Source organism: Eumetopias jubatus, unplaced genomic scaffold (genome assembly GCF_037043125.1).
Source record: "Eumetopias jubatus isolate StellerSeaLion01/CBP00866 unplaced genomic scaffold, mEumJub1_p1.0 scaffold_12, whole genome shotgun sequence".
Taxonomy (NCBI): domain Eukaryota; kingdom Metazoa; phylum Chordata; class Mammalia; order Carnivora; family Otariidae; genus Eumetopias; species Eumetopias jubatus.
The window spans coordinates 113,304,063-113,372,358 of record NW_028274818.1 but is presented as its reverse complement, the minus strand read 5'-3'; the positions used below and the strand labels follow the sequence as shown (position 1 = coordinate 113,372,358).

At 48.4% G+C, this 68,296-nt stretch overlaps 2 pseudogenes; both read left to right on the top strand.

Moving 5' to 3' along the window:
• Positions 1 to 1,107, top strand: part of LOC148162931 (acrosin-like) — a 5,585-nt pseudogene extending 4,478 nt beyond the window's left edge.
• Positions 1,108 to 55,117: 54,010 nt separating this feature from the next.
• On the top strand, positions 55,118 to 56,284 carry LOC148162930 (histo-blood group ABO system transferase 2 pseudogene; annotated as a pseudogene).
• Positions 56,285 to 68,296: the final 12,012 nt, after the last annotated feature.

The window sequence follows — 68,296 nt, the reverse complement described above, 5'->3', positions numbered from 1 at the left end:
CAGGCGTATTCATTCAACCAATGTGTGTGCAGGGTACCCTGAAGGCAAGATCGACACCTGCCAGGTAACTTCCCTTCGGGCGCCCTTTCCCTGTCAACACCTATTTTGTGAATCCCTGAACTCCACTCCCTCCAGGGCCCTGCTTCAGTGACCCTTTCCCTGGTCCCATCTTGTAGCAGTGAGGATGGGAGGTGACACCTGGGGCCCCAACAAAGAACCAGTCACCACACAGAGCTTTATCCCACCGTGACACAGAGATCATACCACCAGAACACCACCCTGGAAGAGAATGCTTACCTCTCCTCACCAGAATACAAAACCTTCCAATCCACTTGTACACACATGCCCATGCATGCATAATGCCTCATACATGGACACATGGGTCGCTTAGCTTCCCTCCTCACTGACAATCCATCCCCTTCTCACATCCACCTGAAGCTGTTGATACCAACTCAAAGTTTACCACCACCACTTGTGTTCATGGCAGCAAGAAGCCATGGGACTGAAGAAACTGTCCTTCCAGAGCCTATGGCCCTTCTGGGCAGGGGAAAAGTGGCTCAGAGAGTGACTTCTGTGTCCTTCTGGGCAGGGGGACAGCGGCGGGCCTCTCATGTGCAGAGACAACGTGGCAAACACCTATGTGGTCGTGGGAGTCACAAGCTGGGGGTAGGCTGTGCCGGAGCTAAGCGCCCCGGAGTCTACACGGCCACCTGGCCCTATCTGAACTGGACTGCTTCCAAGATCGGTTCTAATGCCTTGCACATGGCTCAACTGCCCACCCCTCCCCATCCGACTTCTCAAGCAATCCCGGCTAGACAACCCTCTGCCCGCCCTTCTGCTCGCCCTCCTTGGTACATCCAAAGGCCTCCTCGACCTCCTCCCAGCCCCCCTGCATCTCGACCTCAACCTCGACCCCAACCCCCGGCCCCAACCCCACCCCCACCCCCACCTGCTCCCCCACCTTTCACTAAAGCTCCCCAAGTACTTTCTTTTGCCAAGCGACTACAGCAACTTACAGAGATCTTGAAGGGGAAGACCTTTTCTAATGCAAAGGGGTATTATGAAATGGAGGCCACAGATCTCCCAGAACTGACCACCGCCTCCTGATCTGACCCCACTTCCAACAGACCCAGTGAGCCCTTTACTCCCAAGAAAACAAAGATGAAATAAATAAATATAAATATAAATATAGATATAAAATATATTTATATATATCTATGAAGAGATGCTTTCTGGACTTCTTCCTACCTGCCCTCCCCGACTCAATCCAAACCCTCCCCCAGCAAATCTGTCCTCCCTCTCTGTCACCCTCCAACAAGGTGGAATTGCTTGTATGTCAGTGGCTATTGTGGTTTCCTAAATCTTGATTTTTGAAGTTGGAACAAGGTGATCTGGGGTGACAGGCTAGGTATGGTCTGGATCTCACACTCAGAGTCTCTGCTTATTAAATCAGTGCAGGTGGGCCCTGGAGCACTTCTGTGAGGTGAGCTGACTCAGAAGGAGGGGTGTGGGTCTGAGTCCATTGGAGAATGACCCCAGGCTGAAGTTTTGTAGCGTGGCCCTCTGATGCTCAGTCCACATGGCCAACCCCAGGCAGGAGTCTGCCCTCAACCAGAATTGCTTATGTCCATCTGTGAATTCCTGAGAAAGAGATCTCAATGGCCTCAGTTCAACTGCCCACTCTGGTCAGGGCCAAGATCAAGCCTAAATGCTGGATTAGCCACTTGAGGATTAAAGATGGCAGGCTCCAGAAAGAAACCCCCGGGCTCCTGGCTGGGCAGTTGCTGCAACAAGCAACAGTCTCATACCTGTTCACCTGTTCACTGTGTGCACGTTTCAAGTGCAAGATGGTCCTATGGTCTGGTTGCAAAGACAGATGGCAGAGGGTACAGGAGCATGAGGGAGGAGCTTTGGGTGAGGAAGACCAAGGACGCTGTCTTTTCCTGCTGGGGCTGCAACAGGGACTGATGAAGCAGGCATGAGTATTTTCAGGATTCGTCAGTCTGTCTGGGTTCAAACAAACCCCCTACTTTACCCCTCATCAGCTATGTGGCCTTGGGAATATGGCCAGAGGGTTGTGTGACAATGAAAGTAGGACAGATGTGAAGTTTTCAGAGCAGAGCGTGACAGTCCATACATGCTTATAGATGAGTGCTCTAGAGCCACCTGGTGATGAGATGCTGGGTAAACTTATACTTATGCAGGGGCACTCGGGTGTATTTTGTCTGTGCCCTTATGAGCCCTGGAATGCCTAGGCTACCTAAGAGGACATGCAAATTGATCTGGGTGACCCATGGCTCTGTGGTGTATTAACATTTGATAAAATAAAAGAACCAAATTTTATCTGCCTTCCCTGAGAGCCAACATTACTAAGATTAGAGTTGGCATGTCCATGATTCCTTTCGTGGGCTTTGGTCTGTCTCTTCTAAAGTCAGTTTCTTAATGTCCCTACTGGGTATATAAGCTTTGTGCCCTGGTGTCAGACACCAGGTACCCTCTAAACACTGAACAAAACTCAATGTCAGTCACAGAGTGAGACAAACCCCAAGCCATAGGCCACATGGCCCAAAGAGCAGAAAGAGCCATGGCAGCAACTCAGGACCTGCCCTCACCCTTCCTGGGCAGTCCTGAACCCGGAGCTTGCAGGTGGGAATGGTGTGGCAAGATGTGCTCAGGCTAGGGAGTAGGGGTGGGTGCGGAGGATTTGGGACAAATTTGGAGGAGCTATACTACCAGTGGTTTCTTTCCACTTACAGATCATCCCTCCTCCTCAGAGTTTTCCAGGATCCAGAACGGATTCTCCTGGCACTCTCTCCTTTCACATGCTCAAATCCTTGTCCTTAGCTTTTCCCTTCTCTCCTCATTGCGCCTGTCATCTGTCGCTGACACTTGGGTCTCCTTCCTGGGGAGACAGGGCTTATGCTCAGGGAGCACTAATGGGAGGCCATGGATTGGGTAGAGCCTGCAGAATCCGATTGATGGTCTCTTGTGTATCTTCCGAAACTTTCCATGCCCACGAATAGATTTACGTATAACACCCTTCTTATTCACTGTTCATACTACTCTGACTTCCTGTTTCATTTAGCAAATTAGAGTTATTTTCATATTAGCACACAGGGACTCACCTTCTCAAAATTACGTTGTGCGGTGGGGTACTTACGAGATATACTGCCACATTTCCTTCCTGGGAGGGGTTATCTAGCCCACTGCTTTAGCTTTCCCTCAATGTACTCATTTCCCCACATAGAAGCCAATACTGGTTTATATCAAATTCACTGATTTTTGCAAAACTAATAGATGTTCTAATTTTCTTTTTTTTTTTTTTTAATTATGAATGAAGTTGTTGACAAGTTAAGTGAGTCTCTGATCTGCCTTCATATCCCTGTGGATACTCTAACCCTAAAAAGGCTTACAGGTCCCAGAGCAGATACTGCTGCACACAGAGACAAGAAGAACAGGGGAAAACTGGACAGGCTGTACAATGAGCCAGCACCAAGGGGCATCTAGGCAACTGAAGGATATGCTCACTGTTTCTCTGTGGGATGGTTTAGGCAAATGATAAGTATTTTTCTAAAAAGCAGAATTCATAATGACTTTTATTGCTAGGAACTGTAACAAGATGATTTGACGGTGGCTAAACCCGTGCATGTGGTAAAAGCCTGACTCCTGAGCATTCGGGAATAACAGACCTAAGATGTGTGTAGGCAGAAGTACTAATAGCGAATTTGATCCATATGAGAAATCTTTTTTTAAGATTTATTTATTTATTTATTTGAGAGAGAGAGATAGCATGAGAGAGCATGAGCAGAGAGAAGACGCAGAGGCAGAGGGAGAAGCAGGCTCCCCACTGAGCAGGAAGCCCGATGTCGGACTTGATCCCTGGGCCCTAAGTTCATCACCTGAGCCGAAGGTGGACGTTTAACTGACTCATCCACTCAGGCACCCCCAATATAAGAAATCTTATGTTTACAAGGAAAAAACTGATCCCAATGAATATAATTTTACTATATTTTAAATGGAAGTGGAAAACATGGAGGTAGTTCATCTTTAATGTGTAGAAAACTCATCAAGCAACAGAAATTAGCCTAATGGAGTTTTCTGCTGAAACTATATTCTTGGTAAAGAATCGTCAGTGACCTGCTTCTGGCCACTATATTTGGGCCTGTGTACTTCTCTTGGGTAGGTATTCAGAGAGTGGAATGGCTGGGTTATATGGCAGGTGTAAGTTTTGACATATGAATGCACCCAGGAAACCAGCACCACAATCAACATAGAGAATCTGTCCATCACTCCAAAGGCTTCCTTGGGGTACTCTGTAATCCCTCCAGCCCCTTCCCTCCCCGGCCCTAGCAACTTCTGCTCTGTTTCTTTCACTGTGTATCCATTTGCATTTAAAAAACAATTTTAATAAATGCAATCATACAGCGGGTGTTTTTTTTGTTTTTTGTTTTTTGTTTTTTTTTTTTTTTGGTCTAGCTTCTTTCACTCAGCGTAATCATTTTGAGGTTTATCCATGTGGCAGTGTGTCGCAGTCCTTGTGGACTGGACAGTCCTTGTGTCTCGTTCTTGTTGCCACCCAGCGCTCCACTATGTGATTGCCCCACCATTTGGTTCTGTTAACCAGGTGATGGACTTTACAGTTTTAGGTCGTTAGAAATAAAGCAACTATGAGCATTTGTACACAAGTCTTTGTGTGGGCATATGCTTTCATATTTCCTGGCTAAGTACCTACACGCAGGATCATATGGTAGGTGTATGGTGAGCACTTTTAAAACTTGCCAAAACGTGTCTTCAAGGCAGTTTCATCACTCTACCACCCCGTCAGCAGTATCTGAGAGTTCCAGTTCCTCCAGCTCCTTGCCAACACTTGGTGTGCTCCGTCTTTTTGATTTAATTTAATCTTTAAAAACAATTTAAAAGATTTTATTTATTTATTTGAGAGAGAGAGAGCACAAGCGAGCACAAGCAGGGGGAGGGGCAGAGGGACAGGGAGAAGCATACTCCGTGCTGAGCAAGGGAGCCCGACATGGGGCTTGATCCCAGGACCCGGGGATCATGACCTGAGCCGAAGGCAGTCGCTTAACCAACTGAGCCACCAAGGCGCCCCGAATTTTAGCCATTCTTATAGGTGTGTAATAAAATGTCATGTGTGGGGTTTTTATCCACAAGTGTAGTCTATATATATATTTAAAGCATTCGAAATGAATATTGTTAAGATTTATCATGAGGTAATAGGGCAGTAACTTTTGACAGCAACAAAATGTGGGAGTGCACATAGGGAAAGGAGGAGGTAGAAATAAGCATGAAATTAAATTCATTCAAACAGAATTTGGATTTTTCAGGCATCACAAACATCAATGGAAAACATCTGAAAGACATACCAATAGCAACAGTCATAGAACAATTTCTCCATTAAGCCAGGTCTCTACTATATAAAGATATTCCACAGTATGCAAACTCCCAGAGCTGCCCTGTCTGCTGAAGTTACTACACCAAATAGAACACTTTATATTTAAAACAAAATCCTCAGGGTGCGTGACTGGTTCAGTCAGTAGAGTGTGGGACACTTGATCTTGGGGTCCTGAGTTCAAGCCCCATGTTACATTGTAGAGATTACTCTTTAAAAAGATACTAAAGAAACCCAAGTTTAGCACAAGTCAACAACTTGCCCACAGTCAGTTCATCCTCCACTTTTAGGGTGATGATAGGTTTGCTCTTCACAAGAAGCATCATGTGCCACCTTATTGACCTTTATACGGTTTGTTTATTTCCAATGTATGCTTTGATCTTGCCCCACTAATTCTCTCTCCCCAAAGCTCTAGAGAACCCCAGTTTTGATCTGCATGCTCAGTGAGAATTCGTTCATGTCCATGATATTTTCATAAAGAAGAAGAGAGACAATGCAGAGCCCAGGGGTGGGATCTACCCGGCCAGCACTTGCATCTCTCTTGGCTGGGTTGAGCTATCACTGAACTGACTTTGTTAGGCAAATGTGTGCCACTGTGCCAAAGAGATGCTAAATTCCATGCTCAGACAGATTCGGGAGTGTGGCTAGGGTCAAATGATTCCTCAGGCTGTATGTATATGCCAGGAATATAAAATTGGTTAATTTAATTTTGGAATTTTTAATTTCTGAGATAAGAATCCAAACTTCAATAACTTTTCCTTGAGGAACATGACTTAAGTGTTGTATTATATGAAAGCAGTCAAAATGTTCTCTCGTGAATACAGTACGGTCATTGTGACGTGGCTCTAGTGATGATGAGCAGGCTGTCCTATCATTGCAGCCCTACTTAATCCCTCAGCCACTGAAACACTATTACTCTTCCTAAAGGTACATACTGTACACACAGACACAGCATTGTCAAGACTACTTTGTTGAACATAGGCCACTTCTAAAATTACAGTCAACATTCCTAAAAGCAAATAAAACAAATCATTCTACACATTGCTTCTTTAGTGCAAAGCCTTTGAAAACAACCTTATTCAGAAAAGTGGTGCTCTGCATTTGGCTAGCTATTACTCTAGTCATGTGAGATCCATCTATAAGAAAGTAAGGAAGGAACAAATTAATAGTGGAAACATAAAAATTTGAAAATTATATTTGGATCCTATGAGTTTAAGCAAATGTTAGCTGACAGCTGCAACAGACCAAGATTTAATGAGCATTCCAATCATTTCCCACCTTATACTGTTCTTTTTAAAGGAAATAAATTCTCTAATACCACTGCTATCTCCTCTAGGTAAATTGTTTAGTGTGAGTCTATCCAAGGCCTGTGATTACTACCTCCTAACTCTGCCGCACGTGCCCAGGCACTCTGAGAGCTATACAGGACAGGGTGCACTTGAAAAAGATCAAACAGCACTTCTCTGTGAGGTCTTGTTCAGAAGACCACAGAATCCACCAGAAGTGAACTTCCAAAACATTTTTCCACACTGAAAATGATAAACAGAACTCATGTGATCACAAATTCTACAGAGGCCACAAAATGTTAGAATAAACTGGCCTTTAGGGTTAGTGATTCATTAATACCTAAAATCTGTTTTTGTGTCTTAGTAAAATTAGCATTACTTCATCCGACAAAGGAATAAATCTACTTATAAAACTGGACTTTTGAATAGATTCAGAGCTTCTTTCTCAGATTTTCTTCTTAAATCAGCAAACCCATTTCAGGTAAAGAGGAAGCACGTATGTAGTTTGAAAATATTTTCTTTAGCTGTCTGCAAATTAACTGATTGATTCATACTCAATGTTGGAACACTGTGTCAGTTCACACCAGACCCTGAGAAGGCACTGAGAAATCTGACAAGAGCAAAACTAGGAGTGTTCCCACTCTACTTTCTGTGTAGTGAACATCAAAATTGTAGATACATATAATAAATGTATACTACACCACGAGCATCTTTAGCAGAGGTGTTGAAGGAGATATTATAACACTGTTTTAAATCACAAATGCTAGGGGCTCCTGGGTGGCTCAATGGGTTGAGCGTCTGGCTCTTGGTTTTGGCTCGGGTCATGAGTTCAGGGTCGTGGGGTCAAGCCCCCCCATGGAGCCCCACATTGGGTCCCGCACTCAGTGGGGAGTCTGCTTGAGATTTTCTCCCTTCCTCTGCCCTTACCCCCGCTGCCCGCCCCCCATGCTCACATGTGCGCTCTCTCTCAGATAAATAAATCTTAAAAAAATAAACTGCAGATGCTAAATACCCTATTTCAAATACTCTAATTTATTTTTTATTTTTTTTAAGATTTTATTTATTTATTTGAGAGAGAGAGAATGAGAGACAGAGAACATGAGAGGGAAGAGGGTCAGAGAGAGAAGCAGACTCCCTGCTGAGTGGGGAGCCCGACGTGGGACTCGATCCCGGGACTCCAGGATCATGACCTGAGCCGAAGGCAGTCGCTTAACCAACTGAGCCACCCAGGCGCCCTCAAATACTCTAATTTATGAATTAATATCTATGATGTAACAATGGCACTTTACCACAGTGATTGGAGAACAGTCCACTTTTTTGCCAATTTTATGAATACTTTCCTTAACTAACTGTACAATTACATAACACTTACATGCCTTTTTAGAAAATGTACTGTACACAGTTATAAGACTATAGAACTAAGCTTAATCATACTTTAATTAGAAAAATCACGTTTGTATTATGTTTCTGTTAAAGGAAAAACTGTGTTACTCTAATACTTTTAATGTAATGACTTTGGTTCAAGATTATGAAAAATTTGAATAACTTCTCTCAAGACCATTTCATTTCAAATTTATACAACTAGTTTAGTCAGCTGACCAGAAAGAAAGGAAATAAAAGGAAAATATTTGCCCAGATGAGGTAGAGAATGTTCACATGAATTCAATGCATAGTTCTCTTGGTTGTTCTGTTTCATCCTTAACTGGGCCCATACCAATTTTAAATCCGAGCTTAAATGAGCTTCTTCAATTCTTCTTCCAATAAGGCTCTGTCACTCCCATCTTCGGGTCATGGAGTACTCACGTCTCTGCAGAGTACTTTGTCTTTGGTTCCGTGCTGCTCATCCAAGGACCACCAACACAGCCATTTTGAGAAGGGGATGTAATCACTCTGCCGTTTTTACTCACAGGCAACACTGATTTCTGATTAGGCTTGCTGCCGTCATATCCAGTGGTAATGTCCTGTATACGCAAAAGAACAAGTATCCCATACAATTTTGGATATTCTTTTGGGGAATAAAACCTGTGAAGCCTTTCAAATACACTTTTGATGTTAGTTGGATCACAACACAAGAAATAAGAAATCTGTGAAATATGATAACCACATTTTTCATAAATCTTAATCAGTTGCTGTTTCAATGTTACATTCATGGTTTCCAAGTAAGACCATCTCAGAACAACAGTGGCAGTACTCCACTTGTCATTATGCAAAGGGAAGTTCCACACAGAAAACCAACCAACTCTTCAAATGCAAAAGGACTTCTTTCCCATTTTCCAGGAGGCCTTTGTCCCCCCCTAGTTTTTTTTTTTAAAGATTTTATTAGAGAGGGAGGGACAGAACATGATGGGGGGGGCAGAAAGAGAGGGAGAAGTAGACTCCCCCCGGAAGAGGGAGCTGACGATGCGGGACTCGATCCTGGAACCCTGGGATCATGACCTGAGCTGAAGGCAGACGTTTAACTGACTGAGCCAAGCAGGCGCCCCATCCTGTTCCCCTCCAGTTTTATTGAGAAATAACTGACATACATTGCTGTATAAGTTTAAGGTGTGCTGCAGGATGGTTTGATTTACATCGATTGTGAAATGATTACCACAGTAGGTTCAGCCAACCTCCATCTTCTCAATTTGGATACAATAAATATCATAGGTATTTATTGCCTATGGGAGGCATAGATATAGTTATATATAGGTATATATACCCATAGGGTGCCTCGGCCACCTGCACAGCTTATATCAGGATATAAGGTACCTGCACTTAGAGTAAAAAGCCTTCCAACAGGACAGAGGCGGAGCAAGATGGCGGAGGAGTAGGAGACCTGGATTTCGTCTGGTCTCAGGAATTCAGCTGAATAGGGATCCAACCATTCTGAACACCTACGAACTCAACAGGAGATCGAACAGGAGAGTAGCAACAACTCTCTGAACAGAGAAGCGACCACTTACTGGAAGGTAGGGCGTGCGGAGAAGTGAATCCGAGGCGATATTCCGGAGGATAGACGGCGGGGGAGGGGCCTCCGCCGGCCGCTTCTGGCAAGTGCTAGAGCCGCGGAGCACAAAATCGGACCTTTTAGAAGTCGGCTCCGCGGAGGGACGTCGCTCCAGTGGCTAAGCGGGGGGTGGGCCCTCATGGGACAGTGTGGTCTCAGGACCCTCGGGGTCACAGAGAGACCGGGGGTGCCTGAGTGCGCCAGAGCTCCCAGGTATCGGAGCGGGGAAGCCGGCTGCAGAGACGGAGCCGAGGCGCGGGCTCTCAGCTCGGGGTGGCCATAAACTGTGATCCGCGGCCCAGTCGGGGCACGGCTCCCCCAGCAGGGACCCAACAAGCAGCAGATCCGGGGAGACTCCCCTTCCTTCCCGGGGAGGAGCGGTGCGGGAACGCACTGCAGGGATCTGCTGGGTTTGGAGACTCCGCGCGGGGTCGGGTGCCAGAGATAGCAGCGCTCGATCACAGGCCGGGTGAGCACGGAGTGCGGCGGGAGACCGGGGACACGGAAGTGACTGCTTTTCTCTGGGGGCGCACTGAGGAGCGGGGCTCCGAGTTCTCAGCTCCTCCGAGAGGAGATTGGGAGGCCACCATTTCTGCCCTGGTCCTCCAAAGCTGTACCGAGAGCTTGCAGGGAACAAAAGCTCCTGAGAGCAAACCGGAGCAGCTTCCTTAGCCCGGACCGAAAAGGGCAGGGCAATTCCGCCTCCGGCAAAGACATTTGGAAACCACAGCAACAGGCCCCTCCCCCAGAAGATCAGCACAAACAGCCAGCAAGCCAAGACCAAGTTGATCGATCAAGGAGAATAGGAGAACTCCAGCGCTAGGGGAATACTGCACATAGATTCATGGCTTTTTTTTTTTTTCTTTTTTTTTTTTTTAACCAGGATTCATTATTTCATCAAAGTTAATTTTTGTTGACTGTTTTTTTTTATTTTTCTTTTTCCCTTTTTCAACCAACATCTTATAAATCCCTTTTTTAAAAAAAAAAAATTTTTTATTTTTCATTTTTAGAGTCATATTTTATCCCTTCATAGTAGTTACCCTTATTTTTGGCATATATATATATATAAGTTGTTCTCTCTTTAAAATTTTGAGGTACAGTTTCTTCTAACAGATCAAAATATACCCTAAATCACTAGTGTATGGTTTTGTTCTAGTCTCCTGCCTGATCACATTCTCTCCCTTTTTCCTTTTTTTTTTTTCTTCTTAAATCTTCTTTCTTTTTTCAAACAACTTATCTTACCAAGTCCTTTTATAAAATCTTTTATAATTTTCATCTTTACAGTCATCTTCCATCCCTTCATTGTATCAACCCTTATTTTGTACATATATGTCTTTCTTCCTTTAAAATTTTAGGAGGCACTTTTTTCTAACAGACCAAAATACGCCCAAAATCTAGTGTGTGGCACTGATCTATGCACTAGCCTGATCATATTTGATCATATTCTGCCTTTTTTGGATTGTTTTGTTTTTGTTTTTATCTTTTTTCTCTTTTTTTTTTCTTTTTCTCTTTCTTTTTTCTTTCTTTCCCTTTCTTTTCCCCTGGTTTCAGGTCTTTTCTGATTTGTATACAGTATATTTGCTGGGGACGTTGTAAACCTGTTAGCATTTTGTTCTCTCATTCATCTATTCTCCTCTGGACAAAATGACAAGACGAAAGAAATCACCTCAGCAAAAAGAACAAGAGGTAGTACCGTCAGCCAGGGACCTACTCAATACAGACATTAGTACGATGTCGGACCTAGAGTTCAGAATCATGACTTTAAAGATACTAGCTGGGCTTGAAAAAAGCGTGGAAGTTATTAGAGAAACCCTTTCTGGAGAAATAAAAGAACTAAAATCTAACCAAATCGAAATCAAAAAGTCTATTGATGAGGTGCAATCAAAAATGGGGGCACTAAATGCTAGGATAAATGAGGCAGAAGAGAGAATCAGCGATATAGAAGACCAAATGATGGAAAATAAAGAGGCTGAGAAAAAGAGAGAGAAACAACTACAGGATCACGAGGGCAGAATTCGAGAGATAAGTGATATGATAAGACGAAACAACATTAGAATAATTGGGATCCCAGAAGAAGAAGAGAGAGAGAGAGGGGCAGAAGGTATATTGGAGCAAATCATAGCAGAGAACTTCCCTAATGTGAGGAAGGAAACAGGCATTAAAATCCAGGAGGCACAGAGAACCCCTCTCAAAATCAATAATAATAGGTCAACACCCCGACATCTAATAGTAAAACTTACGAGTCTCAGAGACAAAGAGAAAATCCTGAAAGCAGCTCGGGAGAAGAGATATGTAACCTACAATGGTAGAAACATTAGATTGGCAACAGACCTATCCACAGAGACCTGGCAGGCCAGAAAAGACTGGCAAGAGATCTTCAGAGCACTAAACGAGAAAAATATGCAGCCAAGAATACTATATCCAGCTAGGCTATCATTGAAAATAGAAGGAGAGATAAAAAGCTTCCAGAACAAACAAAAACTAAAGGAATTTGCAAACACGAAACCAGCCCTCCAAGAAATATTGAGAGGGGTCCTCTAAGCAAAGAGAGAACCTAAAAGCAGCAAAGAGCAGAAACGAACACAGACAACAGACAGTTAACAGTCACCTTACAGGTAATACAATGGCACTAAATTCATACCTTTCAATAGCTACCCTGAATGTAAATGGGCTAAATGCCCCAATCAAAAGACACAGGCTATCAGATTGGATTAAAAAACAAGACCCATCCATATGCTGTCTGCAAGAGACTCATTTTAGACCCAAAGACACCCCCAGATTGAAATTGAGGGGGTGGAAAACCATTTACCATGCTAATGGACACCAAAAGAAAGCTGGGGTGGCAATCCTTATATCAGACAAACTAGATTTTAAAACAAAGACTGTAATAAGAGATGAGGAAGGACACTATATCCTACTGAAAGGGTCTATCCACCAAGAAGATCTAACAATTGTAAATATCTATGCCCCGAACATGGGAGCAGCCAATTATATAAGGCAATTAATAACAAAAGCAAAGAAACACATTGACAACAATACAATAATAGTGGGGGACTTTAACACCCCTCTGACTGAAATGGACAGATCATCTAAGCAAAAGATCAACAAGGATATAAAGACTTTAAATGACACACTGGACCAAATGGACTTCACAGACATATTCAGAACATTCCATCCCAAAGCAAAGGAATACACATTCTTCTCTAGTGCCCATGGAACATTCTCCAGAATTGATCACATCCTAGGTCACAAATCAGGTCTCAATCGGTACCAAAAGATTGGGATCATTCCCTGCATATTTTCAGACCACAATGCTTTGAAACTAGAACTCAACCACAAGAGGAAAGTCGGAAAGAACTCAAATACATGGAGGCTAAAGAGCATCCTACTAAAGAATGAATGGGTCAACCAAGAAATTAAAGAAGAATTAAAAAAATTCATGGAAACCAATGAAAATGAAAACACAACTGTTCAAAATCTTTGGGATACAGCAAAGGCAGTCCTGAGAGGAAAGTATATAGCAATACAAGCCTTTCTCAAGAAACAAGAAAGGTCTCAAATACACAACCTAAACCTACACCTAAAGGAGCTGGAGAAAGAACAGCAAATAAAGCCTAAACCCAGCAGGAGAAGAGAAATCATAAAGATCAGAGCAGAAATCAATGAACTAGAAACCAAAAGAACAGTAGAACAGATCAACGAAACTAGGAGCTGGTTCTTTGAAAGAATTAACAAGATTGATAAACCCCTGGCCAGACTGATCAAAAAGAAAAGAGAAATGACCCAAATCAACAAAATCATGAATGAAAGAGGAGAGATCACAACCAACACCAAAGAAATACAAACAATTATAAGAACATATTATGAGCAACTCTATGCCAGCAAATTAGATAACCTGGAAGAAATGGGTGCATTCCTAGAGATGTACCAACTACCAAAATTGAACCAGGAAGAAATAGAAAACCTGAACAGACCTATAACCACTAAGGAAATTGAAACAGTCATCAAAAATCTCCCAAGAAACAAAAGCCCAGGGCCAGATGGCTTCCCAGGGGAATTCTATCAGACATTTCAAGAAGAATTAATACCTATTCTCCTGAAACTGTTCCAAAAAATAGAAATGGAAGGGAAACTTCCAAACTCATTTTATGAGGCCAGCATTACCTTGATCCCAAAACCAGACAAAGACCCCATCAAAAAAGAGAATTACAGACCAATATCCTTGATGAACATGGATGCAAAAATTCTCACCAAAATACTAGCCAATAGGATCCAACAGTACATTAAAAGGATTATTCACCACGACCAAGTGGGATTTATCCCTGGGCTGCAAGGCTGGTTCAACATCCGCAAATCAATCAACGTGATACAATACATTAACAAAAGAAAGAACAAGAATCATATGATCCTCTCAATAGATGCAGAAAAAGCATTTGACAAAGTACAGCATCCTTTCTTGATCAAAACTCTTCAGAGTATAGGGATAGAGGGTACATACCTCAATATCATAAAAGCCATCTATGAAAAACCTACAGCGAATATCATCCTCAATGGGGAAAGGCTGAGAGCTTTTCCCCTAAGGTCAGGAATGCGGCAGGGATGTCCACTCTCACCACTGCTATTCAACATAGTATTAGAAGTCCTAGCCACAGCAATTAGACAACAAAAAGAAATCAAAGGCATCCAAATCGGCAAAGAGGAAGTCAAACTCTCACTCTTTGCAGATGATATGATACTGTATGTGGAAAACCCAAAAGACTCCACCCCAAAACTGCTAGAACTCATACAGGAATTCAGTAAAGTAGCAGGATATAAAATCAATGCACAGAAATCAGTGGCATTCCTATACACCAACAACAAGACAGAAGAGAGACAAATCAAGGAGTCGATCCCATTTACAATTGCACCCAAAACCATTAGATACCTAGGAATAAATCTAACCAAAGAGGCAAAGGATCTGTACTCAGAAAACTATAAAATACTCATGAAAGAAATTGAAGAAGACACAAAGAAATGGAAAAACGTTCCATGCTCATGGATTGGGAGAATCAACATTGTGAAGATGTCAATGCTACCTAGAGCAATCTACACATTCAATGCAATCCCCATCAAAATACCATCCACTTTTTTCAAAGAAATGGAACAAATAATCCTAAAATTTGTATGGAGCCAGAAGAGACCCAGAATAGCCAGAGGAATACTGAAAAAGAAAAGCAAAGCTGGCGGCATCACAATTCCGGACTTCCAGCTCTATTACAAAGCTGTCATCATCAAGACAGTATGGTACTGGCACAAAAACAGACACATCGATCAATGGAACAGAATCGAGAGCCCAGAAATGGACCCTCAACTCTATGGTCAACTTATCTTTGACAAAGCAGGAAAGAATGTCCAATGGAAAAGAGACAGTCTCTTCAACAAATGGTGTTGGGAAAATTGGACAGCCACATGCAGAAGAATGAAACTGGACCATTTCCTTACACCACACACAAAAATAGACTCCAAATGGTTGAAAGACCTAAACGTGAGACAGGAGTCCATCAAAATCCTAAAAGAGAACACAGGTAGCAACCTTTTCGACCTTAGCCGCAGCAACTTCTTCCTAGAAACATCGCCAAAGGCACGGGAAGCCAGGGCAAAAATGAACTATTGGGATTTCATCAAGATAAAAAGCTTTTGCACAGCAAAAGAAACAGTCCACAAAACCAAAAGACAACCGACAGAATGGGAGAAAATATTTGCAAATGACATATCAGATAAAGGGCTAGTATCCAAAATCTATAAAGAACTTATCAAACTCAACACCCAAAGAACAAATGATCCAATCAAGAAATGGGCAGAAGACATGAACAGACATTTCTCCAAAGAAGACATTCAAATGGCCAACAGGCACATGAAAAAGTGCTCAACATCGCTCGGCATCAGGGAAATCCAAATCAAAACCTCAATGAGATACCACCTCACACCCGTCAGAATGGCTAAAATTAACAAGTCAGGGAACGACAGATGTTGGCGGGGATGTGGAGAAAGGGGAACCCTCCTACACTGTTGGTGGGAATGCAAGCTGGTGCAACCCCTCTGGAAAACAGTATGGAGGTTCCTCAAACAGTTGAAATTAGAGCTACCGTTCGATCCAGCAATTGCACTACTGGGTATTTACCCCAAAGATACAAATGTAGGGACCCGAAGGGGTACGTGTACCCCAATGTTTATAGCAGCAATGTCCACCATAGCCAAACTGTGGAAAGAGCCAAGATGCCCATCGACAGATGAATGGATAAAGAAGAAGTGGTATATATACACAATGGAATATTATGCAGCCATCAAAAGGAATGAGATCTTGCCATTTGCAGCGACGTGGATGGAACTGGAGGGTGTTATGCTGAGTGAAATAAGTCAATCAGAGAAAGACATGTATCACATGACCTCACTGATATGAGGAATTCTTAATCTCAGGAAAGAAACTGAGTGTTACTGGAGTGGTTGGGGGTGGGAGGGATGGGGTGGCTGGGTGATAGACATTGGGGAGGGTATGTGCTACGGTGAGCGCTGTGAATTGTGCAAGACTGTTGAATCACAGTTCTGCACTTCTGAAACAAATAACGCAACATATTTTAAGAAAAAAGAAAAAGAAGAAGATAACAGGAGAGGAAGAAAAGGGGAGTATGTCAGAGGGGGAGACGAACCATGAGAGATGATGGACTCTGAAAAACAAACTGAGGGTTCTGGAGGGGAGGGGGGTAGGGGGATGGGTTAGCCTGGTGATGGATATTGAGGAGGGCACGTTCTGCATGGAGCACTGGGTGTTATGAACAAACAATGAATCATGGAACACTGCACCAAAAACTAATGATGTAATATATGGTGATTAACATAACAATTAAAAAATTAAAAAAAAAAAAAAGCCTTCCAACAAAGAAAATCCCCAACCCAGTTAGCTCCATAGGTGAGGTCCACCAAACACTTAAGGGGAATATAATGCCAGGTCTATATAAACTCTTCCAGAAAATAGAGAAAAAGAGGATATTTCTCAACTGACCATATTTTTTTTTATTTTTTTTATTGTTATGTTAATCACCATATATTACATCATTAGTTTTTGGTGCAGTGTTCCATGATTCATTGTTTGTTCATAACACCCAGTGCTCCATGCAGAACGTGCCCTCCTCAATACCCATCACCAGGCTAACCCATCCCCCTACCCCCCTCCCCTCTAGAACCCTCAGTTTGTTTTTCAGAGTCCATCATCTCTCATGGTTCGTCTCCCCCTCTGACATACTCCCCTTTTCTTCCTCTCCTGTTATCTTCTTCTTTTTCTTTTTTCTTAAAATATGTTGCGTTATTTGTTTCAGAAGTGCAGAACTGTGATTCAACAGTCTTGCACAATTCACAGCGCTCACCGTAGCACATACCCTCCCCAATGTCTATCACCCAGCCACCCCATCCCTCCCACCCCCAACCACTCCAGTAACACTCAGTTTCTTTCCTGAGATTACGAATTCCTCATATCAGTGAGGTCATGTAATACATGTCTTTCTCTGATTGACTTATTTCACTCAGCATAACACCCTCCAGTTCCATCCACGTCGTTGCAAATGGCAAGATCTCATTCCTTTTGATGGCTGCATAATATTCCATTGTGTATATATACCACTTCTTCTTTATCCATTCATCTGTCGATGGGCATCTTGGCTCTTTCCACAGTTTGGCTATGGTGGACATTGCTGCTATAAACATTGGGGTACACGTACCCCTTCGGGTCCCTACAGTTGTATCTTTGTGGTAATACCCAGTAGTGCAATTGCTGGATCGAACGGTAGCTCTAATTTCAACTGTTTGAGGAACCTCCATACTGTTTTCCAGAGGGGTTGCACCAGCTTGCATTCCCACCAACAGTGTAGGAGGGTTCCCCTTTCTCCACATCCCCGCCAACATCTGTCGTTCCCTGACTTGTTAATTTTAGCCATTCTGACGGGTGTGAGGTGGTATCTCATTGAGGTTTTGATTTGGATTTCCCTGATGCCGAGCGATGTTGAGCACTTTTTCATGTGCCTGTTGGCCATTTGGATGTCTTCTTTGGAGAAATGTCTGTTCATGTCTTCTGCCCATTTCTTGATTGGATTATCTGTTCTTTGGGTGTTGAGTTTGATAAGTTCTTTATAGATTTTGGATACTAGCCCTTTATCTGATATGTCATTTGCAAATATTTTCTCCCATTCTGTCGGTTGTCTTTTGGTTTTGTGGACTGTTTCTTTTGCTGTGCAAAAGCTTTTTATCTTGATGAAATCCCAATAGTTCATTTTTGCCCTGGCTTCCCGTGCCTTTGGCGATGTTTCTAGGAAGAAGTTGCTGCGGCTAAGGTCGAAAAGGTTGCTACCTGTGTTCTCTTTTAGGATTTTGATGGACTCCTGTCTCACGTTTAGGTCTTTCAACCATTTGGAGTCTATTTTTGTGTGTGGTGTAAGGAAATGGTCCAGTTTCATTCTTCTGCATGTGGCTGTCCAATTTTCCCAACACCATTTGTTGAAGAGACTGTCTCTTTTCCATTGGACATTCTTTCCTGCTTTGTCAAAGATAAGTTGACCATAGAGTTGAGGGTCCATTTCTGGGCTCTCGATTCTGTTCCATTGATCGATGTGTCTGTTTTTGTGCCAGTACCATACTGTCTTGATGATGACAGCTTTGTAATAGAGCTGGAAGTCCGGAATTGTGATGCCGCCAGCTTTGCTTTTCTTTTTCAGTATTCCTCTGGCTATTCTGGGTCTCTTCTGGCTCCATACAAATTTTAGGATTATTTGTTCCATTTCTTTGAAAAAAGTGGATGGTATTTTGATGGGGATTGCATTGAATGTGTAGATTGCTCTAGGTAGCATTGACATCTTCACAATGTTGGTTCTCCCAATCCATGAGCATGGAACGTTTTTCCATTTCTTTGTGTCTTCTTCAATTTCTTTCATGAGTATTTTATAGTTTTCTGAGTACAGATCCTTTGCCTCTTTGGTTAGATTTATTCCTAGGTATCTAATGGTTTTGGGTGCAATTGTAAATGGGATCGACTCCTTGATTTGTCTCTCTTCTGTCATGTTGTTGGTGTATAGGAATGCCACTGATTTCTGTGCATTGATTTTATATCCTGCTACTTTACTGAATTCCTGTATAAGTTCTAGCAGTTTTGGGGTGGAGTCTTTTGGGTTTTCCACATACAGTATCATATCATCTGCAAAGAGTGAGAGTTTGACTTCCTCTTTGCCGATTTGGATGCCTTTGATTTCTTTTTGTTGTCTAATTGCTGTGGCTAGGACTTCTAATATATGTTGAATAGCAGTGGTGAGAGTGGACATCCCTGCCGCGTACCTGACCTTAGGGGAAAAGCTCTCAGCCTTTCCCCATTGAGAATGATATTCGCTGTAGGTTTTTCATAGATGGCTTTTATGATATTGAGGTATGTACCCTCTATACCTATACTCTGAAGAGTTTTGATCAAGAAAGGATGCTGTACTTTGTCAAATGCTTTTTCTGCATCTATTGAGAGGATCATATGATTCTTGTTCTTTCTTTTGTTAATGTATTGTATCACGTTGATTGATTTGCGGATGTTGAACCAGCCTTGCAGCCCAGGGATGAATCCCACTTGGTCATGGTGAATAATCCTTTTAATGTACTGTTGGATCCTATTGGCTAGTATTTTGGTGAGAATTTTTGCATCCATGTTCATCAAGGATATTGGTCTGTAATTCTCTTTTTTGATGGGGTCTTTGTCTGGTTTTGGGATCAAGGTAATGGTGGCCTCATAAAATGAGTTTGGAAGTTTTCCTTCCATTTCTATTTTTTGGAACAGTTTCAGGAGAATAGGTATTAATTCTTCTTGAAATGTCTGATAGAATTCCCCTGGGAAGCCATCTGGCCCTGGGCTTTTCTTTCTTGGGAGATTTTTGATGACTGTCTCAATTTCCTTTGTGGTTATAGGTCTGTTCAGGTTTTCTATTTCTTCCTGGTTCAATTTTGGTAGTTGATACATCTCTAGGAATGCACCCATTTCTTCCAGGTTATCTAATTTGCTGGCATAGAGTTGCTCATAATATGTTCTTATAATTGTTTGTATTTCTTTGGTGTTGGTTGTGATCTCTCCTCTTTCATTCATGATTTTGTTGATTTGGGTCATTTCTCTTTTCTTTTTGATCAGTCTGACCAGGGGTTTATCAATCTTGTTAATTCTTTCAAAGAACCAGCTCCTAGTTTCATTGATCTGTTCTACTGTTCTTTTGGTTTCTAGTTCATTGATTTCAGCTCTGATCTTTATGATTTCTCTTCTCCTGCTGGGTTTAGGCTTTATTTGCTGTTCTTTCTCCAGCTCCTTTAGGTGTAGGGTTAGGTTGTGTATTTGAGACCTTTCTTGTTTCTTGAGAAAGGCTTGTATTGCTATATACTTTCCTCTCAGGACTGCCTTTGCTGTATCCCAAAGATTTTGAACAGTTGTGTTTTCATTTTCATTGGTTTCCATGAATTTTTTTAATTCTTCTTTAATTTCCTGGTTGACCCATTCATTCTTTAGTAGGATGCTCTTTAGCCTCCATGTATTTGAGTTCTTTCCGACTTTCCTCTTGTGGTTGAGTTCTAGATTCAAAGCATTGTGGTCTGAAAATATGCAGGGAATGATCCCAATCTTTTGGTACCGATTGAGACCTGATTTGTGACCTAGGATGTGATCAATTCTGGAGAATGTTCCATGGGCACTAGAGAAGAATGTGTATTCCGTTGCTTTGGGATGGAATGTTCTGAATATGTCTGTGAAGTCCATTTGGTCCAGTGTGTCATTTAAAGTCTTTATTTCCTTGTTGATCTTTTGCTTAGATGATCTGTCCATTTCAGTCAGAGGGGTGTTAAAGTCCCCCACTATTATTGTATTGTTGTCAATGTGTTTCTTTGCTTTTGTTATTAATTGCCTTATATAATTGGCTGCTCCCATGTTCGGGGCATAGATATTTACAATTGTTAGATCTTCTTGTTGGATAGACCCTTTAAGTAGGATATATTGTCCTTCCTCATCTCTTATTACAGTCTTTGTTTTAAAATCTAGTTTGTCTGATATAAGGATTGCCACCCCAGCTTTCTTTTGGTGTCCATTATGGTGCTAATGGACACCAATGGTAAATGGTTTTCCACCCCCTCACTTTCAATCTGGGGGTGTCTTTGGGTCTAAAATGAGTCTCTTGCAGACAGCATATTGATGGGTCTTGTTTTTTAATCCAATCTGATAGCCTGTGTCTTTTGATTGGGGCATTTAGCCCATTTACATTCAGGGTAACTATTGAAAGGTATGAATTTAGTGCCATTGTATTACCTGTAAGGTGACTGTTAACTGTCTGTTGTCTGTGTTCGTTTCTGCTCTTTGCTGCTTTTAGGTTCTCTCTTTGCTTAGAGGACCCCTCTCAATATTTCTTGGAGGGCTGGTTTCGTGTTTGCAAATTCCTTTAGTTTTTGTTTGTTCTGGAAGCTTTTTATCTCTCCTTCTATTTTCAATGATAGCCTAGCTGGATATAGTATTCTTGGCTGCATATTTTTCTCGTTTAGTGCTCTGAAGATATCTTGCCAGTCCTTTCTGGCCTGCCAGGTCTCTGTGGATAGGTCTGTTGCCAATCTAATGTTTCTACCATTTTAGGTTACATATCTCTTCTCCCGAACTGCTTTCAGGATTTTCTCTTTGTCTCTGAGACTCATAAGTTTTACTATTAGATGTCGGGGTGTTGACCTATTATTATTTATTTTGAGAGGGGTTCTCTGTGCCTCCTGGATTTTAATGCCTGTTTCCTTCCTCACATTAGGGAAGTTCTCTGCTATAATTTGCTCCAATATACCTTCTGCCCCTCTCTCTCTCTCTTCTTCTTCTGGGATCCCAATTATTCTAATGTTGTTTCGTCTTATCATATCACTTATCTCTCGAATTCTGCCCTCGTGATCCTGTAGTTGTTTCTCTCTCTTTTTCTCAGCCTCTTTATTTTCCATCATTTGGTCTTCTATATCGCTGATTCTCTCTTCTGCCTCATTTATCCTAGCATTTAGTGCCCCCATTTTTGATTGCACCTCATCAATAGCCTTTTTGATTTCGATTTGGTTAGATTTTAGTTCTTTTATTTCTCCAGAAAGGGTTTCTCTAATAACTTCCACGCTTTTTTCAAGCCCAGCTAGTATTTTTCAAGTCATGATTCTGAACTCTAGGTCCGACATCGTACTAATGTCCGTATTGAGTAGGTCCCTGGCTGACGGTACTACCTCTTGTTCTTTTTGCTGAGGTGATTTCTTTCGTCTTGTCATTTTGTCCAGAGGAGAATAGGTGAATGAGAGAACAAAATGCTAACAGGTTTACAACGTCCCCAGCAAATATACTGTATACAAATCAGAAAAGACCTGAAACCAGGGGAAAAGAAAGGGAAAGAAAGAAAAAAGAAAGAGAAAAAGAAAAAAAAAGATAAAAACAAAAACAAAACAATCCAAAAAAGGCAGAATATGATCAAATATGATCAGGCTAGTGCATAGATCAGTGCCACACACTAGATTTTGGGCGTATTTTGGTCTGTTAGAAAAAAGTGCCTCCTAAAATTTTAAAGGAAGAAAGACATATATGTACAAAATAAGGGTTGATACAATGAAGGGATGGAAGATGACTCTAAAGATGAAAATTATAAAAGATTTTATAAAAGGACTTGGTAAGATAAGTTGTTTGAAAAAAGAAAGAAGATTTAAGAAAAAAAAAAGGAAAAAGGGAGAGAATGTGATCAGGCAGGAGACTAGAACAAAGCCATACACTAGTGATTTAGGGTATATTTTGATCTGTTAGAAGAAACTGTACCTCAAAATTTTAAAGAGAGAACAACTTATATATATATGCCAAAAATAAGGGTAACTACTCTGAAGGGATAAAATATGACTCTAAAAATGAAAAATAAAAAATGTTGTTGTTTTTTTTTTAAAAGGGATTTATAAGATGTTGGTTGAAAAAGGGAAAAAGAAGAATAAAAAAAAACAGTCAACAAAAATTAACTTTGATGAAATAATGAATCATGGTAAAAAAAAAAAAAAAAAAAGCCATGAATCTATGTGCAGTATTCCTCTAGCGCTGGAGTTCTCCTATTCTCCTTGATCGATCAACTTGGTTTTGGCTTGCTGGCTGTTTGTGTTGATCTTCTGGGGGAGGGGCCTGTTGCTGTGGTTTCCAAATGTCTTTGCCGGAGGCTGAATTGCCCCGCCCTTGTCGGTCCGGGCTAAGCAAGCTGCTCGGGTTTGATCTCAGGAGCTTTTGTTCCCTGCAAGCTCTCCGTACAGCCTTGGAGGACCAGGGTAAAAATGGTGGCCTCCCAATCTCCACTCGGAGGAGCTGAGAACTCGGGACCCCGCTCCTCAGTGTGCCCCCAGAGAAAAGCAGTCACTTCCGTGTCCCCGGTCTCCGGCCGCACTCCGTGCTCACCCGGCCTGTGACCGAGCATTGCTATCTCTGGCACCCGACCCCGCGCGGAGTCTCCAAACCCAGCAGATCCCTGCAGTGCGTTCCCGCACCGCTCCTCCCCGGGAAGGAAGGGGAGTCTCCCCGGATCTGCCACTTGTTGGGTCCCTGCTCGGGGAGCCGTGCCCCGACTGGGCCGCAGATCACAGTTTATGGCAACCCCGAGCTGAGAGCCCGCGACTCTGCTCCGTCTCTGCAGCCGGCTTCCCTGCTCTGATCCCTGGGAGCTCTGCCACACTCAGGCACCCCTGGTCTCTCTGTGACCCCAAGGGTCCCGAGACCACACTGTCCCGGGAGGATTCCACCCCCGGCTTAGCCACTGCAGCGACGTCCCTCCGCCAAGCCAACTTCTAAAAGGTCCGATATTGTGCTCCGCGGCTCTATCACTTGCCAGAAGCGGCCGGCGGAGGCCCCTCCCCCGCCGTCTATCCTCCCAAATATCGCCTCGGATTCACTTCTCCGCACGTCCTACCTTCCAGTAAGTGGTCGCTTCTCTGTTCAGAGAGTTGTTGCTACTCTCCTGTTCGATCTCCTGTTGAGTTCGTAGGTGTTCAGAATGGTTTGATCCCTATTCAGCTGAATTCCTGAGACCAGACGAAATCTAGGTCTCCTACTCCTCCGCCATCTTGCTCCGCCTCTCAACTGACCATATTGTGCTGATATTGCTCTGACACCAAGATGAGACAAAGACATTATAGGAAAAGAAAGTGACAGATCAGTATCCCTCATGACTGTAGACACAAAAATATTCCATCCAGTTTTCTCAGACTGAGTCTAGCTGTATATATATCTGTTTGCTTGATGACAAAAGTAGGGTTTATCCTAGGAATGCAAGTTGAGTTCAAGTATAAAAAATCAATCAATATAATTTATCAAAGAAGTAGAACTATATGATCAACTCAATAGATGCAGAAAAAGCATTTCACAAAAATTCAGTATCTATTCATGATTTAAAAAATTCTGCATAGAGTAGAAACTGAAGGAAGCCCCCTCCATCTGATCAAGGATATCTATGAAAAACCTTCAGCGAATGACACACTTAACAAAGACTAACTCCTTTTCCCCTACGATCAAGAACAAAGGAAGGATGTCTGCTGTCACCATTCTTGTTCAACATCATATGTTAGGTCCTAGCCATTGTAATGAGTTAAGAAAAAGAAATAGGAGGCATACCAATTGGAAAGGAAGAAATAAAACTGCCTGTATTCACAATGGACATGATTATGGAGAAAATTTGAAAGACTCTAAGAAAAAGTGAATAAAATGGAGGCATCTACGGGCCAAGGAATGCCAAGGATGGCTGGGAGCCACCAACATCTAGAAACGGGCAAGGAAGAATTCTTCACTAGAACATTTGGAGGAGGCACGGTCATGCTGAAACCTTGACTTTGAGCTTCTGGCCTCCAGAACTGAGATAATAAATTTCTGTTGTTTTAAGCCATTAAAAAAAGTAACTAAAACCATCCACAAGTATAGAGCAAGGTCACAGGATACAAGGTCAGTGTGCAAGAAGCAAATGTATTTCTATATATTAGCAATTAACAATTGAAATGGGAAAAAGTTCCGTTAAAATCACACCAAAAACATGAAGTACTTCTTTGTTGTTGGATAACTCTAAAAAGTATATATGTGAGATCTGTATGTTGCAAATTTCAAAACATTGAAAGAAGCAAAGAAGATCTAAAAATTAAGCACTGCATCATCTTCATGCATTGGAAGATTCCATATTGTCATGATGTCAGTTCTTCCCACATTCATCAATAGAATAAATGTTCACCCAATCAAAATCCCAACAGGGGTTTAGATAGAAATGTACAAACGAATTCTAAAATGTATCTAGAAAAGCAAAAGAACTTGAATAACAAACAATTTTGAAAAGAGAACAAAGAAAACTTACTCTACCTGAATCAAAGACTTTCTATAAAGCATGTCAATTGAGGCGTATTGTGTTGGTGACAGGACAGAGACATGGGTCAGTGGAACACAATAGAGACTCGTACTTACATTGCCAATGGATTTTTGATGAAGTTGTAAAGGCAATTAATGAAGAAAAGATAATTTTTTTCAATAAATGGTACTTGAAAAATTTAGACAACTATCTAAAAAAGGGAAAATCTTGACATTTAGGGTCTTAATCTGCTTGGGCTGCCAATAACAAAGTACCACAACTGAGTGGCTTAAACACAGAAATTGATTTCTCACAGTCTGGAGGCTGAAAGTCCAAATCAAGGTGCCAGGAAGGTAAGTTTCATTCCTGGGCCTGTTCTCCTGGTTTGTAGGGTGGTCACCTTCTCACTGTGTGCTCACATGGTCTTTCCCTGAGTGCATACAGAGAGTGAACGAATTTTCTGGTGTCTCTTCTCATAAGGACACTAACTCTCTGGGTCAGGGTCCCACCCTTCTGACCTCATTTCACCTAATTGCCTCCTTCTCGGCCTTATACAGTCACAATGAGGGTTCCGGCTTCAACATGTGAACGGGGGCAGCACACAATTCAGTCCATAGCACATACCTTTTACCTCCTACAAAAATTAACTTGAAATTGATCATAGACATAAATGTAAAATGTAAAATTATAAAACCTCTAGAAGGAAACACAGGAGAGAGATTTTGGCAATTTTGAGTTTGGCAAAGATTTTTGAAGACACCAAAAGCATGAGCCACAAAAGAAAAATTGAACTTTATCAACATTAAAAACTTTTGCTCTTCAAAAAGACATTTAAGAAAATGAGAAGACAAAGCTAAAGCATTGGTGAAGATATTTTTGAACCATGTATCTGATATAGGATCAGTGTCCAGAATAGATAAAGGTCTGTCATAACCCAGTAATAAGAAAATAAACAACCTAATAAAAATGGGCAAAGGATTCGAATAGACCTGTCACCAAAATATATATATGGAAGGCAAAGAAACACCTATAAAGATGCTCAATATCATTAATCATTAGAGAAATCCAAAATGAAGTCTACGGCCATACCACCCTGAATGCGCCCGATCTCGTCTGATCTCGGAAGCTAAGCAGGGTCGGGCCTGGTTAGTACTTGGATGGGAGAAATCCAAAATGAAGCCATAGTAAGATAACACTACATGGTTATTAACACGACTAAAATGCTTTTCTAAATGACAATATTAAGTCCTGGTGAGAATGCATAATGTGGAATTCTTGTGATCCTTGGCAGTTCCTTACCATACGGCCCAGCCAGCCCACTCCTAAGTGGGAAGAAAAGAAAACATACATCTGCACAAAAACATATATGCAAATGTTCACAGCTTTATTTCATAATCACCTCAAAATGTAAGCCACTCAAATGTTCACAACTGGTGAATGGATAAACAAATTGTGGTCTATCCATACCATAAGGTAGTACTCCGCAGTCAAAAGAAACAGGCTACTTATACACTCAACAACATGGACTGAATCTCAAAGGCACCACGCTGAGTGGAGAAGTCCTACTCAAAAGCCAATACACCCGATGACGTTGTTTGTGTGGCATTCTGGAGAAGGCAAAACAGACCGAGACAGAAAACACAGTAGGGATGGGACGGGGTGAGAGGAGGCCAAGGGGTCAGCTACAAAGGGAGCACAGAGTGACTTTGGCAGTGGGGCCATATACCATGTCTCGATTGTGGGGTGGATGTGTGGCTTTATGCATTTACCAAAGTTCATAGAATGGGATAACTGAAAAGGGTGGATTTCATTGTATGTACATTATACCATAGTAAACCTGATACTAAAAAAAGGTCAGAGTATTTTATCCCTCTGCTTATCACCCTCTGCTGCTTCCTATCTCAACATCTGCTCCCTGCAACCCCTCACCCCCACCCCCCACTCAGTGAGCCTTGCCTTCCTGGCTGGTTGTGTGACACACCAAGGCCTTTGCACCCCCTGGTCCTTTTCTGCCTTCGGGGTCTTACACACACACCACCTTCCATGAGACCTTTTCTGACTACCCTGTCCAAAATTTCAGCCCTCCTAATATTTCTCATCCCTCCCTACTTAAGCTTTTTCTGCACCCAACACACTAGGTTTTGAACTTACTGCCACTTTATTGTTGGGTCAAGCCACATGGTGCCACAAAGGCGGCTCCTTTGCTTTTGTTCCATCACCTAGAATAGTCCCTGGCACGGGAGGGTGCTCACTTGATAGTTTTGAATGGCTGGATGAACAGCTGGACCGCCACCATATCCCTTCTCCACTCCCAGGGCCCATGCACACAGGCCTCTGTCTCTGCACGTGCCCATCAGGGACGCTCTGACAGCCGCCGTGGCCATGCTTCTCCCCGCTCTGCCCTTTCTCCTGGCACTGTCCTTGCCCCATTTCCCCTCACACCACACCTCTCCCTGCCGGGTCCCCCAGGGGGCCCGTGAGACAGCTCCTAACATCTCTCTTCCCCTCCACACCCTTGTCCTGCCCCAGCCGGCACCAAGCAGCATCAGTGTGATGCAGAGTTGAGGAAGGAGATTTCCTCTGTGTGGGCCAATCTGCCCCAGAAGACCCTGGATTTACTGGTGCCATCCCATAAACGTAAGTGAGGGCAAGAAATTCTCCTTGTTCACCCCCCTTTTGTGTCCCACCCAGAGGCAGAGCCAGGAGGCCTGGGCCAGGCTGACCTCGTCAACAGTTTAGACTTAGTTTCCACCTGCAGGGAGAACGGTCTTACCAGTGGGTGCATAGGGACTGTGGGAAGGGATTCCCTGGGCTTTATTCTGTTGACCACAGTCACCCACGTTCCTGGTGGGGGTGTATACTTAAAAAAAATCCAGAGAACAGCAGGGAGACTCCTACAGTTAGAGATGAGGTGCTTAAAGATTAAACCCCACATCCACTTCACTGGGAGGAGATGGAGGGCCCTGTGGAGAGTCAGTACAGCTCCAGAGGACACGTGCTCAGTGCCCAAAGATGTCACTTCGGCCAAGCCCTGTGCCCTTCCCTGAGCATGTCCAGGAGTCCCTGTGGTGGAGGCTGTTCCCTTGCCCCCCACCTCCCCTTCCTCCTCCACACCCCACCCTCTGTTTTCTCTCCCTCCAGCCGATGAGATGGCCGTAGGAAAGGTGTATGCAGCTCTGATGATACTTGACTTCTACAAACAGAACAAGACCCCCAGAGACCAGATTCACCAGGCCACGGGAGGCCTGTCTCAGGTACCGAGTTCCAGGATTTCCAAGAAGTAAACCTCAGACTCTGGCACCCATCAGTTGTTTTGACGGCAGAGGAAACCCACATCCTTCCTGGGGATTCCACGGCGGGAAAAGGAAGATGAGAGGTTCTTACTGTAGCCTCACTCTCCGGCCCCAAAGTCAGAAACCCCATACAGCCTGTATGCTTTCCAACGGCTGGTCTCTTGCTGGTACTGGGGGCCCCCCTGACTTGGAGACCTAGTGTTCAGGAGCAGTAGACAAGGGGTGAGGACCTGTTCCCTGGAGATACCACTTTTTTAAGTGGTAGAAGAAAGAAGTTTGAAGAATATTTGAGGAGGTTGTTTGGGGAGGTTCGAGGAGAACCTGATTACCGTGCACATTGGCAGGGACCGGAGAAATTCAAACTGATGGGTCCAGGGTCATGATTTCTTCCACTCATGACTCTGACTGGGCTGGTTTGGGGCCCCATCTTCCCGATGTCATCCTTCAAAGGTAAAAACTTTCCCACGCAGCCAAACCATCAGTGACCATACGTAGACTCTGTCTAGAAAGTTGCCTGGTGTTCGGAGCTTACAGTGACATTCACCCATCATGGGATGGGAAGTATCTGATGCCCACACCACATCCCCCGTTCCCCTGTCTGTTGCAGACACCCATCAGTGCCCCCCGCCACCCCCGGAGCCCTGAAATGTCCTTAGAATTCTGCTCAGTCCGGGGCTCATGCAGCCTCTACCCATCAATCCAAGTTGATTATGAGATGAAATCTTTTTACCATTTGTAATTGGATGAGGCCCCCAGATTTTAGGTAGGGAAACTGAAGCTCCAAGGAGTGAAATGACTTTTCTGATGTCACTCACAGGCCAGGTTGGGGGTAAGCCCCTACCTACCTCCTATGTAGAGCTGGGGCAGGGCAGAAGGAGCACCAACCCATGCTGTGGGTTCAGGCCAGCTTTCTGGCACACCTGTCTCTGCCCTTAGAGCTCTTCCTCTTCCCTGCGTCCCTTCTACAGATGGGCCCTGCGTCCCTGTTCCCCCCTCTGAAGGCCACGCTGGAGCAGACACAGCCGGCCGTGCTCCGAGGGGCCCGGGTTTTCCTTTGGCAGAAGAACTCTGCGTCCCTCAGCAACGGCGGGGCTGTGTGAGTACCTGGCCAGGGTGCGAGGTGCATGGAGGAGGCAGGACTCCTGGTTTCTCCCCCTCCCAGAGGGGCTCCCTGTAGGCTGTGCTGCAGGACATGGAGCCCTCAGGTCCCATCACCACTTTGGGAGACTGGCCTCTCTGTTCCACCCCGTGCCCACCTCCCCCCAAATGGTTCCCCGCAGATGTTGCCTGAAAGCTAGTCCAGGCGGGCTGCTGGAGCGGTCCATGGTGGACTCCAAAGCTAATTCCCGAAACGTTACATGGGTGCCTCTGATGGCACTGAGGTCAGTGGATTCAGACAGTCGGTGGTTCCCACTGTCACCTCCCATTGTGCGTGCCCATTTCCCTTTCCGGTGAGGGGCCTCTGCCTCCGCTTCCTCACTGCCCGTTGAGAAATGATTTGTTTCGACCCCATTCTGTTGACGGCCTGTGTGTGTCTAGTCTTCCTAACTCCTCTAAGACATTTTTCCTCAGATCTCTACTCCAGTAGTGATTTCTGAAGGAACTGTATTTTGTAGACAAATTGGTAACGTCCTTGTTACCTAACCCCTAACTCTTGTCACAATAATTCTTGGTAATGAACCACCCAAAACCAAGTGTTGCGAACTAACAGTCACCTACCTGTCTTGCACCGTGTGTCGCTGGGGGGTGGTAGCAGGCAGGCTCCTCTCAGCCACCCCCCTCAGGGCCAGCAGGGTCCCAGGTCTGCTAACACCCTATTGGCTAAAGGAAATCATTGGCTGAGCCCAAAGAGGGGGGCCTGTGCTCTGCGTCATCCAGCAAGGGCTAAGGTGTGGGGCCTGGTACCAGACCAGGCACAGCCTGCATGTTTAGGGCTCCTGATTTCCTCCTCATCTGTACATGTTTGGACGTTCTTTTCTGCAGCCTGGTTGTGGGTCTTGGACTGTTAATCAGGTAGGTTTTCCTGAGTGCTACACTGCCCCTAACGTAGTGGTCAGGGCCTGCTGTGCACCCGCGTAGACAGGATGTCCACACTCTGTGTCATGCATGCTGTGCACATGTGGCCTCTCACTACTCCTGGGAGGCCCTGTCTAGGGCCGAGGAACCTGCCGGGTGTCCCTAGACCAGCAAGCGGTGGGCCCAGACCTCCCTCGGGCTCATATCTGGGCGCCCTCTCTGCCCATCTGCTCTGAGCCCTGGTACTGGGTCCACATCCCTTGCTCTGTGGCCACTTGAGAGCCTGTACTTGAAGGGCCTCACGTGTCTGGGCTGCTTCTAACCCAGAGTAGAAGGGGCCAGTATAGGTTCCTGGCAGGTTGGAGCCAGGTCCTTGGTGGGCATTCCAAGGCCCACAGACTTCTGAGCCAACAGCACAATCCTCTCTTCTCTACAGACAACCCCAGGAGAGTGGCATCAAGGAGTCTGTTTCCTGGGGTACTCAGAGGACCCAGGAGGTACCCTATGAGGCAAGGACACCCCTGGAGCATGGCCACTCTACAGAGATCCCAGTGGTGCAGCCAGGAAACCCGGTGAGGGCTCCCAGGGCTGGGGAGCCAGGCTGGGGATGGGGGATGAGATAAGGATTGGGGTGAGACAGGGATGGTGGGAGATGGCAGGAGTGTGGCGGGGAGCCCAGGTTGGGGGGGAAGGTGAGAGTGGGGTGGGGGCCGGTGTGACTGCGGGCTGCTGTATGCCCAGGCTGTGGACGTCCAGATGCAGAGCATGGCCCTGAGAGGTCCTGATGGGGAGCCCCAACCCGGACTGGAGAGCCAGGGACGCGCGGCCTCCATGCCTCGCCCGGCTGCAGAGACTGAGGTGGGTGGTCTGGGAGGGCCAGGGTCATGGGAGGGTGGGGGCGTGGGGGATGAGGAGACCTGGCTTGGGGAGGGCTTGTGTCCCGCGTGAGGGCTCCCTACCTGCACGGCGGCCTGGACACTGTCAGCCCTGTTGGGAGCTCCCAGGACGATGGTCTCAAGAGGTGCAGCCAGAGTCCTCGGAGGCCTGCCAGGAATCCCCACCACCCACCTGTGCTCAGCCTCCTGCTGTGGCCCTGGGGCTTCCATCTCCCAGCCCAGTGTCCCTGACCCAGACTCTCCCTCTCTCTAGGACACCCCTCTCCCACGCCAGCCTGCATTGCCCCCCCTACCCCCCCGCCATGCACACGGTGCCTCACAGCTTGGTCCTCCCTTTTCGCCATCGATGCTCTGGGGAGGACCTGCCCTGTTCTTTTTTTCTTTTAAAGACTTTATTTATTTTATTTGAGAGAGAGAGCACATGATGGGGGGGGATCAGAGGGAGAAGCAGACTCCCTGCTGAGCAGGGAGCCCGATGCGGGACTCAATCCTCGAACTCCAGGGTCATGACCTGAGCTGAATGCCGTCACATAACCGACTGAGCCACCCAGGCGCCCGACCTGCCCTGTTCTTTCTCTGGACTCTGGAGGCGGCACCACCTCCATCCCCTGCTCCTTCGGGGATGCTTTGAGTACCGAGCAGGAAGCTCCAGGGCAAGGGGGCTGTGGGCCCATTCACAAGGATTCAGAGAGGGGCCTGCAGACCTGAAGCTGTGTCAGGGGCCCTGCTTTCACTTCCTGGGATGGTGAGGGGCTTTAGAGTGGCATGTCCTCCAGCCGGGGACCTTCAGTGTTTGCCTCGGGCTGGCCCTGTCCCTGCCTCCTTTTGTGGTTCCTGGTTCTTCACATTCCAAATGACTTCATTCTCTAAACTTGTCTCTGCCTCCCATTGGTGGTGGCTCCCGCCCTCTTCCCTTTCCTGAGCCTGGCCCGCTGGGCGGCCAGCTTGAGGACGCCGAGTGGAGGCTGTGGGTCAGCTCCCCTTGGAGGGCCCCTTTCCGCAGGTCCCGATTTCAGCCCAGGGCAGGAGCCCCATGGCCCTGGCCCAGCAGAGCCATCACACGCAGCCACCCCTCAGGGTTCTCCCAGCCAGGCCCGCAGCCTGCCTCTTCCTGGCATCCTCCCTGTCCCCCAGGGACACTGAGGCCAACAGCTCTCTGGGCCCCGCTGGCAGAGACGGACAGCACCTTGTGCAGCGTGCTCTGGGAGAAAGTGTGGGCCTGGGTGGGGAAGAGCTTTCTGGGGAGAGGGAGGGGCCTGGTGGTTCCTGAACCCCAGGCCTGCAGTGCCGCCCTGGAGCCTGCCCCAGGCCCCTCTCTCAGACTGTGTGCCAACCCACATCCCACCCACAGACGGACCCCAACGCCAGCCCCATGAAGCGCTCCATCTCCACACTGGTGCCCCAGCGTCCCCACGTGGCTCATCTCTGCAGCGCTGCCCTGGACTGTGCCCCAGCCAGCCAGGCTGCGCTCCATCACCACCACTGCTGCCATCACCGCAGGGACAGAAAGCAGAAGTCCTTGGAGAAGGGGCCCAGCCTGTCCACAGACACAGATGGCGGTGCGTTTGGGGGTCCCTCCTATGGCCAGGGCCTGAGGCATTCCTTTCTGTGCCTCCACCATTCAAATGGCCCTGAGTAGGGGGCTGTGAGTCCCAGGTCTGGGGACCAGGCAGGATCACCCATGCACCTCAGCTCTCCCCCTGGGTCCCCCTGCTGGCCCTGGGGACCGGATCTGGGCCAGGGGTCTGTCTCCCCACCTGGCTCACTGTGCTGACTTCTGCTCTTCCTGGCCAGCACCCAGCAGTGCTGCAGGGCCAGGCCCACCCCCAGGAGAGGGGCCCACAGGCTGCTGGAGGGAGCGCAGACAGGAGCAGGGCGGTCCCAAGAGCGGAGGCAGCCCTCTTCCTCTTCCTCGGAGAAGCAGCGTTTCTACTCCTGTGACCGCTTTGGGGGCCGGGAGCCCTCGCAGCCCAAACCCTCCCTCAGCAGCCACCCCACGTCACCAACAGCTGGGCAGGAGCCAGGACCCCCAAGACCGGTAAGACAGGACCCCCCTCACTGCCCCTCCTTACGAGCCCCCCCCCACCATGCTCCGAATCCTCCTTCATGTCCTGGTTCCCAGGCCCGAGTCTGCGCTCCCCCCATCCTTGCTCCATTCCTCCCGCACCAGCCCGATCCTCCCCTCCCAACTGCCCTGGACTGGCCTCTGGTCTCCCTTCTCCCCGAGCTGTGCCTGTCCCTTTGTTCCCCACTGGTCCCCAACCACCTCCCCAGGCCTACCGGCACCAGCGGCTTTCCCCCCTCCACCACACACCCTACGGGTCCCCTCCCAGGGTTCCTGCCTCTCTCCATGCCTCACCCCCCACCTCCATGGTTCTCACCTGCATTGGCCTCTGGTCTGGGACTTTGATTTTTTTTTCTCTGTTCTAATTTCTTGTAGGGTGGTGGTTCAGTGAATGGGAGCCCCTTGTTGCCAACATCCGGTGCTAGCACCCCTGGCCGTGGTGGGCGGAGGCAGCTCCCCCAGACTCTGCTGACCCCCCGTCCCAGTGTCACCTACAAGATGGCCAATCTTCACCTGTCCACTTTGCTGGGGCACAGACCAGCCTCCCCACCTTTTCCCCGGGCCGGCTTAGCCGTGGCCTTTCCGAACACAACGCTCTGCTCCAGAGAAACCCCCTCAGCCAGCCCCTGGCCGCCGGCTCTACGATCGGCTCTGACCCTTACTTGGGGCAGCGTCTGGACAGTGAGGACACTGCCCGCACCCAGCCCAAGGACACGCTTACCTTCGAGGAGGCTGTGGCCACCAACCCAGGCCACTCCTCCCGGACTTCCTATGTGTCCTCCCTGACCGCCCAGTCGCACACCCTCCGCCGCGTGCCCAACGACTACCACTGCACTCTGGGGCTCAGCTCGGGCGGCCGGGTTCGGCATAGATACCACCACCCCGACCAAGACCACTGGTGCTAGCCGCACTTCCGCTGCACGCCTGCTCAGTGGGCGCGTTCCAGCCGATGAGTTTTATCATCCACGCTGGCCTCCCAGGGACGTGCAGGGGCAGCAGCCCCTGGGAGGAGGGGCCGCACCTTTGGGGCCAGCTGGGGGGAGGCCCCATGGTTCCCCCCACCCCTCCGCCCCCACCTCCTCTTTCGCGCTGGACCAATTCCTAAAGCCCTTTCAGAGAGGGATGTGGCTCTCTCTGTCCCCTTGTATGCTGCCTGCCTGGGTCTCGTACCACAGACCCTACACGGGAAGTCGCTGCATGTGCTGAGTGGGACCCTGTCAGTCTGAATCCTGTGTGATGGCTCCCAGCGTCTGGGGGGGTGTGCTCGGGGCCATTTTTAGGAGGTCTGGATCTGGTAGAGACCATCCTTTATCCACGTGTGTGGTACGGAGCCCGGCATGTTTACACGCCTGGCCAGATAAGACAGTTGATGGTCAACAGCAGTAGCCTCGGGAGCCCGGCCTGTGGCTCCGTGCATTCTTGTCGGCACCCACAAACACAAACACATCCAGCGTGGCTCTTTGTACTGAAACAGCAGGTGGACACCTGAAATACTCTCACACACTCTCTGTCCTCTCCCAGATGCTGTCAACCTTGACAGGGACCAAATCTGGAAAACATTCTTGCTGTTGGTTTTGGTTTTTAATCGAAACACCCTTCCCTCTTTTGTCAATTCCATATACTTGATCTAGAAAGAAGAGGAAAACAGAAAAATGGGGAAGGAAATAGTAACAGAACTTAAAAAAAATCCAACCTGTAGGAAGCTCTCAGCTCTTTGGTGTGTGGGTGGGTGGGTGTGTGTGTCTTGTGCGAGGAGATGCTCTTGCGTCCAGCCTAGGTGCCCCCCCCAGCTCCCCTGGCTTCTGCTGCTCTCGACCAAGTGCCTGACTTCCGAGCCCTCTCGTGCCAGGCTCCTGGGGGCGGTGACGTGAAGCCTGTGTGAAGCGTGGGTGAATCCTTGGAACTGTTTCCAGTTCCAAATATCAACCAAGTAGAAAGCTGGTGTCCGTGGAGAACACTCATATGACATCCAGTGGGACGGTTGTAGTTGGAAATGAAGCGACCATTTCCCTGTTTTCCTCCCACGAGTGGAAGGGTTTCCTGGGAAGCCACAGAGCAGTGTAGAGCGTGTCCTTGTATGGGGTGTTTTCAGTCTGTTCTACATCTGACTCTCAGGGACGGGATGCCTGCCAAAGAGGGCGTGGTATCTGTTGTGAAAGTTTCTTTTCAGATAAGGCCAAAGAGACGGAGAGGTCGTGGGAAGAGGGAGAGGTGGGGGAGTGGAGATGGACCCGGCGGGCAGGAGGGAGGGCCTGTGTCTGTGCAGGTGCAGGCACTTGGGATGCCCCGACTGAAATGAGGCCAAAACTCTGAGGAAGCGATGGGGCAAGGAGAAGCTTGGCGACTGAGGCTCAGGTAGGAGCCATCTGAAGCCCAGCACTGTGGCACAAGACACGGGAAAGCAGGAAGCGAAAGGGAAATCCAACCTCATGGCCACTGTCAAAAGGGAAACACCGTAGGTAGGAGGCTGTGCATAAAATGCCGGGAGACCCTTTGTTTCATGAACAAAAGGAATATTTAGATGATTAGATTTTGGTGTATCCTCCGTGTTTGGAAATGTCAGATGATCTCTTCGCTGGATCATTTGAGTGTTCCCATTGGCTGTTGCCCCATGACTCACCTTAAAGAAACTTGGCCTGTGACGTGTGTGTGCGTTTCTCTGTGTGGAGGTGTGTCCCAGTGAGTGGATGTCCTTAACCCATAGGGCTATGCAACAAAAGACACACATTCAATAGAAATAAATCACGTAAGACCACCACCCGTTCTAGGGTTTCAGCATGATTGTGACCAAACCATTTTAGAGAATCTCCTTACTGGAAGGCACAATACTCTGAAACTTTAAGATTACAGAGTATTTTACATGCAATAGGAAATAATAACTGGAATGGTATCTCAGACTCTGCATGAGATAGCTCTGTTCCTGTTGCAAAGCAGAAGGATGTGTATTTTGATACTGATGTTTCATCTCTGGCCCATGTTATTGTGAATGTATCCATTCTGTGCAGAACTGCAGCTGCTTCCCAGGCCATGTTGGGTGGAGAATCACTGTTCTAGCCCCACACGGCCTCACCAGTCTGTCTGGATTCTTTTAGACACTGGAATTGGTGAAAACTACAGGGAGTGGGGGAAGAGATACTTTGTCTTGTTTTCCTGACTTTGGGTTTTGTTTCTGTATCGTCTCTTCTCAGCTATCATATGTTTCCACTGAGATCTGATAGTGAGTTGCCAAATTTGAAATGCATTAACCAGTTGTCTGGATCTGGACCGTCAAGCAGTGGCCATAGTTTGAATAAGTTATGTGTGCATGTAAAATATATACATATATACATATATACGAGTATGTGCATGAAATGTAGATCTTCGTACTTTTTGATACAATGTACTCATTTGTTAATTTTTAATTATATTTGATACAAATCAAAGGTTTGTTGCAAAACTTTAAGAACAGTGTTAAAAAAAAAAAAAAAAAAGAAGTCCCAACCATGCAACACAACTGGGACCTGCTTTAAAACAATCCTGTGATTGACGAGTTTGCTGCCTGAGTAATATTGATCACCCAGACTTTGGATTCTGCTATTGTTTCTACAGTGACATTTGGTATGAATCAAAGTCCTTGGATTAAAATAAAACTTAACAAAACATCAAAACAAACCCCACCATGCTGCTGGGTGATGTATGCAAGAGGTGTGGGAGTGAGCAACCTGTGCGTGCTCAGGAGGCAGGGCCACCTCCATGGGCATGTGGGCAGGAGTGCAGAGCTGAGCAGCTCTCTGGAGAAAATAACCCCCTAAAACTGATTTGGGCCTGTTCATGATGCAAGTGTGGATCAGCCTGAGAATCTGGGTGGGTTGGGGTGAGGGTCATGGGCTGGGGTCAGGGCCAGGGTCTGGATCGGGGTTAGGTTTAAGCATAATTGGCTTTCTTCCCCCTCCTCCAACTCCCTGGGCCTCCAGGGTAGACAGGACTCACCCAGGGTCACACACGAGTCAGAGGTGAGCTGGAGCATTGGTTTTCAGCCCTTCACTCCTGGGCTCAGACAGAAGAAAAGTGAAATGTCCACCTGATTCCTGACAGTTTGAGATCCAACTCATCCCCAGTCAGGGGTTATAGGGGGACTCAGAGGTTATAAAGGGTTCTTCTGCCTTCCCACCTGGGAAGGGTGCTGCTGGCCCCACTCTGCCTGGGCAGCCGCAAGTTCCAGCACGGCCCCACCCCACGAGGGCACTCTGTAGAGAGGAATGGATTCATATAGGACTGACTGCCGTGGCCTGCCCGCCCCCATGTACAGCCTTCTTGTGGGCTGTTGGGGGCCCCCCCTGGCGCTGGCTAGATCCTTCGTCCCATCTGAGTGATCGGCAGGAAACAGGCAGTAGACAGGACAGCCCTTGGCCTCTGACCATCCAGGGAGGCATCTGTGGCCCTCTAGCTCAGGCCACAAAGTGTCCTGACAACCCCCACAGCTATTACTGAGCTGACTGTGCTCCTGGCAGTGTAACAGGCCCATGGGCAGTGTAGACAGCCCCACAAGATGTTTCCATTCCCAACATCTGTGTGGTTGAGACAAGTGCTTCCTCCTTCACGGTCTCTTAACCCTCCAAATGTTGGATGTGGCCCTGTCCACAACAGCCATACAGCCATTCGGCAGACTGACCCTGCAGTCCTTTGGCCTCCCAATTGTGATATAAACCTTTGACATACATATTTGTTAAGAATTAAGGTTATGGGAGTAACTGTGTCACGCAGCAGGCAGTTTCTCAGTGAGGCTGCCTGGTTTCAGAGAGTCACATGCATGATTCAGGGACTGTGGCCCCCAGAAAGTCTGCCATGTGTGGATTTGTGGTGTGGAATAATCCTTGAGCCTCCCACTGTTTCAGTGAGCGATACTTTCCTTATCATCCTCACATTTGCTCTCTGTTCTTCATAAAGGAGAGAGAAGAGACTGGAGAATGAGCCAGTTTGTTCTTTGGGGAGGAGCGATTAATTTGGGGGGCAGGTGTGAGTCCGGGGCTCCTTCCTCCCAGGGAGAAGAGTGAGGTCTGTGTGCCTTCCAGTCTCTGAGATGCGAGGACCCAATATCCAAGGCAGGAGCCTTGAGTTTCCTACCAACAGCAAAGTTGCTTTTTCAGCAAGTGGGAGAGCACCTTGCCGTCATGGGAAAACAGCAAGAGCACTGGATGGGTGGCTGCAGCCCGTGACCCTAACTAAGTGACCCCTTCCTTCCTTGGGCTTCAGATTCCAAAGCTGTGCAGTCAGTCACCAGTGATGCGGAATCTGCTGCTTTCCCAGCCTGGCATCTCTTCTCACGTCCAAGTCCAGCACCTCAGCTTGCCTTTGGGAATCCCATGCCACCTGCCTACCATCCAGACAGTTCCAGAGGGCAGACCCCACTTTCCACCCACTTCAGAGATGCATGTATGATCCAAGTCTACCCAACCCCCTGCTCTATTTTCTGGGTGCTCTGATGGCTTCAAGGATGAGAGTGTGACCCAAGCCGGGCCAAAGACACTTAAAGCCATGACTTCATGGAACCCAAGGGAAAGAGAAACCCTTCCCAGTAGAATGGATGGTGAGTGGGTGTCAGCCTGGAGTTGTGGGAGGCCCCAGATGCAGTGAGAGAGACTGTGCCTATGAATGGGGCCACCCCAGGGCACTTAGCAGGATGGAGGGTTGGAGAGGGTCTAGGTCACACTGTGAGAGTGTGAGCCTTTGGGCCTGCCAGGCCCAAACCCACTCTTGTCTCTTGCAGGTATTAAGGTATTTCTACCATTAAAATATATTAACTTCTTTTACTTTAGTAAGTGTGTCCAGTCTCTTGCCATCCAAAAAAGAACTGGGTGACACATCAGGATCCAGAATCCCTGAGAATCCCCGTGCACAGTGTCCTCGCTGAGCAGGGTATGGCTGGGGGAGAGGAAGACAGTGAGTGGGGTCGGGTCTAAGGGCAGCTCCAGAACAGTTCTGTCCCTGTTCCTTTTCTGTCCTAGGAGAGGAAAACCCCAGAACAGTGAAAGGAGAAGCAGCAGGAGGATGAGGCCCTGGATGGCTAATTGGTCTGCCTGTTTTTTCCTTATTTCAGGGTCCATTTTATTATTGTGCATTTTTATTAGGAAATCACCCATTTCCTCTAGGCTTCCAGTCCGATGCAAAAGGTTTCCCTTATTTACCTTTAATGTCTGTTTTTTTTTTTTTTTTAAAGATCTTATTTATGTATTTGACAGAGTGAGCGAGCGAGAGAGAGCACAAGCAGGGTGAGCAGCAGGGAGAGGGAGAAGCAGGCTCCTGCGGAGCAGGGAGCCCGACGTGGGGCTCGATCCCAGGACCCCGGGGTCATGACCTGAGCCGAAGGCAGACGCTTAACTGACTGAGCCACCCAGGCGTCCCTAATTTCTCCTCTTTTTCTAGTTTTCTACAAAATTGTCACAATTAGTGAAGAAATATTGATATGTTATTTTTAGCGGGAGTCCGTATTTTATTCAGGTTCCCTCTGTTCTACCTTTTCTCGCTCCAGGATCCCATGCAGGGCACCACGTGACATGTGCTCATCATGTGTCTTTAGGCTCTCCTTGGCTGTGACAGTTTCTCAGACTTGCTTTGTTTCAGTGACCTTGGCAGGGTTGAGGAGGACCGGTCATGCATTTTGTAGAAAGTCCCCCATTGGGATTTACTTGTTTTCCTCCTGATTACACTGGGGTTATGGGTTTTGAGGAAGCAGATCAGGGAGGTAAAGTGCTTTGTCATTACTTTACAACAAGGGAACACTTGTCACTCTCCCTGTTAACGTTGGTCACCTGGCTGAGGCAGCATTGGTCAGGCTTCCCCACCAGGAAGTTACTCTTTCCCATGTGCAGGAAGACAACTGCCCTGAGCCCCCACTTTAGGAGAGGAGAGTTAGCTCCATTTACTTGATGAACGGTTGAGTATCTACATCTATTATTTGGAATTCTTATAGGAGAGGTCTATGCAATCCTGCTTATAAAAAGCTATGTAATTTGTTAATAAAAAGGCAACAAAGTAATTTAAAAGATCCCAATCCCATTGGCTTCATTGACCAATTCATGAGGCAGGCAGCATCCCGTTTATCAAAAAGAAAGGGGCTCCTTTGAGCTGCGGGGAGGGGAAGGATTTTAAAGGCAGAGAGGGAATTGAAAAAAAGAAATTACTAGAAAAGGATGCACTATTTTAGGCAATGTCCCCCTCCTAAGGGGAACAGAAGGGGCCATTCAGTTCATTTTCCAGGTTGACCGGTTAAAGTTTACGTGGAGGTGAGGGTGTGTGGAACTGCAGTTAGGTCAGGTAGTAAGTCTTGGTTTGCTGGCTTGTGTCTCTTGACATAAGTGACTCCATTTTGGCCGTGTGGTTTCTTTTTAAAAAATCGTTTATTTGGGGGCACCTGGGTGGCTCAGTCAGTTAAGTGTTTACCTTCAGCTGAGGTCATGATCTCAGAGTCCTGGGATCGAGCCCCACGTCGGGCTCCCTGCTCAGTGGGGGGTCTTCTTCTCCTTCTCCCTCTGTCTCTCCCCTCTGCTTATGCACTCTCTCTCCCTCTCAAATAAATAAATAAAATCTTAAAATGATTCATTTATTTTTACCAGCGTGGACACCAGGGTAGGTTATGTTCCAGCACCTCAGTGTTTGGTCGCTGGCTCATTCCTCCTTTGGTGATGGAGAGCACTTTCCATCGGCTCCTGCTTTCCATTGACATCATTCCATCTCTGTGGCTCTTTTCTTGGTACTTCCTTACTTTCTGATACGTCAAGATTATCCTGGCTCCTATACTTACTGTCCAAGTTCTAGCATCAGCAAGTTCTTTAAGGAGCTCTGGTTAGTAGAGAACGGTATTAAAGTCTTACACGTGGGAGCTAAATGTCCATGCTCAGCGGACAATGCAAGGCAATATATGCCTGTATTTCAACCTATGTCGACATACCTAATGATAAAGATTTCTATGTGGAACCGTCTGCGTCCATATTAAGCTAAGGATGAGTTTAGACTGATGTCTCCAACCTGGTCCGCCACCACATGGAGATTGTGATCTTCTCCCTTTGCTCATCTGTAACTTCCTACTCTAACAGTGGCAAACCTGGCTCTCACCACCGGCCCTTTATTTAATTCATTGCTCCATTCCAGATTACAGATGTGGTGTTTTCAGAACTGTTAGCTACCACTCTGATGGCAGAGAACTTTATCAAATAGAGTCCGCTGTGTACGTACAGTACATTTTTTCTTTAATCTACAGATTCCATTCATTTCCAAAGTTACTTAGGTCAGCACCTTTTGTCATACCACCTACAGTGAAACATATGGGGGTTTTTTCCCCCATATGTTTCTAATACAGTTAGATCATGTGTCACGTTCTGTATTCCACTGAAGGGGAGGAAGAAATTTTCCTTGGTCCAAGGTTCTTACCACGGGATGAAGAAAGAAATTGACATGAGATAGATAAATAGGAGAAAAAAACCTAAAGTGCAATGATGTGCACATGGAGACACAATAATGAACCTGAGGTCTAAAGAAATGACCAAGGAAGCCAGGTTTTATACTTTTTGGACAAAGAGAAACTACACCTGTGATGAAATCACAGGACAAAGAAAACTTAACCTTGGGAGCTTCAATTAGTAAGGAATTCTAAACAAAATTTGGGCTGGGGTCGTAAATTAGTAAAAAGTAACAAGGGTTGTTTATACAGCCTTATGGGCTCCAAATCTCCCATTTCTGGTGATGTCGAAATCTCTTTACCTCCCGGTACAGGGACATCTTCACACGGGAGATTGATTTCCTTTCCAGGGGGACAGAGGAGGGTCTAAGTGTCCTCATTACATAGGCTGTCTCTTAAGTAACTTTTAATTAAAATGATCTATATGTCAAAGTGGCAGATTTGGGGCAGCCTGCCCTTGGCCCCCACACCATCCTGTGACACTCCCACAACTTAAACAACTTACTTTCAGTAGATTATTATGTACTCTTTGGGATGTAGAAATGTTTGTGTTTTTTAAAGATTTTATTTTTAAGTAATCTCCACACCCAACATGAGGCCCGAATTCACAACCCCAAGATCAAGAGTTGCACGCTCCACCGACTGAGCCAGCCAGGTGCCCCAAAAGGTTTGGGTTTTGACAAATGCATAGTGGCAGGTATAAATCATGAAAATATCATGGAATTCACTCCCAGATCCTTATATCATCTCTAGTTTTGCCTTTTCCAGAATCTCCTACAAATCGGGTCACTCAGTGTGCAGCCTTTTCCGACTGGATTCTTTCACTTAGAAAAATACATGTCAAGTTCATCCGTGTGATTGTATGGGGTGATGGTTCATTTCTTTTTATTGCTGAAAAGATTAACAGGAGAAAAACAAGTCAAAATTTAATATCATGCATATGTCCTGTATTCATGGGAGATATCCTTGAAGTGGCCCAGCTCTCACCCTAAATGTTATCTTCAGCTAAAGACCAAAAGAGTTTGGGTGGTGGGAAGGCCAGTTAAGGGATGTTCTCAGGTGAGCACAGGAAACGAGGGTATGGTTGTTACACAGCTTTAAGTCTGTGCCTTCTCTTTTGGTAAGAGTTTCTTGAGATTTAGTAATTCTGTTCCTGATACAGAGGGAGACAGGCTTACAAATGGGGCGTTCCTTTATAAGCGTACATTTCACTCACCAAATGGCAACTTTTACCCAGTTTTCAGAGATTCTCCCATGTCTGCCATTTCTTAAAATTAATCAGCCCAAATATCCCTTGTGCCAAAGAGGTATATTTTGCATGGCATATTCTGCTTCCTTCACATGGATGCACTTAGTTTGCTTATGGATTCATTTATGGAAGGACATCCTGGTTTCTTTAAGTTTGTAACCATTACGAATAGAGCTACCTTGCATAACTGCATGTGAGTTTTTGTTCGGAAATAGGTTTTCAAAGCAGTTGTCTAAATACTAGAAGTGCAATTGTTGGATCTTAACATGAGACTTATTTAGGTTTGGAAAAAATGGCCAAAATGTCTTCTGAAGGGACAGTTGCTGCCATTCCTCACCTTGCAGCAATTGGTGTTCTTGTTTTTGGAGTTTAGTATTTGTGATAGGTGTGCAGTGCTGTCTCACTGTTGTTTAAATTTGTACTTTCCTAATGATGATGTCAAACATAATTTTGTATGCTTATTTTGTATCTGAATATCTTCTTTGCCCAGGCATCTGTTCAGATCCTTACCCATTATCAATTAGGATGTTTGTTTTCTTATCATTGAGTTCTGATAGTCTTTTGTATTTTTTGAATACAAATCTTTTACCAGATTTGCGCTTTGCAAATATTTCCTCCCAGTTTGTGGCTTGTCTTTTAGTTTTCTGAGCAAGGTCTTTCACAGAGCAAAAGTTTTTTTTTTTTTTTTTAAGATTTTATTTATTTATTTGACAGAGAGAGACACAGCGAGAGAGGGAACACAAGCAGGGGGAGTGGGAGAGGGAGAAGCAGGCTTCCCGCTGAACAGGGAGCCCGATGTAGGGCTCGATCCCAGGACCCTGAGATCATGACCTGACCCGAAGGCAGACGCTTAGCGACTGAGCCACCCAGGCACCCCACAAAAGTTTTAATTTTAGGAAGTTCATGTTATCAATTTTTTTCTTTTGTGGATTGGCTTTTGGTGTTGTGTGTTAAAGCTCATCACTGAACCCAAGACCATGTGGATTTTCTTTTTTTACTTTTTGTTTCTTGAGAGACTTTATTTATTTATTTGACAGAGAGAGAGAGAGCGAGCAAGCACAAGCAGGGGGAACAGCAGGCAGGGGAGAAGCAGGCTCCCTGCTGAGCAAGGAGCCCGACGCGGGGCTCGATCCCAGGACCCTGGGATCACGACCTGAGCCGCAGGCAGCCGCTTCACCGACTGAGCCACCCAGGCGCCCCCTTTATTTTGATAGTTTTACATTTTAAATTTATCTACAATTTTGGATGAATTTTGGTGTAAGTTGTAAACCCTGTGTCTGCATTTCACTTAATTCCGTACGGTTTCTAATTAATAGTTTCTATTTCTGGAGAAGTCAGGGGATAATTGGACTCCATCTCAGTTCGAATTTCCCAAATGTAATGGATTCAGCTGGACCCCAGAAGGGTCAGGTGCCTCCACGGAACTGAGTGCACCGCATCCTGCACTGTCCCCACCTCCCGCAGGGGGCGCCCGAGTCCCGCCCCGCGACCCGTGCGGGGCATGCGCGCTCAGCCCTCCTCCTCCGGGGCGAGAACAGGTGTTCCAAGGCCTCAGGACCGACCCACTGTGCTGACGCCCAGGCTTCGGGAGGACTTGGGGCCTCAGCCACGGTCAGGAGCCGGGCCCCTCAGGACCCGCTGTGGGGACTTCGGGAGGACGTGGGGCCGCGTCCACGCTGACGGGAGCCGGGCCTCCTCAGGACCCGCTGTGGAGACTTCGGGAGGACGTGGGGCCGCGTCCACACTGACGGGAGCAGGCCTCCTCAGGACCCGCTGTGGAGACTTCGGGAGGACGTGGGGCCGCGTCCACGCTGACGGGAGCCGGCCTCCTCAGGACCCGCTGTGGAGGATGTGGGTCAGCGTCCACGCTGACGGGAGCCGGCCTCCTCAGGACCCTCTGTGGGGACTTCGGGAGGACGTGGGGTCGTGTCCACACTGACAGGAACTAGGCCTCCTCTGGACCCGCTGTGGAGACTTCGGGAGGACGTGGGGCCGCGTCCACGCTGAGGGGAGCCGGCCTCCTCAGGACCCGCTGTGGAGACTTCGGGAGGACGCGGGGCCGCGTCCACGCTGACGGGAGCCGGCCTCCTCAGGACCCGCTGTGGAGGACGTGGGGCCGCGTCCACGCTGACGGGTGCCGGGCTCCCTCAGGACCCGCTGTGGAGGACGTGGGGCCGCGTCCACGCTGACGGGAGCCGGCCTCCTCAGGACCCGCTGTGGAGGACGTGGGTCCGCGTCCACGCTGACGGGAGCCGGCCTCCTCAGGACTCGCCGAGGGAGGAGGAGGTGAGGAGAAGCCGCCTGAGCGGGGACTGCGGAGGGGGTGCGAGCTCGCAGGACCCCGCGGAGGAGGGGCGCGCTGTGTAGACGCCGGGGCTCTGTGCGCGGTGACGCGGGGTCCCGCGCGGTGCTGTGCGCGGGGCTGTCGGTCTCCCCTTCCTGGGCTCGGATCCGCTCGGGGGCCCCGGGGTCTGTGTTCACGCGCCCCTCGGATGCGGTTCCGGGGCCCCTCAGCCGGGCTGCGGTCCGGCAGCGGCCCCCCGCCGCGGCGCTCGCGCTCCCCGGGCCTCGGCCCTGCGGGTCCTCCCCGCGGCCGCACCGTCGGGGTCGGGGCGGGGCTCCGCCTGCGGCACGAACGTCGGCGGCTCGGCTTCTCGGGGCCGCGCGGACGTGGCGGTTTGAAGAGGAGCCGACTCTGCGGGAAACCCGCCCGCGCAGCGCAGCCCCTCCCTCTCCGCACTCAGACCCCAGCCGCGTGTCCTCGCCGCCCGCGGGGTGCCTCAGGGCGTGTTACCCCCGACGGGGCGCCGTCCCGCGGACCCGCCACCGAACCCTCAGAACGTGTCCGGTGCGCAGTTCCCGGCCGTAGCTGGGGTCCCGCGGGGGCACGTCGTTCTCCAGAACGTCTTCCTTCTCCCCGAGGGCGGCTCTGTCTGCGGGAGACGCCAGCTCCCCGTCCCCTTCCCCTCGGCCCCGGCAGCCACGTTGTACTGTGTGTCTCGGGACACTTCCGGTAAGTGGGACCACAGGGCGTCTGTCCTTCTGTGACTGGCTGATGTCGCTCAGCGTGATGACTTCCCGCTTCATGCGTGGTGTCGCCTGTGTCGGAGCCCCCTTCGTTTTTAAGGCTGAATCGTGCTCCGTGCTGTGTACACCGCGTTTCGTTTATCCATTGGTCTGTCAGTGGACACTTGGGTTGCTTCCCCCTTTTGGCTGCGGTGACAAATGCTGCGCTGAATAAGGGTACTTCTCCTTTCGATTTTGGGGTATGTATCTGGGAGTATAATTGTTGAACCATACGGTCGTTCTACTTTGATCTATTTGCCTAAATGCCAAAATATTTTATACGTAGACTGCACCATTTGTCACAAGCAAGGTGTAAGGGTTTCCGTTTCTCAACATCCTTTCCAAAATTTGTTATTTTAGTTTCCTTGATTATAGAGATTCTCTTGTGTGTAAAAGGACATCTAACTGGTTTAAATCTTCATTTCCATAAAGACTAAGGATGTTTAACATCTACTCATGTGCTCTTCACCATTTGTATGATTTCTTTGGAGAAAGGTCTATCCAAGTCTTTTGTCTATTTTAAGAAATGGGTCGTCTTTTTGCTGAGGACTTGTAAACGCTCTTTACATGTTCTGGGCAACAGACTCTTATTAGATACATAATGTACAAATATTTTCTTCCATTCGGCGGGCTGTCTGTTCACTTTCCATATAGTATCTTACGATGTACAAAGATTTTTAATTTTTTTTTTTACATTTCTTTTTTAAGAGTGAGTGAGTGTGCGAGTGGTCAGGCGCAGAGGGAGAAGGAGAGAGAACCTTAAGCAGGCCCCACACTCAGTGTGGAGCCTGACGTGGGCTCGATCTCATGACGCTGAGATCATGATCTGAGCCAAAATTAAGAGTCGGACGCTTAACCAACTGAGCCACCCAGGCACCCAGAACAGATTTTTAATTTTGAGGATATTATTTTATCTATGTTTTCCTTTCCTTTCTTACGCTTTGGTGTCAGATCTAACAGCATTGCTAGATCCAAGTTTATGAAGATTTATCCCCATTTATTTCTTCTAGAGTTTATAGTGTTACCTCTTACATTTAAGCCTTTAATGTATTTTGAGTTAATGTTTATATGTGGTGTGAGGTAAGGGTCCAGTTTCATTCCTCTGTACATGGATAGCCAATTGTCTAGCACCCTTTGTTGAAAAGACCCTTCTCTCCCCCAGTGTAATGTTGTCCACCCTTGTCAAAATTCAGTGGACCATAGATGAAGGGGTTTATTTCTGGGCTCTCAGTTAAATCCCACTGATCTGTATGCATATGTTTTTTAAAAAAATTGTTTTATTTCTTTATTTTTAAAAATGGTTTAAATTTAGGGGGGCGGAGCAAGATGGCGGAGGAGTAGGAGACCTAGATTTCGTCTGGTCTCAGGAATTCAGCTGAATAGGGATCAAACCATTCTGAACACCTACGAACTCAACAGGAGATCAAAGAGGAGAGTAGCAACAACTCTCTGAACAGAGAAGCGACCACTTTCTGGAAGGTAGGACGTGCGGAGAAGTGAATCCGAGGCGATATTCGGGAGGATAGGCGGCGGGGGAGGGGCCTCTGCCGGCCGCTTCTGGCAAGTGATAGAGCCGCGGAGCACAAAATCGGAACTGTTAGAAGTCGACTCCGCTGAGGGACGTCGCTCCAGTGGCTAAGCGGGGGTGGAACCCTCGCGGGACAGTGGGGTCTCAGGACCCTTGGGGTCACAGAAAGACCGGGGGGGCCTGAGTGCGCCAGAGCTCCCAGGTATCGGAGCGGGGAAGCCAGCTGCAGAGACGGAGCTGAGGCGCGGGCTCTCAGCTTGCGGTTGCCATAAACTGTGATCCGCGACCCAGTCAGGCCACTGCTCCTGCAGCAGGGACCCAACAGGCGGCAGATCCGGGGAGACTCCCCTTCCTTCCCAGGGAAGAGGGGCGCGGGAACGCACCGCAGGGATCTGCTGGGTTTGGGGACTCCACACGGGGTCGGGTGCCACAGATACAAACGCTCGGTCACAGGCCGGGTGAGCACGGAGTGCTGCCAGAGACCAGGGACAAGGGAGTGACTGCTTTTCTCTGGGGGCGCACTGAGGAGCAGGGCCCCAAGTTCTCAGCTCCTCCGAGCGGAGATTGGGAGGCCACCATTTTTGCCCTGGTCCTCCAAGGTTGTACGGAGAGCTTGCAGGGAACAAAAGCTCTTGAGATCAAACCCGAGCAGCTTGCTTAGCCCAGACCGACAAGGGCGGGGCAATTCAGCCTCCAGCAAAGACATTTGGAAACCACAGTAACAGGCCCCTCCCCCAGAAGACCAGCACAAACAGCCAGCAAGCCAAGACGAAGTTTACCGATCAAGGAGAACGGGAGAACTCCAGCGCTAGGGGAATACTGCACATAGATTTCATGGCTTTTTTTTTTTTTACCATGATTCATTAGTTCATCAAAGTTAATTTTTGTTAACTGTTTCTTTTTTCTTTATCTTTTTCCCTTTTTCAACCAACATCTTATCAATCTCTTTTAAAAAAAAAAACAAAATATTTTTTATTTTTCATTTTTAGAGTCATATTTTATCCCTTCATAGGAGTTAGCCTTATTTTTGGCATATATATATATATATAAGTTGTTCTCTCTTTAAAATTTTGAGATACAGTTTCTTCTAACAGATAAAAATATACCCTAAATCACTAGTGTATGGCTCTGTTCTAGTCTCCTGCCTGATCACATTCTCTCCCTTTTTTCTTTCTTTTTTTTTTTTAAATCTTCTTTCTTTTTTCAAACAACTTCTTATCTTATCAAGTCCTTTTATAAAATCTATTATAATTTTCATCTTTACAGTCATCTTCTATCCCTTCATTGTATCAACCCTTATTTTGTACATATATGTCTTTCTTCGTTTAAAATTTTAGGAGGCACTTTTTTCTAACAGACCAAAATACGCCCAAAATCTAGTGTGTGGCACTGATCTATGCACTAGCCTGATCATATTTGATCACATTCGGCTTTTTTTGTATTGTTCTGTTTTTGTTTTTACCTTTTTTTTCTTTTTTTTTCTCTTTCTTTTTTCTTTCTTTCCCTTTCTTTTCCCCTGGTTTCAGGTCTTTTCGGATTTGTATACACTATATTTGCTGGGGATGTTGTAAACCTGTTAGCATTTTGTTCTCTCATTCATCTATTCTCCTCTGGACAAAATGACAAGACGAAAAAAATCACCTCAGCAAAAACAACAAGAGGTAGTACCGTCAGCCAGGGACCTACTCAATACGGACATTAGTACGATGTCAGACCTAGAGTTCAGAATCATGACTTTAAATATACTAGCTGGGCTTGAAAAAAGCGTGGAAGTTATTAGAGAAACCCTTTCTGGAGAAATAAAAGAACTAAAATCTAACCAAGTTGAAATCAAAAAGGCTATTGATGAGGTGCAATCAAAAATGGGGGCACTAACTGCTAGGATAAATGAGGCAGAAGAGAGAATCAGTGATATAGAAGACCAAATGATGGAAAGTAAAGAGGCTGAGAAAAAGAGGGAGAAAAACTACAGGATCATGAGGACAGAATTCGAGAGATAAGTGATTCGATAAGACGAAACAACATTAGAATAATTGGGATCCCAGAAGAAGAACAAAGAGAGAGAGGGGCAGAAGGTATATTGGAGCAAATAATAGCAGAGAACTTCCCTAATGTGAGGAAGGAAACAGGCATCAAAATCCAGGAGGCACAGAGAACCCCTCTCAAAATCAATAATAATAGGTCAACACCCCGACATCTAATAGTCAAACTTACGAGTCTCAGAGACAAAGAGAAAATCCTGAAAGCAGCTCGGGAGAAGAGATATGTAACCTACAATGGTAAAAATATTAGATTGGCAACAGACCTATCCACAGAGACCTGGCAGGCCAGAAAGGACTGGCAAGATATCTTCAGAGCACTAAAGGAGAAAAATATGCAGCCAAGAATACTATATCCAGCTAGGCTGTCATTGAAAATAGAAGGAGAGATAAAAAGCTTCCAGAACAAACAAAAACTAAAGGAATTTGCAAACAGGAAACCAGCCCTCCAAGAAATATTGAAAGGGGTCCTCTAAGCAAAGAGAGAGCCTAAAAGCAGCAAAGATCAGAAAGGAACACAGACAACATACAGTAACAGTCACCTTACAGGCAATACAATGGCACTAAATTCATACCTTTCAATAGTTACCCTGAATGTAAATGGGCTCAATGCCCCAATCAAAAGACACAGGCTATCAGATTGGATTAAAAAACAAGACCCATCCATATGCTGTCTGCAAGAGACTCATTTTAGACCCAAAGACACCCCCCGATTGAAAGTGAGGGGGTGGAAAACCATTTACCATGCTAATGGACACCAAAAGAAAGCAGGGGTGGCAATCCTTATATCAGACAAACTAGATTTTAAAACAAAGACTGTAATAAGAGATGAGGAAGGACACTATATCCTACTTAAAGGGTCTATCCAACAAGAAGATCTAACAATTGTAAATATCTATGCCCCAAAGATGGGAGCAGCCAATTATATAAGGCAATTAATAACAAAAGCAAAGAAACACATTGACAACAATACAATAATAGTGGGGGACTTTAACACCCCCCTGACTGAAATGGACAGATCATCTAAGCAAAAGATCATCAAGGATATAAAGACTTTAAATGACACACTGGACCAAATGGACTTCACAGACATATTCAGAACATTCCATCCCAAAGCAACGGAATACACATTCTTCTCTAGTGCCCATGGAACATTCTCCAGAATTGATCACATCCTAGGTCACAAATCAGGTCTCAACTGGTACCAAAAGATTGGGATCATTCCCTGCATATTTTCAGACCACAATGCTTTGAAACTAGAACTCAACCACAAGAGGAAAGTCGGAAAGAACTCAAATAGATGGAGGCTAAAGAGCATCCTACTAAAGAATGAATGGGTCAACCAGGAAATTAAAGAAGAATTAAAAAAATTCATGGAAACCAACGAAAATGAAAACACAACTGTCCAAAATCTTTGGGATACAGCAAAGGCAGTCCTGAGAGGAAAGTATATAGCAATACAAGCCTTTCTCAAGAAACAAGAAAGGTCTCAAATACACAACCTAACCCTACACCTAAAGGAGCTGGAGAAAGAACAGCAAATAAAGCCTAAACCCAGCAGGAGAAGAGAAATCATAAAGATCAGAGCAGAAATCAATGAAATAGAAACCAAAAGAACATTAGAACAGATCAACGAAACTAGGAGCTGGTTCTTTGAAAGAATTAACAAGATTGATAAACCCCTGGCCAGACTGATCAAAAAGAAAAGAGAAATGACCCAAATCAACAAAATCATGAATGAAAGAGGAGAGATCACAACCAACACCAAAGAAATACAAACAATTCTAAGAACATATGATGAGCAACTCTATGCCAGCAAATTAGATAACCTGGAAGAAATGGGTGCATTCCTAGAGATGTATCAACTACCAAAACTGAACCAGGAAGAAATAGAAAACCTGAACAGACCTATAACCACTAAGGAAATTGAAGCAGTCATCAGAAATCTCCCAAGAAACAAAAGCCCAGGGCCAGATGGCTTCCCAGGGGAATTCTATCAGACATTTAAAGAAGAATTAATACCTATTCTCCTGAAACTGTTCCAAAAAATAGAAATGGAAGGAAAACTTCCAAATTCATTTTATGAGGCCACCATTACCTTGATCCCAAAACCAGACAAAGATCCAATCAAAAAGGAGAATTACCAATATCCTTGATGAACATGGATGCAAAAATTCTCACCAAAATACTAGCCAATAGGATCCAACAGTACATTAAAAGGATTATTCACCACGACCAAGTGGGATTTATCCCTGGGCTGCAAGGCTGGTTCAACATCCGCAAATCAATCAACGTGATACAATACATTAACAAAAGAAAGAACAAGAATCATATGATCCTCTCAATAGATGCAGAAAAAGCATTTGACAAAGTACAGCATCCTTTCTTGATCAAAACTCTTCAGAGTATAGGGATAGAGGGTACATACCTCAATATCATAAAAGCCATCTACGAAAAACCTACAGCGAATATCATTCTCAATGGGGAAAAGCTGAGAGGTTTTTCCCCTAAGGTCAGGAATGCGGCAGGGATGTCCACTCTCACCACTGCTGTTCAACATAGTATTAGAAGTCCTAGCCACAGCAATCAGACAACAAAAAGAAATCAAAGGCATCCAAATCGGCAAAGAGGAAGTCAAACTCTCACTCTTTGCAGATGATATGATACTTTATGTGGAAAACCCAAAAGACTCCACCCCAAAACTGCTAAAACTCATACAGGAATTCAGTCAAGTAGCAGGGTATAAAATCAATGCACAGAAATCAGTGGCATTCCTATACACCAACAACAAGACAGAAGAGAGACAAATCAAGGAGTCGATCCCATTCACAATTGCACCCAAAACCATAAGATACCTAGGAATAAATTTAACCAAAGAGGCAAAGGATCTGTACTCAGAAAACTATAAAATACTCAGGAAAGAAATTGAAGAAGACACAAAGAAATGGAAAAACGTTCCATGCTCATGGATTGGGAGAATCAACATTGTGAAGATGTCAATGCTACCTAGAGCAATCTACACATTCAATGCAATCCCCATCAAAATACCATCCACTTTTTTCAAGGAAATGGAACAAATAATCCTAAAATTTGTATGGAACCAGAAGAGACCCCGAATAGCCAGAGGAATATTGAAAAAGAAAAGCAAAGCTGGCGGCATCACAATTCCGGACTTCCAGCTCTATTACAAAGCTGTCATCATCAAGACAGTATGGTACTGGCACAAAAACAGACACATAGATCAATGGAACAGAATCGAGAGCCCAGAAATGGACCCTCAACTCTATGGTCAACTTATCTTTGACAAACCAGGAAAGAATGTCCAGTGGAAAAAAGACAGTCTCTTCAACAAATGGTGTTGGGAAAATTGGACAGCCACATGCAGAAGAATGAAACTGGACCATTTCCTTACACCACACACAAAAATAGATTCCAAATGGTTGAAAGACCTAACCGTGAGACAGGATTCCATCCAAATCCTAAAGGAGAACACAGGTAGCAACCTCTTCGACCTCAGCCGCAGCAACTTCTTCCTAGAAACATCACCAAAGGCACAGGAAGCCAGGGCAAAAATGAACTATTGGGATTTCATCCAGATAAAAAGCTTTTGCACAGCAAAGGAAACAGTCCACAAAACCAGAAGACAACCGACAGAATGGAAGAAAATATTTGCAAATGACAGATAAAGGGCTACTATCCAAAATCTATAAAGAACTTATCAAACTCAACACCCAAAGAACAAATAATCCAATCAAGAAATGGGCAGAAGACATGAACAGACATTTCTCCAAAGAAGACATCCAAATGGCCAACAGGCACATGAAAAAGTGCTCAACATCGCTCGGCATCAGGGAAATCCAAATCAAAACCTCAATGAGATACCACCTCACACCCGTCAGAATGGCTAAAATTAACAAGTCAGGGAATGACAGATGTTGGTGGGGATGTGGAGAAAGGGAAACCCTCCTACACTGTTGGTGGGAATGCAAGCTGGTGCAACCCCTCTGGAAAACAGTATGGAGGTTCCTCAAACAGTTGAAATTAGAGCTACCATTCGATCCAGCAAGTGCATTACTGGGTATTTACCCCAAAGATACAAATGTAGGGACCCGAAGGGGTACGTGCACCCCAATGTTTATAGCAGCAATGTCCACAATAGCCGAACTGTGGAAAGAGCCAAGATGTCCATCGACAGATGAATGGATAAAGAAGAGGTAGTATATATACACAGTGGAATATTATGCAGCCATCAAAAGGAATGAGATCTTGCCATTTGCAACGACGTGGATGGAACTGGAGGGTGTTATGCTGAGTGAAATAAGTCAATCAGAGAAAGACATGTATCATATGACCTCACTGATATGAGGAATTCGTAATCTCAGGAACAAACTGAGGGTTGCTGGAGTGGTCGGGGGTGGGAGGGATGGGGTGGCTGGGTGATGGACATTGGGGAAGATATGTGCTACGGTGAGCACTGAATTGTGTAAGACTGTTGAATCACAGATCTGCACTTCTGAAACAAATAACGCAACATATTTTAAGAAAAAAGAAAAAGAAGAAGATAGTAGGAGAGGAAGAATGAAGGGGAGTAAGTCAGAGGGGGAGAGGAACCAGGAGAGATGATGGACTCTGAAAAACAAACTGAGGTTTCTGGAGGGGAGGAGGGTGGGGGGATGGGTTAGCCTGGTGATGGGTATTGAGGAGGGCACGTTCTGCATGGAGCACTGGGTGTTATGAACAAACAACGAATCATGGAACAGTACACCAAAACAAATTATGTAATATATGGTGATTAACATAACAATAAAAAATTAAAAAAAATGTTTTAAATTTAAATTCAATTAGTGTATAATGTATTATTTGTTTCAGGGTGAATGCATACCTTTATGACAGTATCAAAATGTTTTATTTACTGTTGGTTTGTATTAATATTTGAACTTTGGAAGGATGACCTTTCACCTTTGATTTTCTTTTTCAAGATTGTTTTGGCAATCTTGAGGTCACAGGTGACCCTGTGACCCATGAAGCCCAACAGTCAGCATGCTGGAGCCAAGAACACTCCCCCTGTGCTGAGCTCCCGGGCAAACCCTGCACGTCCCCTCCCCTGGCTGACCCCCTGCAGGTTCTGTCCCCACCTGCCATGAGTTGAGCACCTTTGGGCACAGCCCTTGTTTCTGTGCCCTACAGACTGGGTAGAATCAGCTGCATGGGTTTCTAGCCTCTAAGCCTCAGGTTCCCCTTTGTAAGATGGGGTCCTGATGGCTCCCATCTCTGGGAGCCAAAGGTAGGGAGGCCCCACCAGCAGACACGCTCAGGCCAGGCCAGGAGGGTGGCTGTTGCTTAAAGCAGCCCAGGGCCTGCCCTCCTTGAAGAAAGTGCATACGTTCATGGCCCACGTTTTGGGGTCCTGCCGCCAGCCTCTGGCAGTGACCCTCCTCCAGCCCTGTCCGCTGTCCCTGTGGATACATGGTCTTCCTGGAGATGTTCCTGCAGACAGTTGAGAAGCTCTTCATGGTGGGACACAGGGTCACCTACTACGTCTTCACCAATCAGTTGCCCGCCGGGCCCCATGTTCCCCCCCGGGAAGGCCAGAGGGTGGTGGTCCTCGAGGTTCCCCGCATCCCGCGCTGGGAGGACGCGTCCACGCAGAGCACGTGATGATCCGCCGCTTCTGTAAGCAGCTCTTCCCGTCATCGCGCGCTGACATAAAGTTCTCAGACACCAATCTGAGCGGCCATGCAGGGCTGCCTCTGCAAGTAGGGCAGCAGCAGCTGGGTTCTGCACATCGCTTTTATGTCCCTTTTTATCAGAAAAGCAAGGGCAGACGCCTCAAAGCGTGGGAAAGGAGGACAAAGGGATGGCAAGTATCCCGAAGCTGTGAAGCAGGCCTGCACTCTCCCGTACGCGCAGGCACGCAGGGAGGCCGTCATGGGATCGGGGAAGAGCGGGATGTTTGTGCTAGCAAACGCCAGGTGCAGGAAGGGAGCACGGAGGGTTACATTCTTTCCTGGCTCCTAACCTAGGCCCTGCCCCTGGGGATCATGGGATCCTGCTCCTACCAGGCCATTGTGGTCAGTAGCCTGAGAACGGGAACGCTGCTGATGTTTCAGCTGCTTCCACAATCACTCCTTAGGGCTTACAATCTATTTTCTAAGATTAACTCCACAATTCCTCCGTGAGGTGGACTCCTGGTGTGCACAGAGGTGGACATGAAGTTCCGCGACCACGTGAGTATGGAGACCCTGTCCCCCCTCTTCGGCACCCTGCACCCCGGTTTCTACCAGGCGGCCCACAAGGACTTCAGCTACGAGCATTGGCCACAGTCCCAGGCACACATCCCCAGGGACAAGGGCGAGTTTGACTACAAGGGGGCCTTTTCTGGGGGGTGGTGGTAGAGGTTCACCAACTGACCTTGGCCTGTCACCAGACAATGGGGGTCAACCTGGCCAATGGGATCGAGGCTGTGTGGCACGACGAGAGCCACCCGAACAGGTACCTGCTAGATCATAAGCCCATTAAGGTGCTGTCCCCAGAGGACCTGAGGGACCCACAGCTGCTGGGCTGCCCCCCATCATGAAGTAGCTGAGATTCATGGCTTTGCCCAAGAATCACCAGGACGGCAGCAGTGGTTAGTACTTGAGGAGTCGTTTTGGTGCCCACCGGGTCTTTCACTTGAGTTAACAGATGAGCCCGAAGGAAGGATGTCATCAGTTAGGAAGTATAGACGAAGGTCAGAGTGGAGGTGGGCAAAGGCCTCTTTCAGAGAGCAGGGAAGCTCTGAGCTGCTTCTATACACCTTGCCCTGCTCCTCGCTTCCAGCTGCCTGGCCCTGAGTTCTGTCCTTTCAATGAATTGGTCATCTAGTAAGTAACATGTTTCTCTGAGTTCCATGAGCCACTGGAGCAAATTATTCAAACCCGACAAGGTTGTGGGGACCTCCAATCTGTAGCCCATAGCTCGGAAACAGGGGTGACTTCTCTGCCCAGCCACTGGCTGACCACTAAGTTAATAGCACAGGGATTCAATAGCCATACACACAGCAAAGAATACAAACTTGACTTAGTTCCGAAAAGTCACTAAACCAACAGTAGCAACTACAACGAGCAGCAATCATGAAGCCTGGCGTGGGGAAGGTCTGATGTTCGGGATGCTTCCATTATAATAGTCATAATCACACCCTGGACTTGTCACTGGGGCCAAGTCCCCTGGCTGGGGGCCCGGTAGCTCCTACGTGTTCCACGTGCCTCTCTCTGGCTCCTCCAGCCATGCACTGTCCTGTGCTGCTTCCCAGTAGAGGTCCGTTTTCACCAAAGCCAGGAAGATGGGATGGGTTTTTCTGACTCCGCACCCCCCGCCCCACAGTGTTGCAAGAGAGGAAAAAGTTTTCCTCTACCCTCTTAAGGTCCCTGGCTGAGTCTGGAAATTGACAAAGACAGATGGACAGGAGAAAAGCAATCAAAATGTATTGATTGTTTTGGTGGGAACCTCACAAGACCATGATGACCAGCAGAGGTGACTGGAGCAGACAGCTCTTCTCCCTTTTAGACAAAGAAGCAGTAAGTGTGTGAAGAATTGACAGACACAGGGGTTTGGACTAGGGCTCATAAACGGTAAAGAAGTTAACTAGGAAGATAAGGGTTCGTTTATCCAGGTGTGTTCCTATAGACCCCGTGGTCCTAAATTCCTTGACTCTGGTGATAAGCACGTCATCCCTGTGGTCCAGGGAGAGAAAGTTCCACATGGGAGTATTCTGACCTGCTTAAGGGAAGAAGGGCTGATGGCTGGGTGTCAGAGAGACCTTCTTGCTTCTGCTCTATGCAAAAGTTCTTTTAGCTTCTATCTTTAATTTGCCAAGGTGCCATATTTGGGTTAGTGTGTCCTGACCCTCACTGGCCTGGTGCTGTACTCTGTCTCCTAGTATCCAGGATATTGGGTGTGCTGCTGTGGAGACCTCCCAGCCCTGGGGTAGCTCCTTGTCCAGGGAGGCACCTGCCTCAAGGGGAGGGTTGCTAAGCGTGGCCGCCCCTCCTCAGGGAGATTGGGTGGGAGAGTGCAGATCTTACTTCGAGAAACTGACTTCATTTCCTGAAAAGGTCTACCTGATAGTGGGATCATACAGGAGTTCTATGTTTAGTATTTTGGGGAAAATCCATCCTTTTCCCAGCATGGCTGTGCCAACCAAAGTCCCTTCCGGATGACTTTTACCTATAAACCAGAGATTTTTCAAGAACTTCTCCAACAGAGAACATGAGGAGAATATTTTCATGACCTGAGACAGGCAGAGATTTCCCAGGATGCAAAGTATACTGACCATAGGAACAAACCGGTGACTTAGAAACTATGAAATGAAGAACTTGTTCTCCTTCTTCCATTTCTGGCTAGTGTGCTCGTCTGTGGCTCGATCCCACCTCAGGCAGCTGGAAGGTTGACCTCCCAGGTCAGCTACCACTGAGATGGCTACTGTTTCTAGAAATTCTTCAGGGTGTGGCCAGGTTTCCCCAACCGTGCACTGATCAAGTCGGTGACCTCTAACAGTGGAGCCGTGGGTCTTCCAGGCGTGGTCCCCCACAATCCCCCAGGAAAGCCATCTCACCGAGGGTTTAGGGGGACGGGAGCTGCCCCTAGGCAAAACTGGAGATTCTCACTGTCCCTACCTGGCCTTCAGATGCTCCTCAGTTACTCCGGTGCCTCTGGTGTCTTCTTGGAACCCTGACCTGTCAGTTTTTGGACAGCTGGTCCAGTGGTACCCTCACTTTCTGGGAGGGGGATTTGGTGGAATCTGCAGTGTGTCCTGCAGCTCCACCAGGATCGCTTTTGGCGATCAAGACAAGGCACATTATCTGGGCCATCTGAGGACCCAAGACTGTGGGTCTGTGGCCTGGAGGGATTCTGAGCAGAACTGGTGGGATGGGAGGGCTGCAAGGCCCAGAGGCAGGTTTCCAGAAAGCTGTCTGGGGTCCCCGGCATCCTACCGTTTTCGAATCAAAGCCCTGAGATCTTTAAAATGCCAGTAACAGTACAGCATGGGCCACAAAAACAAATGTCCCTATGCACCCAACACCACCTAAACTATTGGCCATTTCTTGTCACTTGAGCTGAGTATAAAGGATTAGGAGTTGGGGCTTGAGGGGGGGCGTCCTGGGCCAGACTTTGTATTTGGGGGACAAAGGCCATCGGACAAGCTTGTGCTGAGCCTCAGGAGAGGGTCTGTGTGGAGACCCCAGCTGCAGGCACTGCTGTCCACTGATGCCCCCTCAGCCTGCCCAAGTGTCCCTGCTGCTGGGGGAGCACCTGCCCCCTCCTCTCTGCCTGAGGGCTCTCTCCTGCACCAGGTGCTTCCTCTCCTGCCAGCCTGCGGCCTGGGAGGGTGGCTACCTCGAGTTCCTCCAGCTGCTGGGGGAGCACCTGCCCCCTCCTCTCTGCAGAGGGCTCACTCCTGCGCCAGGTGCGCCTCCTCCTGCCAGTCCCTGCCAGCCTGCAGCCTGGGAGGGTGGCTACCCTGAGTTCCTCCAGCTGCTAGGGGAACACCTGCCCCCTCCTCTCTGCCTGAGAACTCTGTCCCGCACCAGGTGCCTCCTCTCCTGCCAGTCCCTGCCAGCCTGCAGCCTGGGAGGGTGTATACCCTGACAACCTCCAGCCCTGAGGACAGAGCCAGTGCGATGTGGTCTCCCAGCAGGTCTGAGCACCAGGCCCATACATTGCTCACTCTCCTCCTGTGGGCTCCCTGTGCCACATCCTCCCTCAGGCTCCCTGGGCCCAAGTCCTCCTCTGCTCAGGGACCACTCTCTGCCCAGGCTCCACATGCTGAGACCGGGAGCAGGTCATCTGGACCTTCTGGACTCTCGCTTCTGTGCCCGTGACATGGGCACAGTGCAGCCTCACAGACTGCTCAGAGGAGACCCAGTGCAGGAAGACGCAGTCCGCTGCAAGGGAGATGCCAAGTGACCCCAGAGGGAGCACACGGGACTTGCACAAGGCACTGGGCTCATGGGACCCAGTGTGGGATCCCGGCGCCCAGCCAAGGGGCATGGGGAATCCTGGTGAGGGCGGCCCTGGTGGGGGGAGGGGGAAGCCACAGAAGGGCCCCAGAAGAGGCAGGAGACAAGGAAGATGACAGGACAGAGCTTCCCAAGGAGGTCGATGGAAGGACCAAAGTATCACAGAGGCCCTTGGGAAAACCCAGAGGCCTTGGAGATGTTGGCTGAAAGGCTGTCATTTGGTCAGAAAAGTTGGGTCACCACACCCCAGTCGACACTGGATGATTTACTCTTTGTTGGTTCTAGGATTTAGTGCGTACCTGCCATTAGAACTCACATCGCATGAAGTCTAGGATATACTTACTTTTCATCACTTTTCAGGACTAGATTTTTCTAGAGGAAGTTCTAAGCATGGGTCTCTCCATTCTTTTCTTTGTGCAGTTGACCTGTTTTCAGGAGCAGATTCCTGGTGCTCATCACCACTGCTAGCCTTGAGGACTGCCCCCGTCACCTCCCACAGTGGACGTGACCATGTGGTTTGGGGGGTGCTCACTGATGAAGCCCCAGTGCTCAGTACACAGCAGGGACCCCAGATCCTCTGCTGAATGAGGGAGGATGGGAGAGAGGGAAAGAGAGAGGGAGGAGGGAAGGGAAGTTGGAAGGGAGGCAGGATCTGGAGAGGGAGGGGAGAGAGGGAGGAGGGAAGGGAGGATGGGAGGGGTAGAAGGGAGGCAGGGAGGGAGGGAGGGGTGGAGGGGAAGGAGAGAGAGGGGGGAATGAATGAGGGAGTGAATAAATGATGCAGGGAGGGAGGGAATAAAACCACAGAAGCTGGATCCATACCTCGGGAGCCATTATTTGGGGTAAGGTCCAAGGGCATCACAGCCCGGGCCCTGGATGGTGGCTCAGGATATGTCCAACTGTCCTCCCAGTGCTGACCTTCCTTCTCCTTGGACCTGCTGTCATCCTGGATCCTCTCCCCCTCCTCCTCAAACAATTCTCAATGTTCCCAGGGGCAGGGTGGCAGGAGGGGGTCTCAGGAGGGGCTTCCTGGATCCTGTGCCCCGAACGACAATGTGATAGTAGCTACAGGGCATTCTGTCATGAGAACTGGGACCGTGGATCCCATCCATCTCCTTGGGCATTAGTGTTGTTGCATTCCCTGCTCTCTCCACCACTGGTGTGATGAACACCCCTGAAAATACATCTGTGAAAAACCGAGCCAGAGTTTCCGGGGGTGAGTCCGAGGCTGAGCATGCCAGGTGATGGGTGCACCTGTGGCCTGGGATGGGTGCTGCTCACTGTTCTCCCAGACAGGGGTGCCTGACACCGTTCTCTCCAGGGGACCTGCATTGGACCTCTGCTTCCTCACGTTCTCCCCAGACCAGACACCTGCCGGTCTGAGGGTGACCAGCGCTGCCTCCATAGGGTTTCCTTTGCCGGAGTCCTTACCCGGGAGCTCCACATCTCTCAAACGTATTCCCGGCATGCCTATCCTTCCGCCTTGGACTTGCATGTGTTTGGTCTCTGTCCCTGTGGAACCCAGTGACTTGGAGCATGGTTTGGACCAGAGTCAGGTGAAACCTTTCTCTGGCCTTGGGTTGTGAGCAGTGCCTTTGCCCTTTGTGGTGTGTCTTCCAGCTTTCTGCATTTCCATGGTTTCTGTGTGGGCCACAGGAGGAACCAGCCGTTTCCTGTCTGGGGTCAGGCTGTGGTATCCCAGCAGGAACAGGGGTCTCGGCCCCGAGATTGTGCCCATAATTCCTAAAGTGGCCTCTATGATTACATGTGATGTGTAATCCATTGGGAATTTCAATATCAAATAAGAGAAATTCTATGTCAAGTAAACACAGGAGAAAACGAGTCCCTTTTGAAAACAGGTGGGCAGACACAAAGGCCCTTACTGCGTGATTCCACTTATGGAATCATCCAGAACAGGTAAAAGATCAGACAGAGAAAGCAGTGTAGGGTTTGCCAGGGTCTGAGCTGGGGGAGAAATGGGCAGGGAGGCCTTCTGGTTCGGGGACTCCTTTGGGGAATGAGATATTCTGTGGCAATGTTCTGGGGTGTGGTGGCACAGCGTTGGGCATGTACTTAATGCTCATGACATGTTCAATTGAAAAGAAGTAATTTTATTTAAAACAAATAATAAACAGTATACAGAACATGAAAAGATAAAATAACAGTTAATATGAACCAGAGAGAAAGAACATCGGGGGAGGGGATGAAACACTCTGATGAGGCGTCAGGGTCTGGCAATGGAACTAAGGGGATGAAACACTCTGGCGAGGGGTCGGGGTCCGGTAATGGTACAAGGAGCTCTCCCTGCAGGGCTGTGGGCTCTGGATGTGGCTCTGGGAGCCCTGCAGGAGCAGGAGTACGGGCAGGGGTTAGGATAGGGGCAGGGATGGGTGTAAGAGCAGGGCCAGGGGCAGGGGCAGGGGCAGGGAGAGCGGCTCTGGCCGGGGCAGGAACTGTGGCAGGGGCTGGGGTAGGAGCAGGTGCCAGTTCTTCCTGGTCCATGCCAGGCTCTCCGTGGGCAGGTGCTTGGTTACCTGCCGGCTCCTGGTGTGCTCCTGAAGTCGCTGTAGGCACCACCCCTCCCCCCAGAGCTGCTGATGGAGTGGGAGCCAGCTCTAGCTCCTCAGAGGGTGGAGCAGCTGTGAAAAGAGAAAAGCTCACCTCTGTGCCTGCTCTCCATGGGCCTTTGCAGAGAGAGAGCCCAGCTCAGGGCCTCCCAGAGAAGCCACAGCCGGGAAGGAACCCTCACAGGGATGTCTCCCCGACTGCATTCCACCTGCTGTGTGCTCTGAGCCCAGTCTTGCTCCTGGCCCCAACCAGCCTCTGGGGACTCCTCCCTGTGGGGCCAGGAGCGACCCATTCCCACACACCACAAACACCCAGCCCCAGCCTTCTCACCCTCGGCCTTGGCCTCCGTGGGCTCTGGCTTCTGGACCACTGTCCGGTGGACAACCACCTGGGACAGTGGTCTGGGTGGTGTAGGAGGTCTTCCCTACAATCCCCAGCATCTGCTCCGGGGGACCCCTGTGGGGTCACCCCCTCTGTCGAGGAGATGGAGGGCGTGTCCAGCAGCCTCCTCTCCATGTCCTCCGTGGCCTTCTGCAAAGACAGGGACCGGTAGCCGGCCCCGAGGAATCACAGCCCTGCCCGGCCATTAGCACTGTCCTCCTGCCCAGTCCCCCTGCTGCTCCCAGATCAGACACACCTGTGCGTGCACAGCCCTGCACCCGGGATGCAGTGACCCATCCCTGCAGGGCTATCGGGATAAACTTTGGGCAGAAGGGGCAGCGCCCGCACACCCCATCCCACACAGCCAGCCTTGACCTTGAACATGACCTGCCCACTGGGTATCTGACCCTCATCAGCCTGCTCCTGCTCGGGGTGGCCCCACCTCGCATGACCCCTCTTTACACACACACTCACATACAGACACACACCCCATCCACACACGTGCACTCACACACACACACACACACACACACAGGGAGGGCCCCTGGGGCTACACAGGTCATCAGAGCAAGTGGGGCTGGGTGGCTGGCTCTGGGCCTCCTGGTGTCACCTTTCTGTGCTTCAGGCCAATGGCCAGAGGTCATGGGGAGCCCTGACAGGAAATCCCCAGCGGGGGACAGCGTCTGCAGGGCGCGCTTTCTTCCGCCTGCAGCCTCCGGACCTCGGCAGGTAACATGCGAACATCTTGGTTTGAGGATCTCCAACGAAATGAGCTGGGCAGGGGGCTGTCTGTGGAATGTGGGTGCCTGGTTACCAGGGTTCCAAATTCTGTTGGGCTCTGTTGTCAGGGAAGTGAAGTCACCACTGCCTGGGGTCCCCTTACCCAAATTCCTCCTCATACAAGAGCCCCCCGAGGGCCTCCCTCCCCCGCTGCTCAATGCTCACCCTCCCCCCATGCCCCATCCACACAGTGACACCCACACAGCCCACCCACAGCCCCCGGGAGGCCTGGGTGCAGCTGGTGTCTCTGCTGTGATGGCACAGAGCTGGGTTCAGACCTGGTTCCTGTGCGTGCCCAGAGCTGTGACCCTGGACAGACCCTGTGCCTCTCAGGGCCTCCCCAGGCTCCCCATCTGCACATCGGGGTATTCCAGCTTCTACTTCTAGGGACGCCATCAGGGGTAGGACCTCTACACATGTTCTGTGCCTGCTATCACAGGAGGCTGGTGCATACTTGGCAATGCAAGGATGAGCCAGGGGCTGGGCTTGGCATGGAACACAGCTCAGAGGGGCTTGAGTCTGCTCTGGGGTCCAGGCAAAGCCACCCCCCTCCTGCCTGTGTCCCAGCCCCCGTGGGAAGGTAGTAATGAACTGATTCTGACCTTGTCCTCTCACAACACAGACTTCCAGGGGCTCCCGTTAGGGTTAGGCTCAGGTCCCTGGGCCTCATCTGTGCCCGTGTGCTGTGCAGTCCCCACAGTGGCCCCTGGCACCCCTGAATCCTGGTCACACATCCCTGTGGAATCCACTCCCCTCCAGGGTGGATGGCCTGTGTGACGGCGCTCTCAGGAAAGGAATGGCACAAAATGCCGGGATGTCATTTCCAAGCTGATGGAGTCTGTGACTTCTACTGGTTCGCTCTGTCCTGTGTTCATTCTCTGTCTCCTTCTCTGTCTCTGTGTCTGTGTCTCTCACAGGAGCAGATCTGTGGGTTCCATGGGCGATGTGAGAAACCTCAGAAGCCTCCCTTGTCCCCGTTTCCCTCTCCGGTCCTGGTGCCCCATTCCTTCCTAAGGCCTCCTCAACCTGACCGGAGCAGTGATTCTGGATCCTCTTCCACATGGGGACCCTGAGGCTGCAACAAGGAGGGCCCTGACCTTGGTCTCCAGACTGGTGGCCCAGTGCTCTGCCACGTTCTGTGTAACCAGGTCCTAAGCCCCCCAAGCCCCGAGTCTGTCCTCTGCTGAGAAGGACCTCGAGGGGGTAGAAAACATTTTCCCAGCACTGGGATCACAGGGGGTCGGGGATGGAGATCCAAGGCCAACAGGCTCTTCTACAAGCCTGTGGGACCCTTGGGACACTGCATCTCTGCAGCCCAAGTGACAGCAGAGTAAGCTGAGGCCTTTTGTGCTATAGCCCTCCGGACTTGGGGGTGGGTATCTCTTCCTATTCCCAAGTGCCCAGGGTGGTGGTGGACACCGGAACCCAGACCCTGTCTTTTCCCAGTGCCCTGGCAACCCCCTGGGCTTCTTGGGGACCCCTGACCATCAGCCTGGCCTGTCTCCCCTCCCCATGCTCTGGATCTGGGTCCTTGCCAGGAGTCCTGATGCCCTGCCCCATGGCCCAGCCGTCTCCATCCTCTTTCTTCTTTCCCCCTTGTCCCCACCTCGTTCCCAGGGTGTCCTCCCCTTCTGACCCCAAGCTGGGCAGTCAGAGTGGTGTGTGTGGGTGGGTTTGCAGGTGCGCATGCCTCTACGTCCATCGGATGCCAAGGTCATGTCCCCACATGGGACATGGTGGGTAGCTATCCCCGAGGATCTGAGGGGCTCTGACCCCCAAAGCGACCCTCATGGGAGGGTTCGGGCTGGTCTAGGACTGGAGAGCAGCCCTGCTCCTTGGGCTCTGCAGCCCTCATTTGTCTTGGGTCAGTGCCTGCCTCTCTTGACCCATGTTCCCAACTGTCCCTGAGGGTTGGACATGGAAACACTCGAATGTGGCCCCTCCTCCAGGGGTAGGTGGGGGACAGGTGCACCAGGCACACAAGCCTCCCCACCGAGAGGGCCAACCAGGTGTGTCATGGCCAGGTGTACAAAGGAGACCTGCAGGCAGCACCTGTATGGTGAACCAGCCCTGCAGCGCATGGACATGAGCCCCATGGCTCTGCACCTGACCGGTCCCCCACATCCCCTCACCACAGCCAACTGCTCTATGGCCCCAAAGTCCACTGGGCCCCGCAATCACACCCACCCTGGGCGGCAGGCCTTAGGGTGCAAGGCCAGGTGGGTAGGACATCTGGGGACACACAGGTCATTGAATACCCCCCCACCCACCCAGCTGGCCTGGAATGCAGACTCCCTCTCAGGGTCCAGCTAAGTGCAGGGCTGGGCCAGAGGACCTGGAGGCATCAGTGGAGGCCAACTCAGGACAGGGAGAAGATCAGTCTGCCCCTTCCCTTTCTCCTCTCCTCCTTCTGCCTTGTCTTCCTGGCAGGAGCTGGGACAGAGGTCCAGCCTGTCCCTGGCTGCAGCCCTGGCTGGAGTCAGAGAGGCGGGAAGGAGACCGGGGAGGAGGGGCCCACCAGCAGGATGCCCGAGTGTGAAGGGGGTCGTTACTGTAATGAGGGACCCCATGGGCATTCAGGGATTTCAGCCCTTTTTAGACATGCGCAGTGGCCCCAGGACTCGGCCCCTGCCCCATCCTTCACTCTCCACAAGGCGCTGCATCCTCCCCAGCCCAGTCCTGGTCCACAGCCAGTCCTCCCTCCGGCCCCAGGGGCTCCACGGGCTGTGAAATCATTATAAGCTGGAACCGAACCATCCCTATGGGGCTTGGTTCTGGGACCTACAGCCCCACAGTGAGTAGAGGTGAGGCCAGGCAGGAGCGGGGAGAGGGCAGAGTGGACTCTCCCTGGGGCCCATGGATCCCTGGTCAGTGCAGACCCTGTTGTGTGCTGGCCCCTAGGGCACCCAGATTCCAGCTCCGGGTCAGGCTCCAGGAGGGAGACCAGAGTGTGGCTCCTGCTAGCTCAGATGTGTCACTCTGTCCTGTAGCTACAGCCTGTCCCACCAGCTGAACTCCCCCTCCTAGTCAGCCAGCTCACCTTCAAGGTCAAGAACAGGCCATCATGAAGGTCAGGGGCCAGTGCGTGGCTGGTCAGGCAGGGGAGGGCTCACTTTCAACTCAGGGAGTCTCTGGCTGGTCTAGCAGGGGCTCTGGAGGGCTGGCTTTCCAGCTTCTCTGCTGACCAGCTCTAGGACTGGAGCCATTTACCTCCCCTCTCTGAGCCTCGCTCTCCTCCTCTGTGCAATGGCTGACATCCCCAGATGTCCCTCACTCTCCTCCTCTGTGTGATGCTGAATGATCCCTCCCATGGCAGGAACATGTGGAGTGCTGGTGATTGACGTAAGCTGGGCAGAGAGCCTGGATTGCAGAGTGCAGAGGGGGATGGTGAGCGGTGTCGTCAGTGAGCACTCCTTCCCCCAAAAGCAATTCAGCTCTTCCATGCAGCAGCCAGGCCCCTGGCTGGGAGCCCAGGAGCAGTGACCAACCACACTCCTGACACCAGGCCCCTGCGTGTGGCTCTTCCTCAGCACTGGGACATGGTGGGGACCCCGGGACTTGGGGCCAGCTCCTCTCTCTGAGAGAAGGAGAACAAAGAAGACTTTCCTTGGGGTCCCCCAAGGCCACATAAGAGGGGAGGAGGTTCCCCCAAACAGTACATTGAAATTCTGCTTCTGTTAGAACCTGAGCATTGGGGTTTGGTTATTTCACTTGCTGGGCTGACGAGATACACTTGTTCTCCATGACTCCTCCTCAGATGAAGAGCTCTTGCAGGTCCCGGGCATCCTGGACCTGGGGAGGGGAGAAGGGCCAGTCCCCTCCCTGGCTCCTGAAAGAGACCTGTCCTCCCAAAGACAGGATGGTTTCGGGTCGTGGTCCTGGGCTAGGGTTGGAGACAGCCTGTCACTGCTCCTGACTCTGGGGTGAGTGGGCCTTTTTTAAGCATAGCAACACCCACCGAAGGCAGTGGCTTCAGAAAGAACACACTCCTGGACCCGGTCCTGCTCCAGGATGGTGGCTGCCTTCCCCAGCTCCAGAGAAAGAGGGATATCCTCTGCTTCTTTGGGCGTTGGTGCTCTGACCCATGAGCAAGCACTGAAAAGTTTCTAGCCCTCGTCTGGAGGTGCACCAGCCCTGAGTGGGCCAGTCACTGTCCACACACGAAGACGGACAACGTGCTAAGTAAGTGCAGGAGGTGATCCTGTTCAAATGGCCTGCGGGTCGGTGGGGCTTGCTGCTTCTGTGCCTTCCAGTGGACCCCCTTTCCCTGGATGGAAATCCTCCTGGAGTCTCCTTTCTGCCCTTGGAGCTCCGTTCCTGCTGGCTTCAGGACCAAGGGACTCCAACTTAGCATTGTGCCCTACATCCTCAGGGATGGTGGTAATGGTCCATCAGGATCGTCTGGGAGGGTCCTCCAGATTCCTGTTCCCCCAGGCACAGGTGTGGTGGCAACAAGCCCCAGAGCCATCCTCCAACTTCAGCATTGTGCCCCATGTCCTCAGGGGAATGGTGGTAATGGTCCGTTATGATTGTCTGGGAGGGTCCTTCAGGTTCCTGCTCCCCTAGGCACAGATGCGGTAGAAAGAAGCCCCGGAGCCATTCCCCAATTTCAGCATTGTGCCCCATGTTCCCCAGGGATGGTGCTAATGGTCCGTTGGGATTGTCTGGGAGGGCCCTCCAGGTTCCCGCTCCCCCCCAGGCACAGGTGTGGTGGCAAGAAACCCCAGAGCAGTCCTCCAACTTCAGCATTGTGCCCCATGTCCTCAGGGATGGTGGTAACGGTCCATCAGGATCATCTGGGAGGGTCCTCCAGGTTCCTGCTTCCCCAGGCACAGGTGTGGTGGCAAGAAGCCCCAGAGTCATCCCCCAAATTCAGCATTGTGCCCCTGGGGATGCTGGTCATGGGCTGTCAAGATGG